At 39.0% G+C, this 56,278-nt stretch overlaps 3 protein-coding genes and 1 non-coding gene across 4 annotated transcripts; 1 reads left to right on the top strand and 3 right to left on the bottom strand.

Moving 5' to 3' along the window:
• Positions 1-13,557: 13,557 nt before the first annotated feature.
• On the top strand, positions 13,558-14,589 carry LOC126085626 (trace amine-associated receptor 6-like). Its single transcript, XM_049901212.1, has one exon. It carries the CDS (start codon positions 13,558-13,560, stop codon positions 14,587-14,589), a length of 1,032 nt encoding a protein of 343 aa, XP_049757169.1.
• A 9,222-nt stretch (positions 14,590-23,811) lies between these two features.
• Positions 23,812-24,825, bottom strand: TAAR5 (trace amine associated receptor 5). Its single transcript, XM_049901245.1, has one exon. It carries the CDS (start codon positions 24,823-24,825, stop codon positions 23,812-23,814), a length of 1,014 nt encoding a protein of 337 aa, XP_049757202.1.
• A 13,839-nt stretch (positions 24,826-38,664) lies between these two features.
• Positions 38,665-39,483, bottom strand: LOC126085656 (trace amine-associated receptor 4-like). The gene has a single exon (XM_049901256.1). The coding sequence runs from the start codon at positions 39,481-39,483 to the stop codon at positions 38,665-38,667; it is 819 nt and encodes a 272-aa protein (XP_049757213.1).
• Positions 39,484-54,745: 15,262 nt separating this feature from the next.
• Positions 54,746-54,871, bottom strand: LOC126058035 (U6atac minor spliceosomal RNA). The gene has a single exon (XR_007513060.1). It is a non-coding gene; the product is annotated as a U6atac minor spliceosomal RNA (small nuclear RNA).
• Positions 54,872-56,278: the final 1,407 nt, after the last annotated feature.

Raw genomic sequence — 56,278 nt, 5'->3', positions numbered from 1 at the left:
ACCATTTCTACTACAAAATGTGGGGAAATGAAGCAGCAGGTGATGTTGACAGAGTGTGGGAGAGCATTTTATATGCCCCGGTAAAATGTTTGACTTTGTCCATTAGTTGAGGAGGAGGCATTGAAATAAACTGAAGGTTTTTATAGCAGATTTTAACTGTTTCCTCCTTACCAAATAATAATGTTTTGGCTCTAATCGGTAGACATGTGAATGAAGGTTGATGTAAACTGAACAATTCAGTGTAAATGTAAATGGTAACAGTAACATCCTGGTTTCTGTCCTTCATATACTATTTCTCTAAGACTATTGTCAAATAAGGAAGTAGCTCTGTATAGCCTGTGTTAGATGCTTCAGTTTCATTACACACTGACAACAATGATCCATGTGGGCTCTTAGATAGCCTTTGGGATAACAAACCAAAAACCAAATTTGTTGCTGTTGAGTTGATTCTGACTCATGGCCACCCCATGTGCTACAGAGTAGAAATGCTCCTTAGGGTTTTCTTGGCTGTAATCCTTACGGCGGCAGATCATCAGGTCTTTCTTCTGTGACACCACTGGGTGGCTTCAAACTGCCATCCTTTACGTTAGTAACCAAAGCAAGTCATTTGTGCCACCCAGAGACCTTTCTGGATTAACAGACACTGCTTTCTCAGAGAAAGGAAAATGGAAGAAAAGATGTAAAAACAGGAACTGGCATTCCTAGAGAGTCTGCCTAGTGGCCTCACTTCAAGGGAAATTCAGGATAGCAGTCCAATGTTGCCCCTCAACCTGTGCTGTCTATAATAGTTGGGAAAGACTTTTTTCTCATCCTCGTTATTTTGTAGATAACAATGTGTAAAGGTGATATATGAAAAACCAGTTCTCAAGACAAGTTGACTGTTGAACTTATGTTTGTCTTTTCTCAGACCAGCTTTCAAAACCTGACCTTGCTTTTTCTTATAGATACCTTAGCCCTTTCTTGTTCTACTCAGCAGAAGGTATCTTCAAACAAGAGAGGATAAAATCATTGTGAAGACCGAAAGACTTACATCTTTTTGAGATACATAGTATAGTGGAGAGGTCATGGATTTAGGAGTACAGCAGATCCAAGTCCCAGCTTGGCTAATCACTCAGTGAGTGACCTTGGACAAATCGCTTTGCCTTTCTGAGCCTTCAATTTCTAATCTATAAAATGAGAATAATAACACTTTCTATGTTGTTTTGAGGATCACTGGGCCTTGCAAATAAGAGACATTCAACACATCCTTACAATGATTCCTCTTTTTCTTAAAGATTTTAAGAAGCCGTATCTTCAAGAGGAAGATACTTTCCCCCAGACCCTCCTAAAAGTAGAATAAAATTATAAAGAGTTAGTAGTTCTTCTGAAATATGTAAAAAAACATTGAATTAACTACCACTCCCCACGTCTCATAACAGATTTAGTACCTGGGGGATAGGAGAAAAGCTTCTGTTTAAACTCATACTATTGAGTAATGTATTCATAGCCTTCTAATAATATTTGCTTGTCTAGGGCATAATCAATCATATTTGATACATGTTTCTTGTGTGACTACTGTATGCCAGGCACTGTGATAGGCATTGGGGTGTAGTGGTAAACAAAACACAGACCCTTGTCTCATGAAAATTATAATTAGTGGGAGAGCCAGGAACTAAACAAGAAACGGTAGTCTAGCGTCTTAAGAGCTACTTAAAAGAAAGAAGTGCAGAGAGGTGTACTTCTTCACGGAACACATAATCCAGTCTTTGGGAATCAGGGACTAATTATTTCAACACGTAAGTACAGTGTGTAGGAGGCTATCAGTATGCAGTGCTGAGGTTTAAAAAGTTTCTGTATTCAAGATGTTTATTAGCATACTAGAAAAAAACATGAATTCCTTAAGAGCCATTTAAAGAGCAATATGAAAAAGAAACTTCAAATAAGTAAATGCCCAATCACAAAACCAAAAGCTCACTGTTGTCAAGTCAATTCCGACTTATAGCAAACCCATAGGGCAGAGTAGAACTGCCCCATAGGGTTTCCAGGGAGTAGCTGGTGGATTCGATCTGCTGACCATTTGGTTAGTAGCTGTATCTCTTAACCACTGCCCCACCAGGGCTCCAAAATGCCTAAAGTGGAGTATAAATTCAGAGAAGATGCAAAGTAAATAGGATAAATTAGTCAATATTTATTTAGTTTTCCAGGTCAGTGGTATAAATTGCTTTATTTAAAATACTCAACACTCCCCCATAGCCTCTATATTACAGCCTGTGATCCTCAGAGAAGTTAGGCAGCTTTTCCAAGATCACACAGCTCATATGTAAGAAGCAAGATTCAAAACCAGGTCTATCTCTCAGTAAAGCCCATGTTCTTTGCATTATCTAATTTTCTCCTTCATGTGTGTTTAACTTATCTTTATTAGGTTGCAAAAATGTTACTAAAAGCAAGAAATCCTTTGTTCCCTAAACAAGTTCTGGAATTCCTTCTTTATTTGTGTCTTTAGTAGAGTTGCTTTTTCTATTCTTTCTGTTAAAAACAATCTTCACTTTATCAGCCCTTGGTCATCAAAGGAGATTAATGTATCAGATCACAAATGTGGACAAAGACCATTTCTGAGAACTGATTAACCACCTGTCCCAAATACTTTGAGGGTCTTCAGCTAGATTTTTTTCTAGAATATCTTCTATCAGCTTTTATTTCTCCCTGACCAACACTTAGAGCTTATTCATGAGAGTCTTATACATTTCTTCACTGAGAAAACATGAATATTCCTTTCCTGCACCCTAGAAAAACTAACTCTTAAAATTCCTAAATCTAAACACTTTTGACTCTTTTGCAAATATCTCTCTTCCTGCTTTTCTCATTTCTAAAATACAGGACTAACTTGATGAAAGCTGTCCTTAACTGGAACATCAGTGAATTCCCAGGATAAGGGAGAAAATTTAGAAGACCCCGAATCCAGTTACTCTTGCTTCCGATTGTCTTGTAACTAGAATGTGTATCTAAAAGTCAGTGGAAAAATGTAACAAGAACCCTAACTTGGGTAGATTAGTACTGGAAACAGTGAATTTGGACTAGGTATTCATTCACCCTGTTGACTGCCCAACTTAGTATACTGTGTGCCATCAACTGTTCTTAGCACTGTATGGATTTTCATTCATTAATCTTCACAACAATTGCTTGAGGTAGTGGTATATTTCATTAATAGATAAGCAAACTAGACACAGAGGGATTAAGTAATCTCTAACATAGAAAACATACAACTAAAAACAGTCTTTATAAAATTCTATGTTTCAAAATATGGTTATGATTATATATTGTGTTTTAAGTCGTTCTTATTGTTAGGTGCCATCAAGTTGGTTCCGACTCACAGTGACCTTGAATACAACAGAACAAAACACCACCTGGTACTGTGCAATCCTCACAATCATTATGTTTGAGCCGCTGGTTGCAGTCACTGTGTCAATCCATCTCCTTGAGGGTCTTCCTCCTTTTTGCTGACCCTCCACTTTACTAAGCAAGATGTCTTTCTCCAGGGACTGTTCCGTCCTGATAACATGGCCAAAGTATGTGAGACAAAGTCTCACTGTCCTTGCTTCTAAGGAGTATTCTGGCTGTACCTCTTCTAAGATTTGCGTTTAAGTAGATTTGATGTAATATGCCCCAGAACCAAGAATCTTTTTTTTTATGTTTTCTTCTTCAGGTCTTATGCCAGATTTTTCTTTTTCACAGATTCTTGGTCAGGTTAAACTTAGTGCCATAGGATTCCTGGCTGATGGTATATGGATTATTTGTACACTAAGAAGTAGTCACAGTACATGGTAATATGAGATCCTTCCTTGGTTTGATTAAGCTTGAGAGTCAGAAATGTATTTCCTCACACATGGAGTTGGAACAAGTTTTCCAGTGGTCACCAGGTTACAGGGGGTTTTGCGCTGTTAAACACCAGGCTTAGCCTCGGCTTTGTGGAGGAGAGGGAAGTCCCCGCCAACCCTCTTCATTCTTTGTGACTTCCCTCTTCCTCCCACTGGCAGATGCAATCTACCATCAGCTTTAGAATTTTGTCATTTTTATATCATTTTGATGTATATTGTAGAATGGTTTCCCCATGGCTATGTAGAGGCATTCCAGCTTCTGGAAGTTTGATGCCAAGAAAAAAAGACAGTAGAATATGCTCAACATTTTATTTTTCTTGATAATATCCCTGTGAGGTGGAAACATTATGGGTATAACTGTCTATACTTTGACCAGTGAGGAAACAGAGGGATAAAGAGGTTAGGTGTTACCAGAAGTGGCAGAACAGAAATTTAATTTTTCTGTCTTCAGATGGGCTACTTCATCTACTATGATTTTTTTGAAGGACACAAAACATAAGACTTTAAAATGGACATCATGATCACTCCCATGTGGTGTCACAAACCTCCTCTTCACAAACCAAAGGGCTTATGATCTATTGTTGTCAAATATTTTTTATGTTGAGAGAAATCTATACAAATAACCCCAAAGTAGAAGGGATACCTGAAACTCTCTGAAAATTAAATAAGTTGTTTTTGTTGTTGTTAGGTGCTGTCAAGTCAGTTCCAACCCATAGCAACCCTTGCACAACATCGCCCACTCCTGCACCATTCTCACATCAAGTTGGTTCCGACTCATAGTGACCTTACATACAACAGAACGAAACACCACCTGGTACGGTGCCATCTTCACAAGCATTGTTATGCTTGAGCCCATTGTTGTAGCCACTGTGTCAATCCATCTCGCTGAGGGTCTTCCTCTTTTTCTCTGATCCTCCACTTTACCAAGCATGATGTCCTTACCCAGGGACTGGTCCCTCCTGATAACATCTCCAAAGTACGTGAGGCGAAGTCTCATCATCCGTTCTTCTAAGGAGCATTCTGGCTGTATTTTTCCAAGATAGATTTGTTCATTCTTTTGACAGTTCATGGTATATTCAATATTCTTCACCAAAAGCACAATTCAAATTGAAGGATATATAAATCCAGTTTCTTTGAATTTCATCTCTAATCGTCAGAGTAAATGACCCCGTATTGAGAATATGTTCCTTAACAACTGAGACTTGTACACAATGCAAACTAGGTCCCTTGATACTCTTCAGTGCTCCTTTGACATCGTATTCCACATGGAGGAGCACTTTCTATTTAGAGTATAAAATCATGAACTGATTGTACATCTGTCAGCTTTGTGGATGGAAGAGGCTTCTGTATACTGTATAGCCACTTGCTATAAGAAGGACTTCTGATGAAGTGATTCTGATTCCTACTGCTGTAAGTAGGTTAAAAAAAAAAAAAAAAGAAAACCAGTACTTAGCAACTTTGAATTCAGTTAGTTAGGGCTTGTTTAAAACTTTGCAGACTGGTGTTAATGTAGTTAAAATGATTTTTCCTGTCAGATATGTTTTCTAAAGTGTAAACATTGTGTGCTATCATTAGAAAATAGGCAGCATTCCAAAGTGAAATAGAGCAATAACACTGTAAGGAAGAAAGAAGTGTTATCCATATTTCACAGCTGAGAATACTGAGGCCTAGGAAGGTTAAGAAGTTGGGGAAAGACTAGATTCAAATCTAGGTATATTGGGTTCAAATTTCATGGTTTTGATTATGTGCTAAGCTGCCTCACAGTTCCTGGAAGTCCTCTCAAGGATATAGCCTCCCACCCTACCTCAGACACTCATTCCCATGATCATAACCTAGACCTTGTCATTTTCAGGTCTACGCTCTCTTATCTGAAATTCTTGGGACTTCTGGAATTCAGAAGTTTTTCAAATTTTAGAAAGGCCATCTATGACATATTTTGAACATACCAGTGAAACATGGTGCAGCACCTGCAATGAAGCACATTACTATTTCTGCAGCAAAACATGAATGTTAGCCACAGTGCTAAGAAATGAACACTGCAAATGGCCTCAAGATAATCTAAATCAGTGTTTGTCACCAAATCAATTGCACACAAACTTCCAGTTTTAGGACTTTTCGAATTTCAGGATTTAGACATGTACTAAAACCTGAAAGCCCTCCAATTTATACATCTGACCACCAACTCCTGTCTTTTAAGCTCACATGCTCTAGAACATGAACTACAACCAACTTTCCACCACTCACCTGCTCCATGTCATGACTCTGCTCTTCACACAGCTTGAACTCCAGTGCCAATCATTGCAATCACTCCCTAGAAGTGAAGTTGGAAGTTGAAAGAAAAGATTATGGATTTGTTTTCATTATTTTTAATATTGACTACTGGTTACTATGAGTCAGAGTTGACTTGACAGCAAGGGGTACCGGTTACATAGGTCTTACCATAAGCCAAGCACTTTTCCTACACACTCTTTACTTATTCAGCTCAGTAAGGTGAGTAATATTACTCCCATTTTACAGACAAGGAAATGGAAGCTGGGAAGGGTTGTCCAAAATCACATGGCCAGGATTTGTCCTCAGCACTTTGAGTCAAACCTCAGTGCTATTTTTCTCTAGCTACACTGCCTTCCTTTCTTACAAGAGGGACTCTTTCTACAGGTTATACTCCAAGTATCTACTCTCCTATTTAGCTTAAAATGGTTATCAATTTTCAAGAAATGATGTGATTAGCAGAAATAAAACACAAATGGAAAATAGAAAACTAACAAAATGTCTCTTCAAAATAACAGTGAAATTGATAACAAAGCTCCCAAAAGTACCAGCAGTTCTTATTTCAAACAACTTCATTCTCCAACTAGTTTTCTGATTGCCTCTCTGGCCTGTGCTGACATTTTGGTGGGAATGACTGTGACACCTTTCAGCACAGTGAGGTCAAAGAAAAGAGCATGGATTTCGGAATTGGGCTTAAATTCCACTCTCAGCTCTGTCTCTTGAAAAACTTGAGGTCTTGGACAAATCACTGAAACTCTCTAATCTTTGTTCAGCTTCAAAATCGGCTTCGATCAAAACTGGCTTACTCATATCTACTCTATAAGATTAGTCTGTTAGGTATCTCACAGTAGGAGCAATCATTGTTTGACATTTGCTTTCAAAGCTCTGAATCAGATTTTTTCATGATTCTGTTGGCCTTCGTCTCTTGATCTTTTGCTCCAATTCCTACATTGTTAAGCATTATATCACTGAAAATGAAAAATATTTAGGAGAATGTTTTTGTTTCCTGGGATTCCCATAACAAATTACCACAAACTTGCTGGCTTAAAACAATAGAAATTTATTTTCTCATGGTTCTGGAGAACACAAGTCCAAATTCCAGATGTCAGCAAGGCCATACTGCCTCCAAAGTCTCTCAGGAAGAACTCTTCATTGCCATTTTCAGCTTCTGGTGGCTCCAGGCATTCACTGGGTTGTGACAGCAAAACTCAAATCTCTGTCTCCCTCTTTGCATAGCCTACTTCTCTGTGTCTCTGCGTCTCTCTGTCTTTTATAAGGACACTGGCCATTGGATTTAGGGCCCATCCAGATAGTCTTATCTGGAGATGAGATTATCTTATCTTGAGGTTCTTAATTACACCTGCAAAAACCCTTTTTTCCAAATAGATTCACATTTATAGTTTCTAGGGTTTAAGCACCTCTGGGTGGACTTGAACCTCCAACCTCTCCATTAGCAGCTAAGTGCATTAATCATTTATACTACTCAGGAACTCCACAACTCCTTATAGCAGGAAAAAAAATTAGAAAATTACACTAAAGAAAAAAAATTACTGAACAGTAATGCAAATATATATATATGAGCAAACTCTATGGGGCAGTTCTACTCTGTCCTATAGGGTCGCTATGAGTCAGAATCGACTTGATGGCATTGGGTGTTTTTTATATGAGCTTCCTAGAAATAAGCCTAATAAAAGGTGTGCCAGACTTCCATGAATAATGAAACATAACTGAGAGCAGAAAAAACTAAAACAAAGATAGAGCTATCCAAGTTTATGGATTGGAAAGAATGATTATTATAAAGATTATAATTCTTCCTATGTTGATTCATAGATTCAATGCAATCTTAATGAAAATCCTAACAATCCCCCCATGATCAGATAAGATTCAAAAAAAAGAAGGCAAGACCCAATGATATGCTCTTTACAAGAAACACACTTTAAATACAATGACATCATGGGTTAAAAGCCAAAGGATGGAAAAAAGATTTACCATAAAAACAATAATGAAGAGAAAACTAGAGTGGCTGTATTAATATCAGATAAAGTAGACTTCATAATGAAGAACATTACCAGAAAATAGAGGAACATAACATAGGTGATAATAAACTGGTAAATTTTAAAAGACAGCATAATCACCCTTAATGCCTATGTACCTAATACTAGAGTTTCAGGAAAATACATAGCAAAAACTGGTATCACGAAAAGGAAAAAGACAAATCCACAATTATAGTTTGTTCAACTTTCAATGTTCCTCTCTCTGTAACTCATAGCAGAAATGATAAACTAGAATTTAAAAACATTACCAATCAACTTGACTTAACTGAAGTTTATGTATTACTTTATGTGCTGGTGGTACAGTGGTAGAATTCTTGCCTTCCATGCAAGAGACCAGGGTTCGGTTCCCACCAATGTACCTCACATGCAGCCACCAGTAGCTCCCATGCTGCTTTGATGTTTGTTACGCCCCCCATGATATGTGTACTAAATCCTAACCCCTGTACCTGTGAATGTAATCTCATTTGAGAGCAGTTTTCTTTTTTATGTTATGAGGCCATATCAGTGTAGGATGTGTCTTAAGCCAATCACTTTTGAGATATAAAAGGAACAGATTAGGCACAGAAGCAAGCAGTTACAGATGGGGAAGACAGATGCCATGTCACATGAAAATCGCCAAGAAACTGAGCAACAGAAGCTGAAAAGAGACAAGGACCTTCCCCCAGAGCTGACAGAGAGAGAGAGAGAAAGCCTTCACCTAGAGCTAGTGTCCTGAATTCGACTTCCTAACTGCCTAAACTACAAGAAAATAAATTTCTGTTCCTTAAAACCACCCCCTTGTGATATTTCTGTTAGAGCAGCACTAAGAAACTAAAACAATGTCTAATCTAAAACAGACTAGGAAGAAAGACCTGGCAATCAACATTTGAAAATCAGCCAATTAAAACTTATGTATCACAATGGTCCAACCTGCAACCAGTTTTGGTGATGGCACAGAATCGGGCGGAATTCTCTTCTGTTATACATAGGATTGCCATGAGTCAAGGGTCAACTCCAAGCAGCCAACAACAGCAACAGACAACTTTATCAAACACAGTAAAAAACCCACTCTTATCAAGTGCAAATGAAATATTCAATTAGGCAAAATATATTCTGTGTGTTAAAACAAATCTCAACAAAGTTTTAAAAGTTTGAAATTACCACTTCAATGGAATTAAACTAGAAATAAAAAACAGAAAGCTATCCAGAAAATTCTCAAATTAAGCAAAACATTTCTAAATAGCCCACATATTAAAAAAAATTGCAAGGAAAATTTAAAAAGGTATTTTGAACTAAATGAAAATTAAATCTTAACATATCAAAATTTGTGGGTTGTGGCCAACAGAGAGCTTAGAGGGAAATTTATAGCATTAAAAACTTATATTAGATGAAAAGTAAAGGTCTCAAATCCCCCACATCAAAGGAGTATTCAGCCCCAAATGTTAATAGTGCCAAGGCTGAGAGAGCCTGGCCTAAAGCCTGTATAAACAACTGACATTATTTCACAAAATCAGACACTGGGAAAATATCAATGCACCTGATAATGAACTGTTTCTGAATGATACGTGTCAGTGTCTCCCAAACTTTGTGCTGGCAGGGTCAGATTATCCAGTCGTGGTAAATAACGTGAGAAATTGTACACCTCAGATTAGGAAGTAAGCACAAGTAAACCCATGCTTACTTTGCTTACTAGGTGATCCGTCCCTGTCAGGGATTGTAAATTTGAGAAGAGGCTTTGATTCTGTAGGAGGGTGCTGTAGGGTTGGAAGAGAGACAGATGCCAACCATATCTAGAAGCAGAATCTTTGAAGTGGTGAAAAAAATGTCAAATTGTTCTCTACAGATGATCCAGTAAGCAAGGTAAGCACCATGCTTACCTTGCCTGTTAGATAACCCACCACTGGTTGTGTCTCAGAGTAACTTGATTTTAAAAAGAAGCTTATTTTTAAAATATAGTTGTCAGTGTTCCGCCTCCAGAGATTCTGATTCAGTAGTATTGATGACTAAGTTTGAGGACAAGCAGTAAAGATTTTATAAATGCTGTTAGGTGCCATCAAGTCTATGTTGGACTCATAGCCACCCTAGGTTTGTAAACTTTATGGGGGCAGATGGCCAGGCCCCGCTCCCCTCTACAGAGCCACCGTGTGGGTCCAAATGGCCAGCCAACCTTTTGGTTAGCAGATGAACACTTAACCATTGTGCCACCAGTGCTCTCGAGGAAGCTTTAATTACTCTGGAAAGAGGCTCCTGCAACTCAGCAGCTGTGGCCACTGCAGCCCTGGAAAGAGGTTTACACTATTCTGGTGCAATAAACGTTACAGGTGTGTGATCTGCTTAGTCAGAGACATGGAAATTAATTTTATTATTCAAAAAAGTGATTTTGTTATCTGAAAATTAGAATTTCCCCCTTCTAAATAGAGCCATTATGTGCGTCTAGAATCAGCATTTAAGCCATTCCGATGAATTCTGCCCCATAGGATTCTGAAGGCTGTAAATCTTTTGCTTCAAACAGCTGACCTTTCAGCTAGCAACCCAGTGTTTTAACTACTGCACCACCAGGGCTCCTCAGATGCCAGTAAAATTGCCCCCTAGTTGTGACAATCAAAAATGTCTTCAGATATTGTCAGATGTCCCCGGGGGGACAGGCAAAATCACTCCCTGTTGCGAACCACCGTTCTAGCAGTAAAGAAGTACCAAGTGACACTTGCCACTTTGGTTAGAAAAAGAGAAAATCCATAACGAGAACTAAAGTGAAAAACTATGCTTCTCAAGAATGTCCAGCAGGGCAAACACGCCCTTAAAATATTCCACTCCAAGTATAAGAAGTTTTACTCCAAGAAAGAATTTTAACAGCTCTCTTTCTCTTAAGGGAGTAGCTGTTCTCTAGGAAGGAGTTACGTTAGTAATATTAGCTCTCGGGGTACTCTCTTCGCTCAAAAATATTTATCTATTACCCTCTGCAGGTTCAGAAGAGTTATCTCTGGATTTTTTAATTTTAAGCATGACTAAATCCTTTTTTTTTTTAGTTATGAAAACCACCCGTGGGGTTGCTTTTGCCAAGCAAGGATATAAAACAAACAGCATCATTTGTTACATTTTTAAAAAGAATATTTTCACATAAAAGAAGAAGAACAAACATGATGCCACATCTCTGAATTCCCAATTTGAAGTAGTTTCTTTTCTCATGACTCTGCCTTTCATCTTGACAGTACTTAAAGAGATTTGAATTCATCTATTCATTTCTCTACTTGTTTAACGTCTGGGGATTTATAGGGGTAGGAATCATGTCTATTTTGTTCATTGCTTTATACCCAGCTCCTGGGACTCAATACGTGTTGACTAGATGAAAAAATTAATGAATAAATCTCAGAATATTGGAGGAAAATATAAAATTATTTTTCTAACCAAAATGACAGGTGTCACTTGGTACTTCTTTATTGCCTAGAGCAGTGGTTCTCAACTGGGAGCGATTCCGCCCTCCCCACCCCGCCCCAGACATCTGACCATGTCTGAAGACATTTTTGATTGTCACAAATAGGGGGGAATTTTACTGGCATCTGAGGAGCCCTGGTGGTGCAGTAGTTAAAACACTGGGTTGCTAGCTGAAAGGTCAGCTGTTCGAAGCCACCAGCCGCTCCATGGGAGAAAGATGTAGCAGTCTGCTTCCACAAACGATTTACAGCCTTCGGAATCCTATGGGGCAGTTCTACTCTGTCCTATAGGAACACTATGAGTCGGAATCTACTCCATGGTAATGGGTTTTGTTTGTTTTTTAGAGCTCATATAAGCAACTGACATTATTTCACCAAATCAGACACTCAGGAAATATTACAAAGAATCTAAAAGACCATTTGGTTAAAAGTGTTAATTTTATTGTTTAGGAATCAAATAGCCAGAGGGATTAATAATAACGCCTTATATTCTATAGCTTCAAAAGCAAGTTCACAAATCTTCTTTCTGAAGTCATAGCCCTTCAGGGAGAAGAAATTCAAACTCTTCTTTACTTCTTGAACAATGCTTTTCCTTGCCCTGCATTGTTCCAGCATTCCAGGGGATTTCCAAGGAATCTGTTTCCATATTCCAGCTACCTTCCCACTATTTCTCACCTGATTTCTTTTAGCACTGGGAGCAGTCAAGTCAATCCCTGGGACCACAAACAAATATACCTAGTTATAGGGTTTACTGCCCATTCCTCATGTGGATAGAAAACACCGTAAGTATATATCCAATGACAACATCCTGATCTGGGAACTGACCTCTTTTCAAACAGCGCTGAAACCAAAAACTAAACCAAACCCATTGCCATCAAGTTGAATTCCAACTCATCGCCAGACCATACAGGACAGAGTAGAGCTGCCCCATAGGGTTTCCAAGGCTGTAAATCTTTACAGAAGCAGACTGCCACATTTCTCTCTCCTGGAGCAGCTGGTGTGTTCCAACTGCCAACAATTCAGTCACCAGCCGAGCGCTTAATCACTGTGCCACTAGAATTCCTTACCAGCACTGAAGACAGCCGTAATACCTCAGAAATGCTGGTGCATCTAAACACTATGCAGTTTAACTCTTTCACGTATTTCATCATCTGAAGATGCCCTCAATATACGTTACATTTTCCACATGTAGGTAACCAACGCAAAAGCAAAAATTGTTCTTAACAGGAGAGAAAGAGCCAAGTACTGACTCTTATTTCTTGCATCATATTGTACCTTTGTAACAAAACTTCGAAAAGGTAGCAAAGTCATGATTGGGAACTGGGTGGGGGGATGTAACAGGGAGGTGGCTCAAGTCTACATACTTAAAAAAAAAAAGGCATCTTCGGCACAAAATATATAATGGCCAATCTAATTTAATGTAGAGGGTTGTTTTGTAGAATAACTTTCTTAATGATCACAGTTGAAAATAATTGTATTAGTTCACGCCTTACACTGTGGGGATTCCATCTAGGGGTTTTTCCATTGGTGGCATTTATTTAGCTGGAAGGACTGTGGGCTGTGGGTTTTTGGTAGTATGCAGATCAAACGTCATAGAGTTAAGCTAATAGGAGGCGATCCTTCAGCTTCATAATTACATTTCATGTCAGTGACTGTTGCAAAGAACTCTAGAGGTAAAAAATAAAATACTTATAGCTAAAAGAGAATTTTATCAAATTAAAAATGCTGGGCGTTTGTTAGTTGAAATAAATCCCCAGTAATCTTGTGCAACATAATTTTTGCTGTGTTTTATTTTTTATAGAAAACACTTGATATTTATAATGAAAAATTGAAAAAAAGATCCTCAAGCATCTGGTGGGTTTGTGTGTGTGGTTGTGGATGTGATTTTTAACAGAGGCATTGAAAATTGGAATTCTGCATTCTTTGTGCTAACCAGGAAGGACAATGTCTCCCAGTGTAAACAGCAGCACCATGAGCAGCAGCGCGTCCCCACCTGCCCCCGAGCAGCTCTGCTATGAGAATGTGAGTGGATCCTGTGTCAAATCTCCCTACTCGCCTGGACCCAGGGTGGTCCTGTACTCCGTGTTTGGCTGTGGGGCTCTGCTGGCTGTGTTTGGAAACCTCCTGGTGATGATTTCAGTCCTGCATTTCAGGCAGCTACACTCTCCAACCAATTTTCTGATTTCCTCTTTGGCCTGCGCTGACTTTTTGGTCGGAGTGATCGTGATGCCCTTCAGCATGGTCAGGTTGGTGGAGAGCTGCTGGTACTTCGGAGACAGTTTTTGTATTTTCCACACGTGCTGTGATGTGGCATTTTGCTACTCTTCTCTCTTCCACTTGTGCTTTATCTCCATTGACAGGTACATTGCTGTTACAGACCCTCTGGCCTATCCTACCAAGTTTACAGTGTCTGTGTCAGGAATATGCATCGGCCTTTCCTGGATCCTGCCAATTACGTACAGCGGTGCCGTGTTCTTTACAGGTGCCAATGACGACGGGCTAGAGGAATTATCTAGTGCTCTCAACTGTGTAGGTGGTTGTCAGACAGTTGTAAATCAGAACTGGGTGTTGATAGATTTTCTGTCTTTCTTCATACCGACGCTGGTTATGATAATCCTCTATGCCAATATTTTCCTTGTGGCCAGACGACAGGCTGAAAAGATTGCAACAAGAGAGTCATCATTATCATCAGAGAGTTACAAAGCCAGAGTGGCCAAGAGAGAGAGAAAAGCAGCTAAGACCTTGGGTATCACAGTGGTTGCATTTATGATTTCATGGTTACCATATAGTATTGATTCATTAATCGATGCTTATATGGGCTTCATAACCCCTGCCTATATTTATGAGATTTGCTGTTGGTGTGCTTATTATAACTCAGCCATGAACCCTTTGATTTATGCTCTCTTTTACCCATGGTTTAGGAAATCCATAAAACTGATTGTGAGTGGTCAAGTTTTAAAGGACCATTCAGCAACCATGAATTTGTTTTCTGAACAAATGTAAACAAATTGATTGAGAAAATTGAAGATATTGCCACAATTTCCAAATGAAATGACACTTTAAAAAGTTCAGTAAGAATATTAAAAAACGAGAAAATGAATTGCTCTTCAAATGAGATATAATAAATCAGTATTTTCAGACTTGCTAAGGTGTGCAGACCTCAGTCATTTCTCCAAACGTATTTACTAGATGAATAAATATTAAATTCCTATTTGTTAACTGCCTCAGAGCTCAGCATACCCCACTCTCTGCAGATACTTCCCTTCTGTGATCCCCTGGCTCTTCCCTCTATTATGGTATGCCGCCTGAAAACATCTTTGTTCTTCTTTGATTCTCTTTCCTCTTTTCCTTACACAGTTTTCTACTCTCCCAGCTTGTCAAAATTTCATCTGTGAATAGCCCTCACTGGTCTCTTGTTTTCCCAAGGGAGACTCTTGGGTAGTTGTTAAGTCTATTGTGCTCAGTGCCTAAGGAAAAGAGAGAGGAGGTGTTTTCTTACAATACTGAGTGCAGAGCAACCCAGCCACTGTGTCTGATTCATACCTGTGAGAAACCTGAGCATGTAAGGGCAATTGGGAAACACAGACATCATCTGAACCAGGCTGGTATGATTGATAAACAAGATGCCGGCATCCCTGTGTCAATGTTTCCTCCCCCAGTGCAGGAAGCAGAAGCCATTGCATCCCCCAGGATGCAGTTAGGGTTACTATCTGCCTGCTCTTCTCGATACTACTATTACTGCTCAAAACTGTGAATAGTTGGTGTGGATAGTGCTGTATGTTTCTGTTCACACAGAGTGAATGTTCCCTGTTCATTCAAGGAGAATCTCTTTTGAACGTGCTCTCTAGTTTCTTTTTATATGATAAAGCTTAATGCAACAAGGTATTTGCAAGTTTTAAGAGCCACTCATTAAAATCATTGTTTCCTTAATCGTTTTATCATGGAATATGCAACTCAATAAAGGTATTCAGGTATTCTCCATTTTTTCCTACATTTACCAAACATAACCACATGCCTACATTGTACTGAAGTCAGTGCTAAAAGAAAAAAAAAAGTCAGTGCTAGATGATGTGAATACAAAGGTAGTAAATCCCACCTTTGTCGTTAAGAAGCTTTGACTTTGGCAAGAAGCAGTGTGGACCACTGTGGAAATAAAAAATGGCAAACAGTACTTTAGTCAAGTGATCAAGGTTAACATCAATAGTGATAAGGCATGTCGATAGCATGTGTCCTTGCATGATGTAATGAGAATAGCATTTTACCTCTGTTACCTTCCTCCCCAAAACCCATAACTGCAGTATTATCATAAGGAAAACTCCAGATAAACTCCAATCAGTAATGGGGCATCCTACAAAACACCTGACAAATACTCCTTAAAACTGCCAAGGTCATCAAATGAGGAAAGTCTGAGAAACTGCTACAGTGTAGGGGAACTGAAAGAGGTAAAACAATTAAATGTAATGCATCCCAGATAGGATCCAGGAACGAAACCTATGAAAATCTGAAAAAAGTATGGCATTTAGTAAATAGTAATGTATTTTTTTTTTTTTTTTTAAGTCATTGTGACAAATGTACTGTACTGGTGTAGCATGCTAGCAATAGAGCAAAGTGGGTGCCGGGGATATGGGGACTCTCTGTACTATCTCTGTAAATCTGAAACTATTATAAAATACCAAACCAAAACCAAACCCATTGCTGTCAAGTCGATTCTGACTCCTATCGGCCTTATAGAACACAGTAGAACTGCCCCATAAGGTTTCCAAGTTTGTAAATCTTTACAGAAGCAGACTGCCACGTCTTTCTGCTGTGGAGCAGCTGATGAGTTCAAACCACTTACCTTTCAGTTAGCAGCTGAGCTCTACTAGCAGCTGAGTTCTTAACCACAGAGCCGCCAGGGCTACTTATTCTAAAACAGGCTGTCATTAAAAGATTAAAAAAGTATGGTACACAATATCTGCTTGATGAAGTTGCCAACCTATTTATGTGAGGACAACAAGACGTTTAATCTTATACTCATTCATCCATTTATCCATTTCACAAATATGTCCGAAGACTTAGCATGTCCCAGGTCCTAGGTTCGGAGCTATCAGGAATACGAAACAAGGAACTTATAATATCTAGCCAGGAAAACAAACATAACAGCAATCATAACTTAGAATTTATGGAGCCCTGGTGCCACAGTGGTTAAGAGCTAGGCTGCTAACCAAAAGGTCATCAGTTCAAATCCACCAGCCTCTCCTTGGAAACTCTTTGGGGCAGTTCTACTCTGTCCTATATGGTCTCCGTGAATCAGAATCAACTTGAGGGCAATGGGTTTGGTTTTTTGGTTTAAACAATAGGAGAAACATTTGTGCAGCACAGAGGAGAGGAATATTCACTCATGGATGGAAGATCAAGCAGATGTATCAAATAAACGGTTGCATCTAAGCTGGGCCTTGATACATAAGATGGGTTTTTGTAGAAGGGAAAGGAAGGGAAGGTATTTTTAGGCCAAGGGAATGGCAGGAGTAGAAAGACTGAAAAAGTGCGCAGAACATTCAGGAAACATGGAAATAAAACAATTGAATAACCATCAAAAAAGCAGCCACACTTAAATCCTCCCGAGGTGGGCATGCAAATACTCTCCACGTTTGAACATTCCCTGATCCTTCCCGTGCATTCTGCTGTGGTTTGCAGACTCACTGGATATTCTCGTCTCTACCCCTCTGTTCAAGTCATTTTCCCTAGCCAGAGAGCTATCCTCCATTTTCTCCTATTTTCTAAATGCATACTGCCCTGCTCCTTGATGCCTTTCTAATATCCCACATCAATGGGGTCAGTTTCCCTTCTCAACTCCTATAAATTCTCATTGTCTTCTAGGCCAATTTTCCCAAATGGAGTTTTATGAAACAGCCATCCTACGAAGGGCTCCAATGAAAAGTTTCTGCATCAAGAGTGTTTTGGAACTGCTGCATACTAATAGCTCTTCTTGGGAATAACACTACACATTGGCATATGAAAGACTCTGAGAAGTCCTATTTTTAACAAAACCTGTCTAACCGTTGAAATATTAATTTCCATAACCTATTTAACCATGGAGGTCTCTTTATGAGAGGGAATGGGGATGGAGAAATTTTCTAAGAAAAATATTTGCAGAACACTGATCTATATCACCAATTTGGTACTTATCAAATATTTTCTTTATTTTTTAAGTGGTCTTTTTACATCTAAAATACTGTTAGACTTATATATTCCTGTAAAGTAGAGGTAGTATTTTTCCAATCCCTGGTTCAATAATGAGTAGGTACTCATGACATTTGTTGTCAATCACGATGTGTAAGATAAATTGTATGATATGGGACATATGATAAATGGCACGGCTTTCAAGGAGGGATAGGGTGCTGTGGGATCAGAGAAGGTTCTATGGAAAAGTCAGAACTCCAGCTGAGTAGTGGAGCACTAGTTTAAGCAGAAAAAAGGTTAAAATGGGAATTTCTAGGCAGAGTAAATATGTCCATCAAAGACAAGGAGTTAGCAGCACATCAAACACAAATTAAGCACACAGGACTGAAGGTCAACAGACCAGTTTGCCTAGAGCACAGGAATTTGGTAAGGGAGTCAAAATCAATCAATTAAGTGTTATTTTAGGTTCTATATCCGTTCTGTTCAATGCAATAGTCACTAGCAACATGTCGTTACAGAGCACTTGCAATGTGATTAGTCTAAATTGAGGTGTGCTATAAGTGAAAAATACACTTAGCATTTTAAAGACTTAGTACAAGCAAAAGAATGTGAAATTGTTAAATTTTTTTATATTAAGTATGGGTTGAAATAATAAAATTTTGGATACATTGAGTTAATTAAACTATATTATTAAAGGTAAATTTTCCTTTTTTAATTTTCAAATGTTACTACTAGAAGATTTAAAATCACAAGTACAGCTCATATTATATTTCCAGCTGACAATGCTGCTCTGTAGAAAATACAGAAGAACCACATAATTCTGCCCTTCAGGGCTTAAAATCAGAAAAGGGAGAAAATACATAAACATAAATAATTAAGTAAAAATATATTAACTATGATAAAAGTTTAATATTTATTGGTCAACTATGATGTATAAAAACACAGTGAACTCATATTAATCCTATGTTCTGCTCATTTTACAGATGAAGAAACTGGGTATCAGAGAAGCAAAGTAACTTGCACAACATCACACAGCTAGTAAAAAAAGCCTGCCATATATCGAGCTCAAATCATCTGAATTCTAAGCTCAAATTCATTCCTATGCATTGAAATGAGAGCTTAGGGCAAACAGAAGAGGGCACAAAGAAGTACAATTATTTAAATGCTAAGCAGCTCTACTCTGTAACATGTGGGGTCTCCGTGAGCTGTAGCTGGCTTGATGGCAGCAACAACAATCCGTAACAAGACATTTAGCATTTAATTTATTGTGTAAGTCAATGGATCTTAACAATTTGTAGATCATAGTTGCATAAAAAATATGCTGAAATTTATATACTCTCTCCCCCCAAAAAATGTACATAATCACATAAGCACAATATTTAGCATACAACTTCATAGATATGCTGGGTCCTAGTTAGTATAGTCTAGACTCTGCTGCAATAAAAACAAGCTCAACTATCTTTGTGGATTAACACAACAGTTTATATCTTGTTCATACAAAGTCTACTTTGGATCTAGGGTGACTCTCTAGGGCAGCTCTCCTTGACCCAGTGACTCAAGGATGCAAGCTTCATTGATTCCATGGTACCATCTTTTCAATGAAGCACCTCTCATATGCTTCAGTCTGAAAGGACACATGTATCTGCAAGCCATTAGTCATACCTAGTCAGACAGCCCCTTCTAATGGTCGGAACATGTAGGGGAACAAGTGCACACAGTTCCTCCGAGACACTCTGCTTTACTCAATGGGGCATCAAACCGTGTATTAAGGTATAACTCTCAGGGTCTGAATTTGGCAAGAAATGGTTTAAACACATTAGCGTTGATTCTGCTTATAGAATAAAAAGTTTAGTGAGATGGTTTCTGCCTTTGCCTCAGCAGCTAGTATGTTAGGGCCAAGGGTACTAAAATTCTCCTGATATTTTCTTCATGGTCCCAAAATGGCTTTTGGAGTTCCTGTGAAAACACATATGTTCCTGGCATAAAAGGAGCATAAACAGAGGTGTAGATATGACCCTGTGTAGGAATAGGGAGAGGGAGTACTTTTGTTATGTTAATGAGTATCATATCAATGTAGAGTGGGTCCTAAACCTAATCACTTCTGAGGTATAAAAAGACCAGAAAAGATACAGAGATACATACAGGAGGAAGAGGATGATTGATGATGGAGACAGATGTATCTATAAACCCAGGAATGACAAAAGTTGATGTCTACAAGCTGAAACAGATAATGAAGGACCTCCCGTACAGCCACACCCTGAGTTCAGACTTCTACCCTCCTTAACTGTGAGAAAATAAATTTCTGTTCTTTCAAGTCACCCACTTGTGGTATATTTTGTTACAGTAACACTAAGTAGCTAAGACAGATGGGAACAGTAGAAGACAAACCTTCAGTGGCAAAATCTGATAGATGTCAAGTGGTAGCACTGAGGACAGTTACTCCCTTCTCTTCGATTATCCAGGCAGATCCACCTTTGCAGCCTTCAGAGCTCCACAGGAAAGCTATCCAAATCATAAACCTCTGCAGAGGAGAGCAGACTGATTCTTTCACACGCTTGGTAGCCACTGTTAGTGTGATCTCTTGATTCTTGTTGAGCCTTATGAATCTAACTTAGAGATCAGAGCTATGCAAAAGCAACACAAAGGAGCTCTTGCTATGGACATTGCCCTGATCAGAGCCCTTGTTCACATGTACAGCATTGTTATTGCTAGGTGCTGCCAAATCAGTTCCCACACATAGTGACCCTGTGTACAACAGAACGAAACACTGCCTGGCCTTGCTCCGTCCTCACAATTGTTGTTATGCTTGAGCCCATTGTTGCAGCCACTGTGTCAATCCATCTTGTTGAGGGTCTTTCTCTTTTTCACTGACTCTCTACCAAGCATGATGTCCTTCTCCAGGGACTGATCCATGCACAGTGTATAGGTCATATATTTATACTCATATACCATACACTCATGTGTATTATATATTCTCACATTATGCCAACTTTGGTGACCTAAGAGACAATCTGAAAGAAATAGACTGTAACCGACTTTGACTAAGTTGTAGAAAACAGTATAATTAGGTTAAGATCTGCTTAGAAAGGAAATAATGGTCAGATTATTACAAAAATAGTCAGATTCATCCAGAAGAATACATCTAGAATTTAAGATCATACTGAACTGTTTTGTGGAACAAAGAAATAAAATAAAGACAAAAAATTCTAAACACGTACAAAAACACCAAGAAATGATTTTCTGGCAAAATGTTCCTTGATAAAGATGACTCTTAGCAGGCTACAGCTTATCAGCAGTTAAAGGTGAGGCTTGACTACTTCTGTTTCGATTCATATCTGATTGGAAGGGTATCATGCTTTGAGGAGTGCACTGGTGTTGACATTTAAAGGAGACTCTTAAACTAAGGTGTCCATGGAATTATATGGGAAAAATATTATATCTTTATATTCATTAATCTTTAACTGCAATGTATCGTGTCCTTCCGTTTTGAATGTAAGCAAAAGACAGTGAGGAAACGTCACTATCCCCCAGACATAAAGTATCGCCATGGACACTCTACTCACATCTCAGAGGAGTATCATTGAAGGCAGATATTCAGTTGTCCAAAAGCCCCAACAAGTTTGCTGCATGCGGCAGGTCTGCTGCATGCGACAGATTTGCTTCTTATATCCTGTTCTCATATCACAGAGGATATACGAGCTGGGCTTCAAATCCTGGGGCAAGGTGCCTCATCTTTTCACCCATCAGCACTTTCTCCCCTTTGTCGTGTCCACCACAGATGTGTCTCTTGTTCTCATTCCATCCTAGTCTGTTGATGATACAAACATTGTACCAGGATACCTTACATTCCTATGACTCACTGGAATGTAAAGTCTTCTACCACTAATTCTGCTTTTTAGTTCCACTCACAGGTATATTAGCTATCTGATTTCCTCTAATAACTCAGGGTTATAGTAGATAGGCTAAGGCCTTTCAAAAGAGAGACCAGGGGTAAATTAATGAATCTCTCTGTGCCTCAGCTATAAAATGGATTGATAATGTCTACCTCGCAGGGTTTGTGGGCATTAAGTGAGGTGCCGAGCACTGTAGGTTCTCAGTAAACCTTTGCCTCTTCTCTTTCCATCCTTCCCTCTCATCAATGTGCATGTCTATCCTGGCTAATGCAGCCTTTGCCACCTGACAGAAAATAATAGGATGTAAAAGACATAGATTGATTTCCTACTTCTTCAAAAGTGACTGGTATACTGTGTCTACTTGTGGGGTAGCTGGTGTTTTTATTTCCAGGACAGAGAGTGCCATGGCCAGTGCATTGTGAATGAGCATGCTAGGATGATAAGAAGGAAATGTGTGTGCATATGTGTTTTTAAAATAATACCTGACTTATACCTTGCAAATTATACTTTTTTGTTGTATCTAAGGCACAGTGTCCCTAGATCCTTAATATCTCAAATATGTGTATACTAGAATAAATTTTAATTTGTAATTAATCTGTATTTTAATTAAAAAGTAGATGCAAAAGAAAGAATAATTAAAATTAAGCATCCAAAAATATATAGAAAATGCATTTTTACAACACATTTTTTTTTTTAAATTAAGGGGTCAATGAAGGTTATCTCCCTAGCAAAAAAGTGTGTGAATGTACATATATGTATATATATATATATATATATACAGATACATATATATTCACATATGTATACATTTATATACAGATATGAATACACATATGAAGATATGTGTATAACGTTAAGAATAAATGAAAAAAACCTATTTCCTCTAATGTAATTGACAATAACTTTTGCTTCTTTAAAGAATGTTATTGACAGGTTAATGGTTCTTTTAATCAATTTGTTTAATGGCTAATTCTCTATATAGTTGACATATGAAATATTTTTGAAACACATCTACTCATTTATTACCTAAATTTTATTGAGGTACATATATAATATGTATGTGTATGTATATATGCAACTTTACTCCTGAGACTTCTAATCTAATTAATTTACAAATACATTTCTAAGTAAGAAATTATTAATTTGAAGAAAAAAAAAAAAGCAATAACAGATGTAAGGTGACCTTTAGGAAAAGATTCAGGAAGAAGACAGAAGCAAGAAGTCTGTGAAAGGTGTCAGCACTTTCACTAGCGATAGCTCCTGAGAAATGCTCGGTGCAATTCTGAGCGTGCATGTGGCACAGATACTTGTTCTTCCAAAGAAAGTCGGGTGCTGGTATTCTTGGAAGACAGAAATTCCAGCTTATGTGACAGAAGTTTAAAGAAGAAGGAACTATTTAAATGGTCAGATATGGATAATTATGACTTTACAAAATATCACACATATTTTCAAGTTTCAATGATTACAAAAAGAAGGAAATATTTCTTCAAGAATATAATACATTTACTCAGTGATATTTGAAATGGACAGACCTGGGTTACAAACCTGCCTAGTGGTTGGATTCCAAGAAGACAAGGATTTTAAAACGAACATTTTGAAAAAGAGACATTCAAAACACTTGAGTATTATGACATGAAGTAAAATTATAATTCAAAAAACTGCTTCCAAAGTAAGATTATACAATATTTGAACCTAAAAAGCACACAGTACAACCCCCTAGTTTTACAGATGAGGACACCCTCTGGTAGTGGGGAAGAAGGATTCAAACACTTGTCCAAGTCTCACTCTGCTGTTGGCAAGCAGCAGAGCCAGAATGAGAACTCAGAAATCCTGACCTCAGGGCTCTTTTCACTCCCTCTCTACATCTTGCTTCAGTTGTCTTAAGGGAAGCAAAGAATGAAAGGTCAACTATTTGCACAGCGCATTGGCTCATCCAATGAATATTTAGATGACTTCACTCTCCTGTTATCATAGTCTACTGTAGAAAGGCTGAGTGAGGAAAGTACTGCACTTCTTTCTAAATTAAGGAGCTTGTTTTTTCTCTTCCGCTTAAACCATAATTCCCCCACAAACTCATGACACGCCACAGGCCATTGCCACAGCACCAGTCATCCTCTTCTTCAATAGTCCTATCCTTTGCCTGCACTCAGTCCTCTCAGCCTGCAAGGAGTCATTCTTGGTACAAATCAATAGCGGGTGTTTGCGGCGAGAAGATCTCTCGACTCAGGATGAGTTTCAGTGCTTTCCTAAACCACCGATAGGAAAAGACATAGATGATGGGGTTGCAAGCTGAGTTGAAGTAAGCAAGCCAGACAAAAATGTCAAAGACCAGCGGTGGTGTAATGAACTTAAGTAGACTGTCAAGCAGTGTGTCTATGGTGAAGGGTAGCCAGCACAGGAGGTATATGCCCACAGCAATGCCAAGGGTCTTGGCAGCTTTTCTCTCATGTCTGGCAGCCCCAACCGGGCTCTTGCTCAAGGTACTGATCTGCTGACCCTGCCTGGTAGCAATCACAAATATCTTCACATACAAACTGATCATAATAAGACAGCGGAAAAAGAACACAGGGAAGTTTAACCAGCCCCAGAACTTATTGAACAGCAGCTGGCAACTGCCTACACATGGCATCTCTTCCAGCCACTGGCTGAGCCCCCTCTCTACCACATCTGTATAGAGGAAGACGGTAGTGTAAGTTGCTGGCATCCCCCACCCTGCCAGAATGTACCTGACAGCCACCCTGACTGTGAACTTGGAAGGATAGAGCAGGGGGTCACAGATGGCACAGTGGCGGTCAATGGAAATGAAGCAGAGGTGGAAGATGGAAGTGAGGCAGAAGAGGGTGTCCAGGTAGGTGTGCAGGCGACAGAGGAAGTCTCCGAAGAACCAGCAGCTCTCCACTGAGCGAATGGTGCTGAGGGGCAGCACCAGCAGGCCCAGAAACATGTCGGCCAGGGCCAGGGAGAGCAGCAACAAGTTGGTGGGAGTGTGAAGTGCTTTGAAGTTGGACACAGCAAACACCACAAACAGATTTCCTAGGACAGTAATCAGTATGCCTGCTGCACAGACCAGGTAGATGGCCAGCTGGATGCCTAGAGGATGGATGGTCCTGGGGCAAGACCCATTCACCTGATAGCAGAATGCCTCGGACTGCTCTTCAGCACCTTGGTTGGGGACAGCGCTCATTTATGGTTTCTACTCTTCCTCTCTCTGGGAACTGACAACCTGTCTCACCAAAAAAAAAAAAAAAAAAGTTTATTTTTTGTCTGTGAAACAGTCAGAAGGTGAGATTGAGAAGTTGAAAACTAAAGAGCATTTTGGAACCAAGTAAAATTTCCCTAAAACAAACAATCAAAAAAAAGAAAAAAACCCGTTGCCATCAAGTCGGTTCCGACTCATTGCAACCCTATAGGACAGAATGGAACTGCCCCATAGGGTTTCCAAGGAGCTGCTGGTGGATTTGAACTGCCGACCTTTCTTGGTTGGCAGCCTGAGCTCTTAACAGCTATGCCATCAAGGCTCCAAAAATTTTCCTGGGTGCTGATTAAAATGTGCCCTGAAAATTAAATGCAACATGAGATTCAAGGTTTTATCTCCACTAGCTTTTGTTCATCCTGTTAAGCACTTTTGAAACCAGTTTAGACAATATCCTTAAGGAAAGAGAAGAAAAACCCAAAACCAAACCCACTGCCGTTGAGTTGATTCTGACTCATAGCAACCCTATAGGACAGAACAGCCCCATGGGATTTCCAAGGCTGTCAATCTTTACTGAAGCAAACTGCAACATCTTTCTACCTTGGAGTGGTTGGTGAGTTCAAACTGCCCACCTTTTAGTTGGCAGCCAAGTGCTTTAACCACTGCACCACGAGGGCTCCTGAAGAGAAGATAGAATCCAAATTTTTTTTTCAAAGAAAAGGTCTGACTACATCCTAATAGGCAATATAGAATTACAAAAGAGTGTCTACTCCATTTTGATAAGATACCTGCTGTCAATTGTAAAGTGAGTTTTAAAGTCATGAGCACACGAGCAAAGAATTAATTTTTGTTAACTAAATCATTACTTGTAGAAGGAGTGATTTCTATCTCCCCTGCAAGAATTAAGTAAATTCACAATGAAATCAGCAGATTAAAGTATTTAATTTACAGATCAACTCCTCCCAAGAGAAAACAATAGAGAATTTCCCTATTTCAGTTTTCTTTGCTGAACATTTTCTAATGATGGCACACAATGTTTAGACATCTTGGGAGAACACATCTGATAGGAAAAAACATTTTAACTACCTTAACACCAGTCTGCAAAGTTTTAAACAAGCCCTAGCTAGTTGAATTCAGAGTTTTGAAGCTGCTTACAGAGGTAGGAATCAGAATCTCTTCATTGGAAGAAGTCCTTCTTGTAGCAGGCGGACATAGGATATGTAGAATCCTCTTCCATGTACAAGGCTGACAGATGTACAGTCAGTTCATGATTTTATACTGTAAATAGAAACTGCTGTTCCACGTGGAATGTGATGTCAAAGGAGCACTGAAGAGTACCAAGGGACCTAGTTTGCATTGTGCACAAGTCTCAGTCGTTAAGGAACATATTCTCAATACGGGGTCATTTACTCTGATGATTAACCAGAGGTGAAATTCAAAGAAACTGGATTTATATATTCTCTTCTTTAATTTAATTTTCAGTGAGTTCCAGATATCCCTTCCACTTCAGGGTTATTCATGTAGACCTCTCTCAACATGAAACATATTTGAGAACAATTGATCATAAGCCCTTTGGTTTGTGAAGAGGAGGTTTGTGACAGCACATGGGAGTGACTGTGATGTCCATTTTAAACTTTTATGTTTCATGCTCTTCAAAAAAATCATAGTAGATGAAGTAGTCTATCTGGAGACAGAAAAATTAAATTTCTGTTCTGCCACTTCCGTTAACAACTAACCTTCTTATCCCTCTGTTTCCTCACTGGTAAAATACAGACAATTATATGCACATGTTTCCACCTCACAGGGATATTATTGAGGAAAATAAAATGTTGAGCATATTCCACTGTCTCTTTTTTTTGGCATCAAACCTCCAGAAGCTGGAATGCCTCTACATGGCCATGGGGAAACCATTCCACAATATATGTCAAACCGGTATTATAAAAAAGACAGAATTCTAAAGCTGATGGTAGATTACATCTGCCAGCGGGGCCAGTAGGAGGAGGAGGGCAAGTCACAAAGAATGAAGAGGGTTGGCAGGCACCTCCCTCTCCACCACAAAGCCTAGTCTAAGCCAGGTGTTTAACAATGCGAAACACCCTATATCCTGGGGACTGCTGGAAAACTTGTGCCAACTCCGTGTGAGAAAATAGATTCCTGATTCTGTAACTTAATCAGACCAGGCAAGGATCGCACATTACCGTGCACTGTAACACCTTCTCAGCGTACAAATAATAAACCACATACAATCAGCCCAGGAATCACATGGCACTAAATTTAACCTGACCAAGATTCTGTAAAAAATAAGCATAGCTTTCCTGGTATAAGGCCTGAAGATGGAAACGGCAAATAATAATACTAATTGTTTCTGGGGTAGATTACATCAAAACTACTTAAACACAATATGTAATCACAAACATACTTTGAAAAGTAGAATTTTATAAAAGCTGTTTTAATAGTATGGTCTCTATGTCAAAGATTACCTAATCCCTTTGTGTCCAGTACTTATCTATTAATTAAATATAATAACAATAACTACCCCAATTGTTGTGAAGATTAATGAACTGAAATTCATAAAGGTTTAAGAACAGTTGATGGCACATAGTAAGCTGAAGTGGACAGACTTGTTATGTTGTTGTTAAGTGCCGTTGAGTTGGTTCCGATTCAGAGGGACCCTGTGTACAACAGAACAAAACACTACCCAGTCCTACACCGTTCTCATAATTGTTGTTACGCTTGAATCCACTGTTGCAGTTACTGTGTCAATCCACTTCCTTAAGGGTCTTCCTCTTTTTTAGTGGTCCTTTGTTTACTAGCCAGTTCCCTCCTCTAGGGGCTGGTCCCTCCTGATAACATGTCCAAAGTATGTGAGACAAAGCCTCACCATCCTTGCTTCTAAGGAGCATTCTGGCTGTACTTCTTCTGAGACACATTTCTTAGTTTTGGCAGTCCATGTTATATTAAATATTCTTCACCAACACCATAATTTAAAGGCATCGGTTCTACTTCAGTCTTCCTTATTCATTGTCCAGCTTTTGTATGCATCTGAGGTGGTTGAAAATACCATGGCTTGGGTCAGGAGCACCTTAGTTCTTAAAGTGACATCTTTGCTTTTGAACACTTTCAAGAGGTCTTTTGCAGTCTATTTGCCCAACGCGATATGTCTTTTGATTTCTTGACTGCTGCTCCCGTGAGCGCTGATTGTGGATCCAAGTAGAATGACATCCTTGACAACTTCAATCTTTTCTCCATTTATCATGATGTTGCTCATTGGTCCAGTTGTGGGGGTTTTTGTTTTCTTTATGTTGAGGTGTAATCCATACTGAAGGCTGAAGTCTTTGATCTTCATCGGTAAGTGCTTCAAGTCCTCTTCACTTTCAGCAAGGAAGGTCGTGCCATCTGCATATTGCAGGTTGTTAATGAATCTTCCTTCAATACTGATGCCCCATTCTTCTTCATATAGTCCAGCTTCTTGGATTATTTGTTCAGCATACAGATTGAGTAAGTATGGTAAAAGGATACAACCTTGATGTACACATTTCCTGACTTTAAACCACACAGTATCCCCTTGTTCTATTGGAACGACTGCCTCTTGGTCTGTGTAGAGGTGCTGCATGAGCACAATTAAGTGTTATGGAATTCCCATTCTTCAAAATGTTATCCATAATTTGTTATGATCCACACAATCGAGTGCCTTGCATTTAATAAAACACAGGTAAACATCTTTCTAGCATTCTCTGCTTTCAGCCAAGGTCCATTTGACATCAGTAATGATATCCCTCGTTCCAAGTTCTCTTCTGAACCTTGAATTTCTAGTAGTTCCGTGTCGATGTACTGCTGCAACCACTTTTGAATTATATTCAGAAAAATTTTACTTGCGAGTGATATTAATGATATTGTTCGATAATTTCCTCATTCTATTGGATCACCTTCCTTTGGAATATGCACAAATATGGATCTCTTCCAGTCGTGTGGCCAGGTAACCATCTTCCAAATGTTTTGGCATAAAACAAGTGAGCACCTCCAGGGCTGCATCCATTTGTTGAAACTTCTCAGTTGATATTCGATCAACACCTGGAGCCTTGTTTTTTGCCAGTGCTTTCAGTGCAGCTTGGATTTCTTCTTTCAGAACCATAGATGCTTGATCATATTCTACTACCTGAAATGGTTGAACGTCAACTAATTCTTTTTGATACAGTGACTTTGTGTATTATTTCATCTTTTTTTGTTCGTCAAATCTATTCTTGAGATGGTGTCTAAACTTAGGTGGAAAATACTCAAGGTCATATTTTGCCTCTCGTGGACTTGTGCTAATATTCTTCAGCTTCGACTTGAACTTGCATATGAGCAATTGCTGGTTTGTTGTGCAGTGACCCTTGGCCTTGTTCTGACTGATGATATCAAATTTTTCCATTCTCTTTCCACAGATGTAGTCGATTGGATTCCTACATATTCCATCCGGTTAGGTCCACGTGTATAGTCATCATTTACGTTGTTGAAAAAGGTATTTGCAATGAAGAAATCAGTGGTCTTGCAAAATTATATCAGGGGATCTCCAGTGTCGCCTCTATCACCAAGGTCATATTTTCCAAATACTGATCCCTCTTCTTTGTTTCCAACTTTCGAATTCCAATTACCAGTAGTTATCAATGTACCTAGATTGCATGTTTGATCAATTTCAGGCTGCAAACGTTGGTAAAAATTTATTTCTTCATATTTGGCTTTAGGGATTGGTGGGCAAATTTGGATAACAGTCATATTAACTGGTCTTTCTTGCATCCGTATGGATATTATACTATTGCTGACAGCATTGTACTTCAGGATAGATCTTGAAATGTTCTTTTTGATTATTAATGGGAGGCCATTCCTCTTGAATTTGTCATTCCCAGCATATTAAATCATATGATTACCCTCAAAATGGCCAATACCAGTCCATTTCAGTTCACTAATACCTAGGGTACCAATCTTTATATGTTCCATTTCATTTTTGATGACTTCTAATTTTCCTAGATTCATACTTCATTCTGATCATTAATGGATGTTTGTAACTGTTTCTTCTCATTTTAAGTCTGTCACATCAGCAAATGAATGTCCTGAAAACTTGACTCCATCCACGTCATTAAGGTCAACTCTACTTTGAGGAGATAGCTCTTCTTCAGGAGTGTTTTCAGTGCCTTCCAACCCAAGGGGCTCATCTTCCAGCACTATGTCAGACAATGTACCCCTTCTATTCTTAAGGTTTTCACTGGCCAGTGTTTTCAGAAGTAAACTGCCTTGTCCTTCTTAGCTTGTCTCAGTTGGAAGCTCCACTGAAACCAGTTCACCAGGGGTGATTCTGCTGGTATTTGAAATACCAATAGCATAGCTTGAGCATCACAGCAACCTGCAAGCCACCACAATACAACAAGCTGACAGACAAGTGGTGGAGGCAATAGCACGAATGAATAGTTAGTTTGAGTTCACTGTTTCCTGTATTAATCTTTCTCAGTTAGGGTCCCCATTACTGTTTTCCACTGACTTTTAGAAATATACTCCAGTTACACAAGAATCAGAAGCAAGAGTAATTGGATTCTGGATCTTCTAAGTTTTCTCCCTTACCCTGGGGATTCACTGATGATACAGTAAAGGACAGTTTTCATTAAGACAGTTGTGTATTTTAGAAACGGGAAAAGCAGGAAGGAAGATATTTGTGAGAGAGTCAAAAGTGTTTAGATTTAGGGTATTTTAAGAGTTAGTCCTTCTAGGATGTAGGAAAGGAATATTCATGTTTTCTCAATGCAGGAAAATATCAAATTTCCATGAAATGCACTCTAAGTGTTGGTCCAGGAGAAAGAGAAGCTGATATTCTGGGAAAACGAAAATCTGGCTGAAGACCCTCACCATATTTGGGACAGGCAGTTAATCAGTTCTCAGTTATTGCCTCTGTCCACAATTGTGATCTGAAACAACAATCCCCTTTGCTGACAAAATACTGATAAAGTGAGGATATTTTTTAACAGAAAAAAAAAAGAAAAATCAATTCTATTAAAGATACAAGAAGCAATTCTAGATCTTGTTTAGGGAACAAAAGACCTCTTGCTTTTTGCAGCATCTTTGCAACTTAATAAAGATAAATGAAATGTACATGAAGGAGAAAATTAGATAATAAAAGAACATGGGCTTTACTGAGAGATAGACCTGATTTTGAATCTTGCTTCTTACATATGAGCTGTGCAATCCTGGAAAAGCTGCCTAACCTCTCTGAGTTGAGAGTTTTAAATAAAGCAATTTATAACACTCGCCTGGAACAGAGTAGACACTAAATAAACATTAGCTAATTTATCCCATTGCCTTTGTTTTGCATCTTCTTGAATGTATACCCTACGTTGGGCATTTACTTACTTTAAGTTTCTTTTTCATGTTGCTCTTTAAATGGCTCTTAAGGAATTCATGTTTTATTCTAGTGTGCTGATAAACATCTTGAATACAGAAATTTTTGAAGTCTCTTTCAAATCTCATTACTGCATACTGATAACCTCAAATACACTGTATTTACATGTTGCAATAATTAGTCCCCGATTCCTAAAGACTGGATTATGTGTTCCATGAAATACACTGCTCTGTACTTCTTGCTCTTAAGACACTTGTGGGAAACCCTGGTGGCATAGTGGTTAAGAGCTACGGCTACTAATCAAAAGGTCTGAAGTTCAAATCCACCAGGGACTCCTTGGAAACTCTATGGGACAGTTCTACTCTGTCCTATAGGGTTGCTATGAGTTGGAATCGACTCATTGGTAATAAGTTTTTTTAAGACACTGGACTGTAGTTTCTTGCTTACTTCCTGGCTCTCCAACTAATTATAATTTTCATGAGACAAGGGACTATGTTTTATTTACCATTATAACCCAATGCCTACCACAGTGCCTGGCATACACTAGTCACACAAGAAACACGTATCAAATAGATTGATTATGCCCTAGACAAGCAAATATTTTCAGAAGATTATGAATACATTACTCAATAGTATGAGCTTAGACCGAAGCTTTTCTCTATCCCCCAGGTACTAAAACTGTTATGAGACATGGGAAGTGGTAAATTCAATGGCTTGTTACATATTTCAGAAGAACTACTAAATCTTTATAATTTTATTCCACTTTTATAAGAATTGGTGGCAAAATATCTCCTCTTGAAGATATGACTTTTAAAAATCTTTAAGAAAAAGAGGAATCATAGTAAGAATGCACAAAATGTCTCTTATCTGCAAGGCCCAGTGATCCTCACAACGGCACGGAAAGCATTATTATTCTCATTGTATGGATTAGGAATTGCAAGTGCAGAAAGGCAAAGCGATTTGTTCAAGGTCACTCACTGAGTAATTAGCCAAGCTGGGACTTGGATCTGCCACACTCCTAAGTTCATGCCTTCTCCACTACATTGTATCTCAAAAAGATTTAAATCTTAAACAACCACCTTTCCGTCTTCTTGACAATTTTATTCTCTCTTGTCCAAAGATAGCTTCTGCTGAGTAGCCTAGGTTTTTGTTAACAGAAGCAAGAAAGGGCGAAGGAATCTGTAAGAAAAAGCATGGTCAGGTCTTGAAAGCTTGATTTTTAGGTGATGGTCTGAGGAGAAAAGAAAAACACAAGTTAAACAATCAACTTGACTTGATTCATATATCATCTTTACACATTGTTATCTACAAAATAATGGGGATGAGAAAGAAACCTTTCATAACTCCTGTAGACAGCACCTACTGAGGGGCAAGACTGGAGTGCTACCACAAAGGAGACCCCCAAATTCCCCTGAAGTGAAGTCACTAGACAGACAGACTCTCCAGGAATGCCAGTTCCTATTTTTACATCTTTTCTTCCATTCTCCTTTATCTGAGAAAACAGTGTTTTTATCCTAAAAAGTTCTCTGGCCACCACAAATGGTTTGTCTTGGTTACTAACCTAAAGGTAGTTAGTTCAAATGCACCCAGTAGTGTCACAGAAGAAAGACTTGGTGATCTGCTTCTGTAAAGGTTTCAGCCAAGAAAACCCTATGGAGCAGTTCTGCACTGTAACGGTGGGGTGGCCATGAGTCAGAATCAACTCAGCGGCAACAGATTAGGTCTTTGGTTTGTTAGCCCAAAGGCTAATTGTGGTTAGTGTGTAATGAGACTGAAGCAGCTAGCACAGTTTACATAGAGCTGCTTCCTTGTTTGACAATAGTCTTGGAGAGGTAGTATTTGAAGGAGAGAAAACAGGACAGTAGTGTTATCATTTATATTTATACAGAGTTGTTTAGTTTGCATCTCCTCATTCACATGTGTACCTATTAGAAACAAAGCATTATAATTTGATAGGAAGGAAACCATTAAAATCTGTTACTAGAAATTTCAATTTATTTCAATGCCTCGTCCTCACCTAATGGATGAAGTCAAGCTTCTTAGCAAGGCATGCACGGTGCTCCCCTACCCTGTGTCGACATTTTCTGCAGCTTCATCTCCCCACATACCCTGGTAGAACTGATTCTACTTCCATACCAATAGTCTGCTGTTTCTGTTGCATATTTTATGTCCTGTGATGACTTGTGCTGTTCCAACTAAATTAAGCAGGCACTGCATTTCCCAGAACCTTGTTCCCTATATGCTTTTAGGTTAGAATTGGCCCAAAGAGAAACTTGTGTGCAGAAGTTCAGCTGCAGTCACTACTCTGTGAAGGCGTTTCCAGGCAGATAGAGTGATGGACAGACACAGAGGTACTGACAGGTTCCAGCTTGGCTTCATCTTTTTTTTCCCTGAGCTGGGCTCTTCTTCCTGACCCTGGTATAGCTGACCCACAGTGGCCACAGATTTACTGCCATATCCCTGGAAATGGACCCTCAGAGACAGTAACTATCCAGGGGAAACAGCGACCATAGACCTCTCCAATAGTTCATCTTTGCAGCCCCACTTCAGTGGCTGAGCATTCTTGCCATCTTAGATTTCCCTGAAAGCTCCAACTTGTTCACTCATGCTAATCTTCAGAAAGTTAGTTTAGTGACCCCTTCTCTGATACTCTAACTCCCCTTCTAGACTTTCACTTTCCATCTTTTCTCATAATTCTAATACAGGCTCTGGTTCCCTCACTGAACCCTGATGATACATTCCTTTGGCTTATAATGCAGGCATCCTTCCCTAAATTCCAATAAAGTTTAAATTTTTATCCTCCATATTGCCATAGCATCCAGTGGCTAGCTCCATCATGACACCTATTACACTGCAGTATAATTGAATATTTATTTGTCTGTCTCTCCTATTAGACCATAAGTTCCTTGAGTCCAGGGTCTAAGTCTTAGTCGTCTCTGAACCAAAAGCACTCAGAGCAGCACTTGGCACATACTAAAAAAAAAAAAATTGCAGTCAAGTTGAATCTGACTCATAAAAACCTGGTAGTACAGAGTAGAACTGCCCCATTGGGTTTCCAAGGAGTATTTTGTGGATTTGAACTGCTGACCTTTTGGTTAGCAGTCATAGCAACTAACCACCACTCCACCAGGGCGCATATTAGGTGCTCAACATATGTTCATTAGACAGATGGTGTTCTATACAGAGAGAAAGGTCTCCACAGCACTCACCATTCTCTTGAGCTAATGGCCACTCTGTTCAACCTAGGAAAGTCCTGGAAAGAGGAGAGTTGGATTAGGAAAGACAATAAGATGCTTCACTTCTCCTTGGATTAGCCTAGGAAGAGCAAGTGGAGCTGTTTTGAGAAACAATTGAGATAATGTTCATGACCACCCTTTGTAAACTGTAAAAGTCCTTTATTAAGATAAGGGGTGATGATGACCACAGCAAAAACTTCCACCTGCTCCTTTGTTTATCCTCTATTTAGCTATGTTCCTAGTGGGCAAAAGAAATGCTGGGCCACAGGAAGACCACCCTATAGGTGTTGAACACCCAAAGTAAGAGGGCAGTCCCAATGTGGAAAGAGAATTGTAAATGTGCTCCTTAGTGGAAAAACCAAACCTAACTAAACCCACTGCTGTGGAGTCGATTCCAACTCATAGTGGCCCTATAGGAAGGAGCAGAACTTCCCCACAGGATTTCCAAGGCTGTAATCTATAAAGATTAAAAAAAAAAAAAAAATTTTTTAATCTTTATGGAAGCAGACTTTGTCCATTGGAGAGGCTGGTGGGTTTGAACTGCTGACCTTTCAATTAGCAGTTGAACACTTTAGCCACTAAACTACCAGGGCAACTTTAAGTAGCAAAATTGTGGTCAATTGAATGGGCTTATTGCTCCTGCAGGCCCTGGAGTGAGGTGTAACTCAACCTGAAGCTTCAGGAACTCCTTCTGTTCCTTTGACTCTTCAAGAGGAAGGAGTACCTTTGTTCCTGCATGTTGCCTTTACAATTAGTAGGAAAGGAAAAAGCCTTCTGAAGGATTAATTACTGCAATCAGAAGAGAATGAATAACACTATACCAAATATCTCAAATCCCAAATTTGATTTCAAATATGGTCCTGTGATGATGATACTAATTTATTGAAACATCATAGTATCTAAAATGTTATATTCAAATTATGAAATCACAAGTACTGACCGTGGGAAGCTATGAATGTTCAATCAACAGAGCACAGAGCTGAAAATAATATTGGAAATTCATAATTGAATTGAGATATTATTAAAAGCAAGTTTTGGAGTGTAAAAAGTTTCCCCAAAAGATAGATTGGAGCAATTATAGCTTCCAAAAAGCAAAATATTTCATAAATGCATTTGGATTTATGAAAATGAGCATTAGAAACCTCAGAATTAAGATACACTACGTGGAAAAGTTTGATGTCATTTGGCCAGATCAGAAGATAAGGGGAGAGGTTTTGTTCATCAGATATTCTGGACTTACTACAATAATTAATATAGACTAAAATTCAATTAACATTAAAATGTTATCTATATTTTACAACAATAAAAAACGTTGAAACTTTCCAAAAATATATATGCTAATGTTAACACATTTTCTCTTTGCAACCTAACAGTGTCTTATGGTAATTTGTCTTAGTCATCTACTGCTGCTATAACAGAAATACAGCAAGTGGGTGACTTTAACAAACAGAAGTTTATTCTCTCACAGTCTAGTGGCTAGAAGTCCAAATCCAGGGCTCCAGCTCCAGAGGAAGGCTTTCTCTCTCTGTTGGCTCTGGGGAAAAGTCCTTCTCATCCATCTTCCCTGGTGGAGGAGCTTCTCAGTGCAGGAACCCCAGGTTCCAAGGATGAGCTATTCTCCTGGGTCTTGTTTCTTGGTGGTGTGTGGTCACCTGTCTCTATTCTCTCTTTTATACCTCAAAAGACATTGGTTTAAAACACAACCCAATCTTGTAGATTGAGTCCTGCCTCATTAACATAACTTCCACTAATCCCATCTCGTTAACATCATAGTGATAGGATTTATAACACATAGGAAAAGCACATCAGATGACAAAATGGTAGACTTTCACACAATACTGGAAATCATGGCCTAGTCAAGTTGACAGATATTTTGGGGGAATACAACTCAATCCATGACATCATTGTTACGAAAATCAAGCTTGCTTCCTTCAAAAATGAGCAAAGATTGATGAACAAAGCATGGGTTTCTAAGAATCCTTCTTTCTGACTATTTAAGAACTTTCTAAGAGTCCTTTCTGACATCTCTATTTAAAAAATTCTAAAAGTTCTTCATTCTGACATCTCTATTTAAGAAACTTCCCAAACCATAAGAGAGTTCAGAATATTTCTTAAGTAAACAAAATGTTCTATAAAGCATTTGCATTACTAAAGTGATAGAGTAGAGAAGGGAAGACCTAATCACTATCCTCAGGGAGTTTACTACGTGGGCATGAAGGGCTGCAAATGTTTATGAACTAGTGAGTCATTTTCCATTATGTGCCTCTGCTGACCTCGTCCCCAAGTTCCCCAGCAAAATATTGTGCACATGTGACCAAAGCCCATGAAATCACGAATTAATTCAGTTCAATTTCTTCTTTACAAATAACGTTCCTTCCTCCATCTTTCTCCGCAAGGAAACAGCCCCCATTTCACCACTTGTTCTTTCTAATTGCTCTTTATTTCTGTGAGTATGAGTTTGAGTTTTCCTTTTCATTTTCCTCAAAGATTCTATGTTTCAGGTATTCAGTAAATGTGTTCAGAGAGATTTTTATGAGAAAGGCACTATTTAGGCATAGTGGGATACAAAGATGAATAGGACACATGGAGTATACAGTCTATTTGAAGAACCAACACCTGTGCTCAAAGTAGAGACCAGGAAAGGTTGGTTTACGGGTAGTAAGTAGAAGGAAGATGCTACATATGCTGAGTCTGAGATACTGGTGAAGCATCAAAAAATATACTCCACTGGTAATAAGAAGTAAAGGAGATGAGCTTGGGAGGAATGATAAAGTTGAAAATAAGTTTGATTGAGAGCAATCTATATAGAGATGATAATGGAAGTTGTGAAGATAGGTAATATTAGTGTAGAATTCTTCAACCATGGCACTATCAAAGTTTTGAGTCAGGTAATTCTTTCTTGTGGAGTGCTGTCTTGTGCATTGTAGGATGTTTAGCAGCATCCTTGACTTCTACACTCAAGATGTCAGTAGCACCCGCTGGCCTGTTATAACAAAAAATTTCTCCAGACGTTGCCAAATGGCCCCAAGGGGCAAAATTGCCCCCAGCTGAGATAGATTAGAGTGAATCTGGATTACAGAGACAGAGAGAGATTGTGAAGGATGGAAAGAACAGTACAAAGGACACAATTTGGTGAAATGTGTTTATGGGGTGGAAAGAGGAGGAAGAGAAAAAGGGTGATAGAGAAGAGACATTCATTGAGGCAGTAAATACTATCCTAAAATTCTGAGAGAGGGAAAGGACTTCATTTTTGGGTACGAAGTTAGTCTTGTTGGAGAACTAGTATGTGTACACACATACCCATAGATGTGGACACTGCCTGTATGTATACACACTGGGAGAATTTTTATATAGACAAAAAGTAAATGTTGAGTACAAGAAAGAATACGTTCTTAAACTCTTTTCTTTATTCGTTCTTCTTATTTAATAAAGACAGTCCAATTTTGTCAAATAATTGCAAATCTCACATCAATTCTTTTTGAAAAAGGATGTTCAAGTCAGAACCAATGAACTTGGAAATAACCACTATTCTCTGTTTCCTTCTCCTCATCCATGCCAAGCATATGTTACATTACCTGGGCATCTGGTATATTCAAGCTATCTGAAGAAATAGGTAGATAAACTCAATTATACATGACTTGAAATGACTGGAGGACGTACTATGTCTCCTCTACTGATGTTCTTTACAAGTTAAAGGGAGAAAAGTCTTGTTTGATTTAAGCCAATGAGTGAAATTTTAAATTGCTAACTGTGCGAATTCAGGAATCAGCAAGCCTTGGTAGAGAGTTTTATTTTGTTTATTGGTGTGTCTTCTCTAGAACTCCAGAAAAGTCTACTTTGGTAGCTTTGACCTGGAAGTCTTAACCTTCTGGATTTACTTAGGTGTCTTTCACACCTACTGGAAGAATGGCCTTTTTAAGTTAGTCCCTGCTTCTGCCTCTAGAGAAAAACAGCATCTAGGATTCTCTACCAAAAAAAAACCTTAGGGTTGGGGAGCATTCCCTAACTGTGTGCAAGAAACAGGCTTAAGGTAGACGAGTCGGGGCGGAAGATTGTCCCTGTGACAATCATTCTCAATGCTTTGCGAAACCAGGGATAAAACATGCCATATATAATGGGATTGAGGGTTGAATTGAAATAAGCCAGCCAGACAAAGGCATGGGACAAATTTTCAGGTATTGTAAAATTAATGAGAGGGTCTGTGACAATCATGACAAAGAAAGGTAATCAACACAACAGAAAAACTCCCATGACTATGCTTAAAGTTTTGGTGGCCTTGCTTTCTTTTTTGGAAGAGGTCTTTATTTTGCTTTCTAACCCAGCCTGTTTCATCTTAGGTCCCATGTCAATTTGCTTGGCATGCTTCCTGGCTACTGCGAAAATATGTATGTAAATGCCCACCATCACTGTGCCAGGGAGAAAGAATGCTATGAAGGAGGCCAGCATGCCCCAGAGCTTGTTAAATATCAACACACATGAACCTGTGCAGTCGATGGCTGCAATAAAATCTTCTGCACCAATTTTGTTTAATTCTGAGAATACCAGGCCAAAGGCAAAAAAGGTAGGGAAGGACCAACTGATAAGTAGAAAGACTTCTATGACAGGGATGGTAATTTTGGTGACATAATGCAATGGGTCACAAACTGCATAGTAGCGGTCAACTGAGATGAAGCAGAGGTGAAAAATGGAGGTGGTGCAGAACATGATGTCACAGCAGCTGTGGATTTTGCAAAAGAGGTCTCCAAAGTACCAGCAGGACTCAATGGACCTGATCATACTGAAGGGCATGACCACACAGCTCAGCAAAAAATCCGTGATGGCCATGGACAGGATCAGGAAGTTGGTGGGGGAGTGGAGTTGCTTGAAGTGTGCAATGGAAATGATGACGACCATGTTGCCTAGCATGGTCATCACTATAGCCCCGATCATGACCACGTACATGGCAAAGGCACTCAACAGAGACCTCACATTTTTAGGGCATGAACTGTTAACAAAAGCAAAGCAAAATTGTACTTCTGGGGGGTTCCAAAGATCATGTGAATTCATTGTCTTTATTCCAGGGGTATGATGAGTCTTTTTCAAAAATACTGTGCTCCTCTCATTTCTGAGAAAGAAAGGTGAAAAACAATAAAGATTATTGATAGGGCAACTTTTCACAAAGCCTTAGCTAGTCTATATTTCCAATTCCAAGGTTCAAACTCACTACTGGGCAGGAGCAGGACTTCCCAAACCTTAATGTGTACAAGAATTATCTGGGGATCTTTTTAAAACACAGATTCTGATTTTGGGTGGGTGCTGAAAGTCTACATTTCTCATAAGATCCCAAGAGATGCTAATGTGGTTAGTCCAAAGACCACGCCTTGAGTAGCTAGGAGCTAAAGGAGAATTGAGTTAATGAATTCAGTTAAAACCATCAGAGTGACCCAGATAGTGCATGTTCTGGTTGCACTAATGTGTAGCCCTTACTCTGGAGGTTCCCATTCCAAATCCATAGGATTTTTTTTTAATGCAATGGGTCACAAACAGCATAGTAGCGGTCAACTGAGATGAAGCAGAGATGAAAAATAGAGGTGGTGCAGAACATGATGTCACAGCAGCTGTGGATTTTGCAAAAGAGGTCTCCAAAGTACCAGCAAGACTCAATGGACCTGATCATACTGAAGGGCATGACCACACAGCTCAGCAAAAAATCCGTGATGGCCATGGACAGGATCAGGAAGTTGGTGGGGGAGTGGAGTTGCTTGAAGTGTGCAATGGAAACAATGACGACCATGTTGCCTAGCATGGTCATCACTATAGCCCCGATCATGACCACGTACATGGCAAAGGCACTCAACAGAGACCTCACATTTTTAGGGCATGAACTGTTAACAAAAGCAAAGCAAAATTGCACTTCTGGGGAGTTCCAAGGATCAGGCAAACTCATTGCCTTTGTCACCTGGGTACGACGAGTCTTTTTCAAAAATACTGTGTTCCTCTCATTTCTAAGTAAGAAAGGAGAAAAACAATAAAATTATTGACAGGGCAACTTTTCACAAAGGCTAAGTTAGTCTATATTTCCAATTCCAAGCCCAAACTCACTGCTGGCTAGGAGCACTACTTCCCAAGCCTTAATATTAATGCACAAGAATCACATAGGGGACCTTTTTAAAACACAGATTCTGATTCTGCGGTGGGGATTAAGAGTCTGCATTTTTCACAAGGTCCCAAGAGATGTTAATGCTGTTAGTCCAAAGACCACTCCTTGAGTAGCTAGAGGCTAAAGGAAAATTGTGTTAAGGAACCCAGGTTAAAACCAGCTGCGTAACCCAGATAGTGCATATACTGGCTACACTAGTATGTAGTCCTTACTCAGGAAGTTCCCATTCCGAATCCACAGACAAATCGAGAATTTTATCTGTACCATCTTTATTAACTAATTTTCTGGATAAAAGCACCTGAAGCACTAGGGGCTCTGGCGGGACATCATGCTTGGTAAAGCAGAGGGTCGGTGAAGAAGAAGACCCTCAACAAGATGGATTGACACAGTGGCTGCAACAACAGCCTCAAATATAGCAAGGATTGTACGGATGGCCCAGGACCGGGCAGCGGTTCTTTAAGTTGTGCATAGGGTTGCTCTGAGGAGGAACCGACTCAACAGCACCTACCAAGAACAATAAAAACTGGCATTATTATTTAATTTTTAGCTTAAACAGTAATTACAATCTTAAGATTGTACTTTTTTTTTTTTTAACTTCTCTTGTGGGCATTTGCAAATGCCTTTGATACTGTTGTTTATTAAATCAATAAGGAAACATTGTTCAGTCTGAACAACAAAAAAGGATTTAGAGTGATGTCATGGTAACTTAAAAATATGCTAAAGGTGACAAGTTTATGCATGACTAATCTCAAAAAGAAGGAAAAATACCTCAAATGATAGATTCTATCTATCTTGAGAATTATTCTTCTGTCACTTACCAGCTGAATTCATGAATTTAGATTGAGATTCTCTTGTCCACAGATTCCAAGTTCTATATCCAGAACAAATTTGACACGTAAGAGTGTTCATTGTTTAATCTGTCATTGGATAGAATTCATGACATTGCCTTTATAATGTAAAAATAATGAGACTGACTCACCCACAGTATGACCCGGGTTTGATTTGTTTTTCCAGTGTTGGGGCTGGATGTGTAACTGAGGGCCAATGTAAGCATTTGTGAGATCTAAGACCAGGTTGGAGAAGTAGACTTTGACCTGAGAATACACTAAAACTCACTGCCATAGTGAAAATGAGCCCAAACCCACGTCCTTACCAGACTGACTTAGAAAAGATATTACCGAGAATACATGCACATTTGAAAACAATATTTCCACTAAATAGCTACTCTAGCTCAATAAATATTCCCATTGCCTGTGTATTATTTGAAATCTTAACGTTATGACCCGTTTTATCCGCTTTGCATATAGTAATTTAATTTCTCCAATTAACATTTTTCTTTAGATAGTTTTTAATTGCGCCAATTAGGTATTATGCAATTGAGATGAACTTGAGAATCCAAAACATAGAGAAGTAAAATGTAAGAAAGACAAACACTTATTCAGCTCTTTTATAAACTGCAGGCTATCAGTTTTGGAACACAGAGCACAAATTATTTCATTACTTACCACTTGGTTCCTCAGCTCTAAGATGCTGACTATAATGAAATACTATACACTTAGTTACCTTCTTTAATAAATTTACTTTAGCCTGCCTTTTATTGGCTTCGTTTTTGTGAATATTCTGTTTTTTAAATTATCTTTAAAGATAGCTAAGAATAACCACATCATTTAAGCACTTGTCACTGTATATCCGTAGACATATCATTTCCCACCCAAATGAGCATACTCTTGAATATTTTGTTGTGTAGTCTTTGAAGTTTTAAGTTTCACGTTTGAAAACCTAATCCCTGAAGGATTGATATAATTTAACTTCCTAGGTTTGTAATGGGATAAAAAAACCTGGCTATCTGCTCCCTTAAAGATTACAGCCTAAGTAACCCTATGGGGCAGTTCTACTCTATCCTAAGGTCACCTTAAAGCCAGAATCGACAACAAGATTGATAATGTGAATTTCATATTATTTTATTTTATTTATTTATTTTTTAACATGCTATGAAACAGCTGCTAGAAACTAACGGCATTTTCTCATGTTCCTGCCACGTGGTTCCATTTTCTATTTAAACATTTAAATGCTAGATTAAGACAGGAAGATAGACCAAGATGCACAACAGTTATTTTCAAAAGAATTACACAGGTGAATTGTACAGCTAATGTCAAAAGTAATAATAATTTGCAATTTCTACCTTCAGCTCTTGACTCAGAACTTAACAAAAGTAAGTAAACAAATTTTAAGTATGAGTGCTGGTCTACTGCTTTGGTTTAAAAAAAAAGTTATCAAAAATTAAGTGGAGTTAGGATTTAGTTTTTTATTTAAATATTTAACAGAATAGAGATAACTTTCTATCATTTCCCAAAAAGATATACGTAGTAATTTTAAAAAATAAAGTAAATTTAAGAATGTAGGTAGTTAGTTACTAAGGGAGAAGTATTTTGGCAATCCTAGAAACATTATTATGAGACATTGTCATTCTGGTTTTTAACTATTTTTACAAATAATGTTTCCCCAAGCAGCAGTGACAAAGGACCAAATTAATGATAGAATTATGAACCACCATTTAATGAAAGTATAGGAAATTGTCATTAATTTCTACCAGGAAGTAGAAAGAGACATTGGCTAACAGTTATGAGACAAAAATTGCATAGTATTTTTTTAAGTGTAGAAAATACAGAAAGATGGGTATGAGTACAGAATCAGGGAAGAGACACAAGAATTCTGAAATAATGACTTTGAAAATGTAGAAGTTCTTTAGAATGTCAAGTAAAAGATGAAAAGAAATTATGTGATTTTTTTCCTCATGTATTAAGGGTCTAAAATTATATTAAGGGTTATATATTTATTTGACTTAAACAAGAAAGCATCTACTAAGTCTCAATAATTTATAGCAAATGGGGAAAATATTTTTTAAAAATCACACCTGTTTACCAGGCATGATTCCTCTCTATTTCCTGATTACACAGCCCAAACACTCTACCTCTTGGACTATTTCTGCTTAAATTATTATTTCATCTTGCTTTGATATATATCACTCATATAATAATTTCTTAGATGAGATATGACATGTGAATTAAAGTTAAGAAAGATCTGCTGTAGGTTTTCATATCATTGCCTCTTTAGAATTTCAGTGATTTAAAAAATGATCCAGATTTATTATATCATCATGTCAATTAGCATTTTAAGTGTGCTTCCTTTCAACATGCAAAAAAAAAAAGATAAATCTATCTAATCTTTTTCCTCTCCTAATATACCCTTTTTTGGTTTGCCAGAATTTCTTTTGCTGATTAAGTAGTTCTGAGTTAAAATAATTTAAAAGGGAGTTATCTGTTGTGGTAAAATTTCTTACCATTCCAGTGACCATCGTGCTCCATCACTCCCTGCCCTGCCCTGCCCTGCCCACGCTCTGGTAGCTAGGTCCCTGACAGGCTGTGCTCTCATCAGTATTTATACACAGAATATGCCTCTTGAGGATGCTTTACCCTGTGTCCCGTTTTGACAGGTGTGCCCTTTAACAATCTTCGGTGTGTTGCTGGCAAAAAGATTACTGCGAGTCCTCAGAGAATTGGCTCCAGAAGGAATAGGTTTTGTGCTGTCATTGCAGTGACCTCAGGGGGGATGACATGGACTGGTCTCACATAATGACAAAGGTGGGAAAGAACAAAAAATGAAAGAAATGGGAAGGAAGGAGGGAAGGAGGGAAGGAGGGAAGGAGGGAAGGGAGGAAGAAAGGGAGGGGAAAATTTAGTTCCAATCCACCAAATGCTCAGACCACGTATTACCAAATGCTAGACAATCTTTTCAAAAAGTGAGTTCCTTTAATTCCTAGTAAAAAATTTGACTCAGTTATATCTTTTCCTCTTGCTGCCATGAACAAATCAGTGGTGTCCATTCACAGCGCAGTTTTTTAAGTCCACAGTGTGCCACATAGAGGTTCTAGGATAAACAATGTTTAGTAGCTTCTATAGGAAAAGTAAAAATTCCCATTACCATGTGAGAATTGTAATGGCTCTAGAAGGTATTTACATTAATGTGGCATAGTTTTATACGCTAAGCTTCAAATAATTTACAGTGATCATTTTATGGTCCATCATGGCCATAAAATAGATCTATTAAAATACCAAATCTTAAGTACTTATCAAAATTGAATCAAATTATTCATCTATACCTTAATTGATAAAACTAGCTTTTTTACATCCTCTGAGGACTTTATAAAACTAGAAAGTATTGATGACAGGGGATGGTTGGAGGATATTGGATTTCATTTTTATGCTCACCCAGGCTTACAAAAGTTCTCTTTCTAAACGTCTTCCAACACAGAGAACTAATAACCTTATAGTATGTTTTTGTAAGCAACCTTGGGTGGTGCAAACAGGTTATTCTCGACTACTAGCCTAATGGTTGGTGTTTTGAACCCTCCCAGTAGGACTACAGAAGAAAGGCCTGGTGATATGCCTCCTGAAGATTATAGCCATGAAAAGTCTATGGAGTACTTCTACTCTGTAATGATCAGTTCGGGTCAAGTCAGGAAAATTCTTATTTTAACAGAAAGAAATAAATTTAGGAAATTATTTTAAGAGGTATTGGAGGACTAACAGAGCAAAAAGGGAACAATGAGGTAATAGGGATAGTAACTGCAGGAAGCATCTATTGCCTGTGACCTGACCCTAGAAGCGCCAGTAAATCTCTATTAGTCCTTAAACTAGCCCAAGCCAGGTTTGACCCTCCCTGCATGTGCAGAAGGGTCACCTGTGACTGTTAACTGACCTCAACAGAGGATTAAGCAACAGGTGGAACAAATCAGAAGCACAATCATCACCCGGACCCCATTCTGAAGCTAGAGGTCTGGCAAGAACCACGTCGCCTCTTATTTCCTGGCCACACTATGTATTCGTTCTAGGATTTTCCCTCCCCGGTATGCCTGCAATGGCCACCATCTTGCTGCCTAAGTCATATATAAGCCCTGCCTCCCCATAGTTCGGGGAGTTGGAGCTGAGAAACTTCCTCTGGGGTCCTTGCTCTGCACAATGCAATAAAGTTACTTTCTGTTTCCCAAAGACTAGTGTCCAGATCATTGGCAAGTCTGAGCATACAGAACAAAGACCCACCTTTCCTGGTTCGGTAATACCCCTATGGCTGGGAACAAGGGGAATGGTGGGACTATCAAAACCTTGAAATGGAGCCGGGCTCCTCAGAGCTGACACTGACTTCTGAGGTGAGTATGCTATCTGGCTCCTGCTGGTTCCACAGGAGCTCCAAAAGGGTCCTCTAATGGAAGTGATTTTTTAAATTTATTTCTTTTTCTACTGTCTTGTGGAAAGTGGGGTGGAAGTGTAGGGGAGGGCATGAATTACTTTATCAAAAGAGCCGATTTGTTATTGTTCACAAATAACCAATGGACTAATTTACATACTTTCACAAACAGACTAATTTACATACTTTCCTTGCTGGAGGAAATCTCTCAGTGAGGTTAGGAGCTTATCTAGACAATCAAGCCCAGGCAACCAACCAGCCAGTTGCCATAGAGTTGACTCCAGCTTATGGTGACCATGTATGTCAGAGTTGAACTGTGCTCCATAGGGTTTTCAATGGCTGTTGTTGTTGTGTGCCATCATCCAGTCAATTCCACCTCAGCACAACACTGCCCCATAGGGTTCTTGGCTATAATCTTTAGGGAAGCAGATTGTCAGAGTTTTTCTCCCATGAAGTGGCTAGTGGGTTCGAGCTGTCAAACTTTTGGTTAAGAGCCAAGTGCCATTAGGGCTCCTTTTCCACTTTTTTTTCCACTGGCTAGGTTTTGTGAATAGATCTTTCTTTTGAGGCTCCTCTGGGTGGATTCCAACCTCCAACCTTTCAGTTAGCAGCTGAATGCATTACCCATTTGCACCACCCAAGAACTCAAATATTTCAATGGCGTTTCACTAAAAGAAATAGTGTAGTTTGGAAATAACTCCTCAGTAAGCTCCCATCCTGGCTAAGCTTAAAGCACAGGCTCTGGACTGCCACAGAGGTGACTGAGAGACACCTAGTTCCCCAGCCTACCACTAACATGATCCGCTCTGACAGCTCTACTGGTGCCAACTGAGGGCAAAATGACTCCAAGACTTCTGGGGTCCCAGGATTTTAATATTTCTAAAAGTAGAAACAACAAGAATTAATTCCCAAAAGTTAAAACCTTTATGAACTTTTTTCTGTATTTTATTTTGTTGTTGTTGTGGCGAATATACACAGCAAAACATACACTAATTCAATGGCTTCTTCATGTACAACTCAGTGACCTTGATTACGTTCTCTGAGTTGTACAACCACTCTCACCCTCCTTTTCTGAGTTGTTCCTCCCCATTAACATAAACTTACTGCCTCCTAATGTTCCTATCTAATCTTTTGAGTTGCTGTTGTCAATTTGATCCCCTTTAGATAAATCTTAAAAGAGCAAATTGCTCAAGGCATATCTTCTTTACTAGTTATGCTAAACTATTGTTTGATTTTAAGAAGACTTCAGAGGATTCTTTTCATTTAAGCTTTAAAGATTATTTCAGGGCAGTGGTTTCGGGGGTTCATCCCACCTTGGTGTCTCCAGAAATCTGGATTTCATGAGAATTTGAAATTATCTTCTGCATATTACCCACATTATGCACTTTTGACATTAAAAAATATTTTCTTTCCTTGGCATTACCTTACTAGTAAACCACTCTCAACTCCCAAGAAGAATAAAGTAACATATAATCAAGAATAAAGTAAAATAAAAGAATTAATGTAGAGCAAAGATAAAAGAAAAAAGTAAACAAAGTAACGAACGAATGAAAATAATAAGAAAATGCACACACTATGCAAACAGGTACTCATAAACTGAAAAGTTAAAATTTTAGTAGGATTTTTCTCATGCATTTACTAACTATAGCTCTGAATTAAAGCCAAAATTCAAATGGTACAGGTTAAATTTATTATGCTTAGTCAAAAGCCTTGAAAAATAGGTCTTCATCTCTCCACATGTTTCAAAAATTGAAACAACCAAGGTATTTACTGATACTAGTAATAACTACAGTGGAAGATTACAGTTACAAGTAACTAAAAAGAAAAAATAATTGGTTTGGAACAGCGCTCGGCTGCTAACCAAAAGATTGAAAGTTTGAATCCTCCAGTCTTTGGAAACCCTATGGGGCAGTTCTACTCTGTCCTGTAGGGTTGCTATGAGCTGGAATCGACTCGAAGGCAACCGGTATGGCATGGTAATCATCAGTAGGGATCTAGTTATATAAATTATGATAAAACCCATTCAACCCATTTTTTTATCCTTCAGAGTTCCTTACCTAGGTTGGTATCTGGCTGATGCTGATGTGCTAGATTCAGGCTGTTGTCTGATGTTGTTGGTTCTGTAACCAAAAAAAAAAAAAAAAAAAAATTCTTTAATAATTGTTGTAAGTTTGGTTTGGTTTTTATGTATTTCCTTATTCTATTTACCTGGAAATGTCCTAATTTTGCTGTCATATTTGAGCGAGAGTTTTCCAGGATATATTATTCTTGGTTGGTGTTTTTTCTTTCAAGATTTTATAAACGTCATCCCATTGCCTTCTTGCCTGCATGGTTTCTGCTGAGTAATCACAGTTTTGTCTTATTGTTTCCCCTCTTTTCATTTTGCTCTAGACAATCTCAGGATTCTTTCTTTGTTTTTGGTTTTAGCAAGTGTATGATATGTCTTGCTGTTTTTCTTTTGGGGTCTATCCTATATGGGGTTCATTGAGCTTCTTGGATAGTTGACTTTTCATCTTTCATGATATTAGGGAAGTTTTCTGTCAGTAAATCATCAATGACTCTCTCTGTGTTTTCTGTTTTCTCCCCCTGTTCTGGAACTCCAATCACAGACAAATTTTTGCTTTTGGTTGTATATCCCACTTCTTTCTCAGGGTTTCTTCATTTTCCTTCTTTCTTTTCTCTGATTTTTCCTCAAAGTGGTATCTGAGGATTTGTCTTCAATTTCACTGTTCCTGTCTTCCATTGTTTCCAGTTTGCTCCTAAAACCTATTGAACTGTACATTTCTGAAATCTTGTTTATCTTTTGGATTTCTAATTGCTGTTTTGTATGATTTCTAGGTTATTTATTTTGACATTTTGTTCCTGTATTATTTTGCTGAGTTCTTCCCTTGTTTTGTCTGTCTTTTCCATGATTTTGTCTATTTTTCCTTATTTTTGTCTGCAGTTTCTTTCAGCTGTTGGAGAAACCTGAATATTAGAGCTCTGAATTCCCTGTCAGGTAGTTCTAGTGCCTTTTCTTCTAGCAGAAGGTAATCTGGTGTTTTATTTTGGTCACTTTCTGGAGATAATGTTACCTGTTTTTTTATGTTTTGATATTGTCTGCTATCTCCTGGACATTCAGGAATTATTTTCTTCATTTATTGATTCTAGATTTGATTGTTTCATCCTTCTTTCTTGTTTTGTTTGGTTATGTCTGGGAAGACAGGATGGGTGTGTCGTTGCTCGTTTGCCTGTGGGCACAATAATTCTCACCATATTGTCTAGGTTGGGAGGGCTAGACACTCAGTTATGGTGCAGCAGGGCAGGTCCAGCAGAAGTGGAGGGGTAGGGATGGGTAGTTTGCAGTATGACCTGGGGCTGGGGGAAGTGCAGGGTGGGGCCTGGGGGACTGCCTTGGTACCACTTGGGGGTGAGGCATTTGGTGCCCAGTGCAGATAGGCAGAAGGGAAAGGAGAGGATGTGTTGTGCAGGGTTAAGCAGGGGGGTGAAAGAAGAGAAAGTGAGAGACACAAAGGTTAAAAGTGAAGTAAATAAAATGGTGGTGTGTTAGCATTCAGTGGGTGGGGGCAGGGCAGACCTAAAGAGGCCACGTGTTGGTGACTCTCTAGCTGAGCGGTGTGGCTTGGCCTGTTGAGAAGCAGTGTGGGTGGTGCATGGGGCTAGGTGAGCAGGAGAAAAGAAAGGAAAGAGGAGAGAGTGAAGAAATCAACAATCAAACAATAAATAAATAAATAATAATAATAAAAAAACCAACAACACAAAAAAATATGGTGGTAGGGGCACTGGCCATTGGTGGTGGGGCAGAATTGGGGGTGGTAGCAAGCTGATGTCTCTCTTGCCAGGTGGTATGGCACAGCCTATCAGGAAGGGGCAGAGACAGCACAGGGCCTAAGTGGGAGGAAGAAGGAAAAGAAGGGGGAAGATAAAAAAGTAAATATATATATATATTTATACATATAGTGCTTAGAGAGCTGGCCTGTGGGGGTAGCACAGACCCAGGGAGGCCAAGAAGTTGGGGGCAGTGTATGGGACTGCGTGGATGGGAGAAAGGAAAGGAAGGAAGGGAGAGAGGGGGAAGAAACAAAAACAAACAATAAACAAATAAAATGGTGCTAAGGGAACTGGTTAGTGACTGCAATGCAGACCCTTGGAGGCCATATGCAGTGACCGAACTGTGCAGCATGGCCCCTCCAGAAGGGGCAGGGGTGGTGCACAGGACTGGGTGGGCAAGGGAAAGGAAAGGAGATAGAGAGAGTAGAAACAGAAAAAAAGAAAAGAAAAGAAAAAAAAAGAACAAAGCAAACAAAACCAAAAAAATTACAGCCTGTCAAGAAGGGGAGGGGATCACACAAGGGGTTAGCTGGGTGGGAAAAAGGAAAGGAAGGGAGACAGAGGGAAGCAAAAAAAAAAAAAAAATACAAACTAGAAACAGACAAACAAAAAATAGCAGTGAAGAGGCCGACTGGTGGGGGTGAGGTGGACCCCAGCAGCAGTGAGCTACTTGTCTTTCCAGTCAAGCAACTGTGGCCCACTGGCTAGCAGCAGAGGTTTCATTGAAAGAAAAAGGGAAGAAGGATGGGGGTGAGAAAATGAATACCCCTGGTTACCAGGTGTTCTGTCTCCTTCTGGGAACTTGCTTTCCCATACTCCCTGTCCTCAGTCCTTGGTGGCTGAGGTCCAAGATGGCAAACCTGGGTGGCAGTGAGCTGTCACCTCTCCAGCCGAGTGCCCATGGACCCTTGGCAAGCAACAGAGGTCTCATACAGGGAAGAAGGGTGCAGGGTGGAGAAGCTTGTATCCCTGGTTACCAGGTGCCCTGTCTCCAGTTGCAAGCTCCATGGAATTGCCCTCCTGTACTCCCTGTCTGAGTTCTTTGGTGGCTGTAGCCCAAGATGGCAAATCCAGCCGCATTAGCTAGTATGGGACTTCCACTCTGTAGCTCTCCTTGTTCTCTGTTCTCTGTCAGTTTCTTATTCCATTCAGGGCTTGATAGAGTTCTTTATTCTTTCATTTGGTACTTAGGCTTCCAGAATTGATGTTTGTATCTGTTTTACTTAGTTGTTCGGGTCTTTGCTGCAGAGGGATGGCATGGTGCTTCTATCTGTAGCACCATTTTGGCTCTGCCTTCCTCCGTCCTTTGATTTCTTGACTGCTGTTTCCATGGGTGTTGATTGTGGATCCAAGTAAAATGAAATCCTTGATAATTTCAATATTTTCTCCATTTATTATAATATTGCTTTTCGGTCCAGTTGCAATGATTTTTGTTTTCTTTATGTTGAGATGCAATCCATACTGAAAGCTGTAGTCTTTGATCTTCACCAGTAAGTGCTTCATGTCCTTTTGCTTTCAGCAAGTAGGTTGTTAATGAGTCTTCCTCCAATTCTGATGCCTTGTTCTTCTTCAAATAGTCTAGTATCTTGGATTACTTGCTCGGCATACTTATTGAATAACTATGGTGAAAGGATACAATCCTGTCACAAAAATTTTCTAACTGTAAACCACGCAGTATCTCCTTGTACCATCCGAACAACTGCCTCTTGGTCTACGCACAGGTTCCTTTTGAGCACAATTAAGTGTTCTGCAATTCCCATTCTTTGCAATGTTACCCATAATTTGTTATGATCCACAGGTAAACATCTTTCTGATATTCAGCCAAGGTTAATCTGACATCAGCAATGATATCCCTTGTTCCACAGCCTCATCTGGATCTGGCTTGAGTTTCTGGCAGTTCCTTGTGGCTATATTGCTGCAACTGTTTTTGAATGATCTTTAGCAAAATTTTACATTCGTGTGATATTAATGATATTTTTTGATAATTTCTGTTGGATTACTTTTCTTTGGAATGGGCATAAATATGGATCTCTTCCAGTTGGCCAGGTAGCTGTCTTCCAAATTTCTCAGCATAGATGAGTGAGCACCTCTAACACTGTATCCATTTGTTGAAACGTCTCAATTGGTATTCCATCAATTTCTGGAGCCTTGTTTTTCTCCAATGCCTCCAGTGTAACTTGGACTTCTTTCATTAGCATTGGTTCTTGATCCTGACATGGGTGAACATCAACGAATTATTTTTGATACAGTGACTCTGTATTTCTCCCATCTTCTTTTAATCTTTCCTGCATCATTCAACATTTTCTCCCTAGAATCCTTCAATATTGGAACTTGGGGCTTGCATTTTTTCTTTGGTTCTTTTAGCTTGAGAGATACTGAGTGTGTTCGTCTTTTGTGGTTTTCTAACTACAGGTCTTTGCTCATCTTATTATAATACTTTACTTTGTCTTCTCGAGCTGCCTTTTGAAATCTTCTGTTCAGCTCTTTTTACTTCATCATTTCTTTTGTTTGCTTTAGTTACTCTATGGTCAAGAGCAACTTTCAGAGTATCTTCTGACATTCATTTTGGTCTTTTCTTTCTTTCCTGTCTTTGTAATGACTTTTTGCTTTCTTCGTGTATGATTTCCTTCATGTCATTCCACAACTCGTCTGGTGTTCAGTCATTAGTGTTTCATGGGTCAAATCTATTCTTGAGATGGTCTCTCAATTCAGGTTGGATATACTCAAGGTACTATTTTGGCTCTCACGGACTTGCTATTATTTTCTTGAGCTTCAACTTGAACTTGCATATGAACAATTGATGGTGTGTTCTGCTGTCAGCCCTTGGCCTTGTTCTGGCTGATGATATTGAGCTTCTGCATCATCTTTTTCCACAGATGTAGTCAACTGGATTCCTGTGTGTTCTATCTGATGAGGTCCACATGTATAATCACCATTTATGTTGTTGAAAAAAAAAAGTATTTGCAATGAAGACGTTGATGATCTTGCAAAATTCTATCATGTAATCTCTGGCATCGTTCCTATCACCAAGGCCATATTTTCCAACTACTGATCCCTCTTTGTTTCCAACTTTTGCATTCCAATCACTAGTAATTATCAATGCAGCTTGATTACATGTTTGATCAATTTTAGACTGTACAAATTGGTAAAAATCTTCAATTTCTTCATCTTTGGTCTTAGTGGTTGATGTGTACATTTGAATAATGGTCATATTAACTGGTCTTCCTTATAGGCTTATGAATATTATCCTATCACTGACAGTGTTGTACTTCAGCATACATCTTGGAAATTTCTTTTTGACAACGAATGTGATGCCATTCCTGTTCAATTTGTCGTTCCTGGCATAGTAGACCATATGATTGTCCAATTCAAAATGGCCGACACCAGTCTATTTCAGTTTACTAGTGCCTAGGATATTGATCTTTATGTGTTTCATTTCATTTTTGACATCTTCCAATTTTTCTAGATTCATATTTCATACATTCCATGTTCTGATTATTAATGGATATTTGCAACTGTTTCTTCTCATTTCGAGCCACGCCACATCAGTAAATGAAAGTCCTGAAATTTGGCTCCATCCACATCATTAAGGTCTACTCTACTTTGAGCAAATGGCTCTTCCCAGTCGTATTTGGAGTGTCTTCTAACCTGAGGGGCTCATCTTCCAGCCCTATTTTAGACAATATTTTGCTGCTATTCCTAAGGTTTTCACTGGCCAGTTTTTTCAGAAGTAGATGCCCAGGTCCTTCTTCCTCGTCTGCCTCAGTCTGGAAGCTGCACTAAACCTGTCCAAAACGGATGACCCTGCTATTATTTGAAATACTGGTGGCATAGCTTCCAGCATCACAGCAACACTCAAGCCACCAAAGTACAACAAACTGACAGACAAGTGCTGGCAAGTGATCGTGGAGAGTTTAATAACTGACTACACCCTTTATTCACTTATTGGCATCCTTAGTTTCCAAAGACCAGGTCATTATGTGAAAATCAGCATTATGGAAAATAGAGGATGACCACATCAGAATCATGGCCCAGCCAAGTTGACACATAACCTTCACTACTACAGTCAGTGTTACTCTCACTTCACACCTTGGCTTTCATTAATGCCAAGTGTATACCATTAATGCACAAAATAGTCGAATACTAGATTTCGTTGTTGTTGTAAATGTGAAATGTCAGACAATGCTATAGTCAACAGGTGAGAAGTAAGTGTAATTACAAAGTTGATGGTAGCAGTTAAGGAAACAAGAAAGAAACAGTACAGTACCCAGGGCAGCAATAGCAGGGAGTCACCACCCTAGGGTAGAAGTGACAGGAGAAGGGAGTGGTTACAGTTATTTCCACAGTAGAACTGTATGGAGAGGAACCCCAGATGGCCTCTCCTGGAGAAACACAACCAGCCTCAAGCACTTTGACAGAGAGGTTGGCACACGTATTAATACTTATTTTTACTTAATTTAGCCAAAGGGATCATCACTCTACTCAGAGATAAGTAACTTGATTTCACCGTCAATCTCCTATGGGTGTTTCCCATTGGTAAAATGTCACTGAAACCCCAGAACGAGGTCAGCCTTCTGCAAAGAGCAGGATGGAGAAGGGTAGGGTAAACAGAAGAGATCCAGTGCAGAAACTCTCTATGATATTTAAGAGTAAAATGACAATTTCAGATAGCTGTGCAGAGCAGATAGGAAAGCTCTGAAACTGGAGCCAAGATGACTAATAAATGGATGCAAAAGTTTGCTCAAGAAATGGAGAGGGCCTGGACTCAGGGTATGACAGCATTGGTGGAAGGGCAGTTACTATTTCTTTTTTTATTAGTAGTAATTTGTGTGTGTGTGTGTGATGAAAGTTTATACAGCAAGTTAGGTTCCCATTTGACAGTTTTTTTTTTTTTTTTTTACAAATTGTTCAATGACATTAGTTACATTTTTCATAACGTGTCAACATTCTATTTAATTGCACTCTGGTTGTTCCATTTCCAGTACTCTAATTTCCCTTCCCCCTTATTTTAACATCTTTGCTTTGGAATAATTGTTAACCTTTTGGTTTCATAAAGATATTATATTAATGGAGCACCATACACATGAGTAATGTCCAAAGCCGTGGGTAGATGCCGCAAAGTAGGCAGCAATGCCTTAACCATATGCATGTTGTAAGGTCCGAGGGCCTCTTCCATCCTCATCAAGGGGAGGATGAACCTTCTCTCCTTTCATACAGCACAGGAGCTACTATTTCTAAAGCACTCAGTATAAGGCCTAACTCATAGCAAGTGCCTATTTGTTTAAATGTGTATACTAAGAGTAGTACTGGTGAGAATGAAAGACTGCCAGGCATTAAAATTAATGTGAAAGAGGAAGAAAGGACCCTGGGGTCAGTAGATGACCCTAGCGAAGAGGGTCAGGAAAAAAAAAACCCAAACCCGCTGCCATCAAGTCGATTCTAACTCATAGTGACACTATAGAACAGGGTAGAACTGCCCCAAAGAGTTTCCAAAGAGCGCCTGTTGGATTTGAATAACCAACCTTTTGGTTAGCAGCCATAGCACTTAACCACTACACCACGAGGGTTTCCAAGAGGGGTAGTGGATGATACAATCTGATAACATGAGATTTAGCATTGGGGATTTTAAGGAGAAGGGAGAGAGAACACTCTAATGTCACAAGGTAGAAGAAGTAGGATGAACACCCACCTCATCACTCTGCCTGCTGGGAAGTGGGGCCCTCAGATGAGGGTCAGCGTTCAAGAAGCTGCAGGTAATCAACCCAGAAGTAAACACAGTTCTAGTGTTATTTCTCAATATTTATGCATTTTAGTTGCTTCCTTTGAAATTTAACTCAGAGATCCCCAAATGCTAGTCTGGAAATTGGTGCAATCTATGGCAAACTTTTCATTGGTCAGAGGGAGAATGAGAAAAATGAGCACAATCGTACAAGTTTTTCATAAGGTAAAGCTTACTCAACTTAAAGGACTGTCATTTATTTTTAGATTTTGTCTTTTCCTTACTTTTGATATTAAAACACACTTTTATGAAATTACAGCTAAGTAAATAAGGTTGCTGTAGCAGCTGCTGCTCATGATGTCTTTAGTGGGCAAAATAAAAATCAAAATTTGGAGAGGTGGGGCCAAGATGGCAGACTAGGTAGACGCTACCTCGGATCCCTCTTGCAACAAAGACTCGGAAAAACAAGTGAATCGATCACATACATAACAATCTACGAACCCTGAACAAAAAACACAGATTTAGAGATGGAGAACGAACAAATACGGGGAGGCAGTGACTGTTTTCGAAGCCTGGAGCCAGCATCCCAGTCAGTGATGGCTCAGAGACAGCAGTCGATATCAAACCACATAAAGAAGCAGACCATGACAGCTTCTACAACCCCCCAAACAAAAGAATCAAAATCTTTCCCAAATGAAGATACAGTCCTGGAATTATCAGATACAGAATACAAAAAAACTAATTTACAGACTACTTCAAGACATCAGAAACGAAATAAGGCAACCTGCAGAAAAAGCCAAGGAACACACTGATAAAACAGTTGAAGAACTCAAAAAGATTATTCAAGAACATAGTGAAAAAATTAATAAGTTGCAAGAATCCATAGAGAGACAGCATGTAGAAATCCA

Source organism: Elephas maximus, chromosome 1 (genome assembly GCF_024166365.1).
Source record: "Elephas maximus indicus isolate mEleMax1 chromosome 1, mEleMax1 primary haplotype, whole genome shotgun sequence".
Lineage (NCBI taxonomy): Eukaryota > Metazoa > Chordata > Mammalia > Proboscidea > Elephantidae > Elephas > Elephas maximus.
This window is presented reverse-complemented; position numbering and strand designations above follow the sequence as displayed.

What these genes read in the sequence shown, in the direction of transcription:
- LOC126085626 (XM_049901212.1), top strand. Translation starts at nt 13,558, where the DNA reads ATGAGCAGCAGCGCGTCCCCACCTGCCCCCGAGCAGCTCTGCTATGAG.
- TAAR5 (XM_049901245.1), bottom strand. Translation starts at nt 24,825, where the DNA reads ATGAGCGCTGTCCCCAACCAAGGTGCTGAAGAGCAGTCCGAGGCATTC.
- LOC126085656 (XM_049901256.1), bottom strand. Translation starts at nt 39,483, where the DNA reads ATGAATTCACATGATCTTTGGAACCCCCCAGAAGTACAATTTTGCTTT.